Below are 72089 nucleotides of genomic sequence, written 5' to 3'. Positions count from 1 at the left end.
CAGACTGCAAGACTTGTGCTCGCAGCGTGGGACAGCTCTCGTAAAGGTGATTCAGGGCAGTTTCTGGAAAACAAGACATCAGATCTCCCAAACAGCTTTCTTTGTGCTAATGTAGGAAGGGTGAGTAAGTGTAAAGGTAAGAGCCCAGATACCGTAAGAAGCAGAAAGTGTGAAGGAAACTTCCTTCTGGCTGATACAGCTCCATATCTAGTTGTCAAGTATGAAGAGAGCAGTGCTAAGTTTCTTGGGGAGAGGTAAAAAAGAAGAGACTGGGAGATTGTAAAAGGAAAAAGTGGGATTCCCTATTTCAGGAAATCCTAGGAACTGGAAATAGAGATTGGAAGAGTGCTTTAAGCCAAGACAGACATGTTTTAAAACTAAAACCTAGGAGTTGAATGAACCAAGAAATGAATCCCTTTTGATTATGCAGTTGTGTCCAGTGTTATCTTGGGAAATATGGTTTCCACATAAAACGTATCTGGGGCTTGAAGTTCTCCTAAGGCCCTTCTCTGTGTATTCCCTACTGTTTGGTAAGCGCTGAGGTCACACTGCAGACAGCAGCACGTCCTCTCCCCACTACTTAGCTGTCTGTTCTCACAACACGTCTAGGAACAGAATGGCTTGGACACAACTGCACCTAGGACCGAGCTCATTCAAGCTGCTGGACGAGGTAAAAGCTCTGGACAAGCGAAGGGGAGGGAGGGATGGGTGGACATACAATATGATCACTTTAATCTCATTTCTCTAAGAATCCTGGCTGAGAAAACAAAACAAAACAGAATCAAAAAGAACAGAACAGAACAGAACAGAACAAATGAAGCAAGCAGCTAGCTTGCTGGAGACATTGTCTGGGAAGCAGTGAAAACACTTGCAAACAAAAACACGTCAAAGGACTAACTCTTTGAGCTTAATTCTAATCCAACAGCATAACCTCAAAGTCCTGTTTCTGTTCGTAACAGGCTGGTCCAGTAACATGTCCCATTGGATGACTTTGCAGCATAGATGTCAGGAATGCAGCTTGGGATCCCCTCCTTCTACTCAGAGTTCACTTTGAAGGGATGAGCAAGTAATTCTTCCTGGGTTGACGGAAATCTAAAGTCTGTTTTCTAACACTGTTGCAGACGCTTCTCTGTCCATCGGCCTGTCCTGCCAACTCTGGTGTGAGTGTGAAGTTGTGGCAAGAGGGATTTCCCATTCCTATTTGACATGATGGACACCAGCTTTCCTCGGAAATGGCTGATGTTGCTGAGGAGGCAGCAGTATCAAAGCCCTTGCTGATGAAGGTACAACCAGCTGGGGAGGCTTTGGCATTTCTGCACAACGCTGCTCCCTGACTGTCACTCCAGACTCAGATTCGGAAAGAAGCAAAGCAAGCTAGAGGAAAACTGGATGTCCTGGTAATTTTCTTTTTCTTTTATTTCTTCATTCTTCACTTGTAAGAAAATCTAAATCTTAACCCTTTGTTTGAAAACACGGCTTTATGGAAATGCTTATGGGTGTGCTCCTTCACCTTGTGTGGAACCTGCTTCACCTCGCTTCAGCTATAGGACACCTATGCTCCAATTTATGCTTCCCATGATAAAGCGGTGTTCTTTCGGTGTTCTTTTCTGTGATGCTTGCAGGCGAGGTTGAAAAGAGTTGTCAGTAGGATTCTTCGTTTCCTTTGCAGTATCCAAAGCTCCGTATTACTGTGGATCTTCTCCTCTGATCTGGAAAGCTTCACAGGCCAAAAGAGAATTGAGATGAAGAAGGAAATAGAGAATGCTGACCAATAATGCCAAGTACCACCCGTAAGTTTTGTGAAAGAATCCGGTGCATTTCTGTAGTGGTAGAAAGTTCATAAAATCATCGTCGTGCACTTGAAGGCAAGCAATGCTGTAAAAATGAAGAATGCAAGGCCTTGCTTAAGGACAATCTTCAGGCTGCTTCTAGATCAACAGCTTATTTGCTTCTTCCACAACCTCATCTCCGCTTGCTTAGAAGTTGTGAAGGTCGGAAGCACACTCCGTCTTTTTCATCCCCTCTGTGTATCTTTTCCCTGACAGCAACTTCTGTCTTGGCTCTTCACATCCAGCCAGAGCAGTTGCTTTGCCTCCGCAACCTGCAGGCTGACCTCTCGTGTGTACCTGTGCTGGACTGAGGGTAATGCTTGTAACGCACACAGATGCTGCATTCACTGTGACTTTTAGAAAAGAGAGCAAGAAGCTAACCTGCACAGCAGACTCTTAGGTTTCTGTATCTCTCTCTCTCTCTCTCTCTCTCTCTCTATCTGCATATATATTTCAGTACTTATTTACTTCTTTAAAGATACCTTAAATAGAATAGATACTTTAAGAAAGATTACTTGTTCTTCCCCTTTCCTTGTTTTTAACGTTTGCTTTTCTAACCAATCCTTAATGTTACAACATTGGATTGATGCAGTACTCAGTCCTTAGAAGTTCTCAAAGCACATCAGTGATTTCTCTATTTCTCAACCTTTCCATCTTCATTGAGATCTCTCATCTGAATTTAGGTATGAGGTGAAGAAGAACACTGCAAGCAGCTGAAGCCGTATCAGACACATGCTTCTGCTAGGAAGTCATTCCGAGTGATTCCACGGTGTACTTTAGACAGGTTTGCTCTGGTCCTCTGGACTCAGCATCCCCAAGGGATATTTCAAAGCTCTCGGAAGGACCCGTCATTATCTCTGACACTGCAGCCTCCAGTAGGAAGGGGTAGATATTCCTTGCCCTTGTGCAAAGGAACTACTCAGTTAGCTGTTTCTAACCCAAATCTCGTTGTTGTCTTCTATTGACAGACACCACCCGGCTAGCCAAGCTAAACCACTGAAAATGGAAGGAGTGGGACATCTTGCAAAGCCTGCTGCTGCTTCTAAGCAGAAGTGCGCTGTAGGTGGGGACACAGCAAGAGGAAACGTCCAGGCCACGGTGGAACTGCAAGGCACCTGTCTGAGCCACACAACGAAGTCAGCGATTCCCACTTGGAGACTGTTGCTCGACCAGTGACACAGCAGCTGGAGCGCTTCTGGTTGCTGCTGATGGGTTCCCGTGAATCAGCCAGGGATAGGAGCTATGAGAACGACTGAAGCGATTTGAAGTTACCCGAAAGAAAGAAGAGAGGAGAGAAGAAGACAAGAGGGGAGGGAAGGGGAGGGAATAAAAGGAAGGGAGGGGAGGGGAGGGGAGGGCAGGGGGAGGTTAGGATAGGATAGGATAGGATAGGATAGGGTGGGGTAGGGTAGGGTAGGATAGGATAGGATAGGATAGGATAGGGTAGGGTAGGGTAGGGTAGGGTAGGGTAGGGTAGGGTAGGGTAGGGTAGGGTAGGGTAGGGTAGGGAAGGGTAGGGTAGGGTAGGGTAGCATAGCGTAGTGTAGCGTGTTAGAGGGGAGGGGAGCATAGGAGAGTATAGGGTAGTGTAGGGGATCGGAGTTTAGGGGAGTGTAGGGTAGGATACGGGAGGGGAGTGTAGGAGAGTGTAGGGGAGGGGGGCATAGGGTAATGTAGGGTAGTGTAGCCAACGGGAGTTTAGGGTAGGATAGGGGAGGGGAGTGTAGGAGTGTGTAGGGTAGTATAGGGGAGGGGAGTGTAGAAGAGTATAGGGACAGGGAGCATAGGGGAGGGGGTGTAGGGGAGGGGAGGAGACGGGAGGGGAGGGGAGAGGATGGGGGGGAGGGGAGGGGAGGCAAAAGTGGGGAGAGGAGGCAAAAGAGGGTAGGAGAGGGGAGGGGAGGGGAGGGTAGGGGAGGGGAGGAGAGGAGAGGGGAGGGGAGGGGAGGGGAGGGGAGGGGAGGGGAGGGGAGGGGAGGGGAGGGGAGGGGAGGGGAGGGGAGGGGAGTGCTACCATAAATAAAATTGCCAAATACATGACACCTCCGAGTTGACAAGGGCTGAACTACTGAAAAAGAAAAGAAAATCTATATTGTGTGCTTTACAACACAATTGTGTGCTTTACAACACAATATGTGTTATATATATATATTATATATGTTTTATATATGTTTTAATAAAATAAGGAAATGATATTTTTTTTCTACGTTTGTGGTTTCCAAACTGTAGTTAATAAACATTAAACAAGATGCAATAGGATCTCGTTAACTCTTTTGTTTGAAAAAACAGTGGCCCTGATCGAGAGGTGCAAGTGAGAGGAGACAATATTCAGTATTTCTCTATGTTGTCATTTATTGGTGAAGATGAAAGTCTGCAGTTCATGTTCATTACACTAGCATGACAACATGACCACAAGGGGGACTGTCTGGTAGTGAAAAGGAACTTCAGCATGGATTAAAAATCTTTGCCTTTCTTTATTCTGAACTGTTTTTCTTATGGCTGCTAGAGAGAGATTCTCTGCCTTAGAAATAAAACTGCCCAGGCTGTTCTGATAAACCTGTAGGGTTAAGGCACTTCTACCAAAACAGATTTCAAAAGGCAAGAAGTCAAAAAGCAACAATTCAGTAATCTGTGTACGCTTCTATATTAAGTTTTAAGATCACCTGGTTTATATTTAGTTCACACAAATTAACCAAACATAGCAGCATACAACCTAAGAAAAGCTTAAGAAATTTATTAGATGCACAGATAAAGTGCTGTAACAGAGAAACTTGTGTAAATCTATTCTAAAATAAATAAGGTACAGTTAAACCACCTTTGACTCGTTTTAACTCGGAAAGAAATAACCTAAGTTTTAATCATTTGAATTTTAAGGTCAAGGCGAAATATACCATAACTATAACAGTGGTTGTGATCTGTATCAACTATTTGAGGCTCCTGTTCCTCTTGAGGTCTCCCAGAAACAGGAAGGCTATTGCAAAATGTGTCCATTAGACATAGTTCCTTTTACAGAAACATTTTTGTAATAAAGTCTGGTTGCTCAAATACATGTTAAAATATTTAACAAGGAAACAATTTTCTCCTGATCCAGTCAATCTTTTAAACAAGACAATGTATTTTTCCTATGACGCAGCCCACAGGAGGGAACAGAAGTAAACATCCTCCTGAACTGAAGACTGTTTTGCTTGAAGAACTAAACTATTGCATTATTATATGAGAGCAAGAAATATCCATTTGGGTTATCCCTTTCTCCAAACATGGTGCCCAGTGATACATGTATTTTTGCCTTAATCTCAAAGGCCCGTTTGTCTCCAGGTAAGGTACGTTAAAAAGAGATTCCCTTTAAGCATCTTATCACAAGATCTCTTACTGCCTTTCCACCCGGGGAAGCTTGTGTGTTAGACTGCCCTTGGAGTTTTGGATGCTACTAGATTTCTGTGCTCTGTTATCCATAATTTCAGGCACTTCGGGGCTAACATGGCTGTTTAAGTCAATGCAATAATATTACCAATATATTCAACACTCAGAAGAGTCACCACAGTTTCCTTCACACACTCAGGATTTCAAATTCTTCTTCCAATTCAAATAGCTTGTCAGTAGATTCAATGAGTTCTGTAAAAAAAGATAAAGAAAAAAATGCTTCTAAAGACATGCCTGATTTTGTTCACTTAAAAAAAAACTTTGAAAGACGCATTCCAGAAAAGTACTTTGTAAGAGTGAAAAAAAAAATCTGTGCTAGCAATTGTATGGCTTGTTTGGATACATGCCTGCTATATATTGCTTGACACTCACAAAGGATAGTTATTCTACCTGTGATTATTCTTTTATTTGCTAACGAGGAACATAACATTGCACAATTAGGCTTTTAATCGGTGCCTTACCTGCTCCTGTGGTTGTCACTTCTGGTTTTGTTGGAGGTATGAAAGGAGGCCAGTGTGGCGGGTGCTTCTGGACCAGCTCAAACATCCGTAGACTCTGCTGCTTTAGAATCTCCTGAGGACAGAATGCTTTCATTTTAAAAGCTGGCTCGGGGGACGCTTCAAACACAAAATGTGTCTGCTTAATTGAAAGTGTTTTTTAATTACGCATGTCCATCAGGAAAAAAAAGTCTTTATACAGACATACTGTGAAATCCAAGCACCATGGTCTCTGTAATACATCCCTAGTTAAAACACATCTGGAAGACAGATCTCTTGAACTGTACTACAAATTATCAGTCTTATCATCTTTTGATATCAGCTTTGATATCTGCAAACCTGTAATTTTGTTTACATGTAGCAAGCACACTAGGAATGTACAATATTTTCTGCTTTTTAAAAGGAAGTTGCTTGCATAGAACTCTCCTCAAGTTTTCTGTTGATCAATAGCACAAAAGACAGATCCATCAGCTCCTCCAAAGGGGAAAAAAAAAAAAAAAAAACGCATCAGATTTTGAAGGACAGGTTTTGGTCAGGAAAAAAGGTGTTCCTGAAGCCAAACGCTATTCCTCTTCAAAGAGAAGTTACCTTCTGTCCTGTATTTCAGTTATTTACAAACTGTTTTCCTTAGATGATTTTTTTTTTTTTAAATAAATGCCCTTAGAGGTTGATGGTACTTTACATTCAGACGTCTGGTGCTTAGCTTAACAGCTGCATGCAGAAACATCCTCAAGTCTGTTTCCTGTGGCAGCCAGCACCTTCTGTTCTCCCTAGATCAGCAGGAGCTAGAGGCCTGCAGCACTTACAGAATCAGATCTTTAAGATAGCAGGGACTAACAGTCATAATTAGAACACGCAATCTATTATGTCAAACAATAAAAAAGGATCAGGAAGCAAATCATTGATACATCACTACAATATGGCAGTTAAACCTTAGTCATTTAGTGAGAATTAGAAGTTAAAAGCAAGTGTCACCCAGTAACACCTTCAAGTGTGGATGTTTACACCCATTTTCCAACTGGCAGGGTTTGTGGCTGGTAAAGTGCTGAACAATTTCCAATTAGCAATTCAGTAGTATTGCCTTACCCTGATGCTTTAATGCATTCTTCTCCATGGCTCATACAATTTGTATACAAAGGAAAATGCAAAGGAAAATTTTACAAAAAACAGACAATAAAAACCAGACTTTATAAAGAACAAATCGAGATGCTAAGTTCCCACTCTTACCTTTTGTACAAGACTACACCGGTTATCAAAATCACATTCTTCTTTGCAAAAGAAGCCCTTAGGGGAAAAAACAAACACACAGAGTTTTACCTTTGCAGATGGTAGGTATGTGGTACCAGCAGGTAAGGCGGTTTGACCTCTGATACAGTAATGCCCTGTACGATCAGTAGATATAAGACTCCAAATATGTGGCAGCTCTAGGGAGAGAACCCAAGGGGAGAACAAGGCCCTGCAAACCCCTAACGAAATAGTCAAGCAAAAAATAGCAGCAGCTCCTGTGTGCTCCTCCATGGAGCGCCACCCTGGTCCTACAGTCCAGGTATCAGCAGAAGCTGAAAACTTGTAGATGATGGACCACCTAAGGAACATTTCCATTCTGGTATCTATACTGAAAATATTTGCTCTTCATTATGATTTTGTCTGTCTCGTTGCATCATGCCACATTTTGCACAGTTACGTAGTTAAGTATTAAAACAAAACAAAACAAAACAAAACAAAAAAAACTTTCTAAAAAGCAGCAGTATTAAAAAACAGGTATGTGAATGAATGACAGATACCGGTATCTTTACAGATTGTTTAAAGCTTTAGAAACACATCCCACTGGTGACAACTGCCAATCACCCAATCACAGGATACTGGCATGGGATCAGATCCAATTTTTTCAAATACCACAGTACCCCCATGACATTTTGGGTGAATTACAAATAATACATTTGTATTTGTAATTTGGGGTGAAATACAATAATTCCACTTAAACATTTTCAACTTATGATATAAAGTAAGTTTAAGTAACTTGTCTAGAGGTGACCAAACATAAAGTAGTGATAGAATAAAACACGTAAACCTGTTTCAGTTCCTTGCTCTGACCATTATAATGCCTCTTGAAAGAAGTAAAAGCTGCTCAGTAAAGAAAACAAAACGAGCTCCTACAGTACAGACAGCTCCCCACTTGCCCTAAGATTCTTGATGTAGTTATGTACAAACTACTATGTGTTGATCACAGAAGACAGCTTTGTGATCTTGGTTCTGTTCAAGGAGATGCATTGCTGCCCTTACCAATGTAGAGAGACATTACTTTGAGATAAAGTACATGCATTCAAGATTTCCTGACACTTACTAAAGCTACTGAAGGGTCCAAATTCATGATCTTCATTCTATGTGGGGCTTCCTGGCAGTGGAAACTCTCATCGTCAACCGTGCCATTTTCTTCTGAATCTACAAAGCTTTTTGTGGTGTGAGGGTCCAGATAGATCAGCTCATTGCCTGGATGGGTAAAAGCCGTATGTTAAAAATAAGCAAGTGACATTAATAAGCACTTGGTCCAGAACTGTAAAATAGAAATTAGATTGCCATTGCAGTCAGTATAATCTAGACTTTCCAGCTAGGGATTCTTTAAGAGAATCGGAAGGTTTAGACACAGCGTTTCCCACAGGGTATTTAGTATAACTTCCTATTGTCACCTATTACTGTAATTTTTTGGTTGGTTATGTTCTATCTTTGTCACATAATTTTATTTTTCCATGTGAGATCCAGTACTTTTTTTTTTTTTTTTTTTAATCTCAAGTGTTGTAAACACTAACATTTGACAGATTAAAAGGTACAGGATGTTCACAGATGCAATCTGTAATCCCATTAGGCATTCATTCAGAAATTGGAACAAAAAAGCCTAACTAAAACAGGTTAGGTTTTACAAAAGGACAAAATAGGGTTGCAAAATTTTGGCCCAAAGTGGGGTGAAATCTGAAGGAATGCATTTTAAATTAATTAGAGCAATACTTAATAACAGAAGGTATGCAAAAGGTGAAAAAGATACTGCTATCAGAAACAGTTTTGAAATACAAGAAAATAAAAGTGACATTTGACCAATACACTTGTCAAATGCTATCAGCTATTCTCAGTATGTTGCTCTTGTTGATGTCATCACTTATTTTTACACCTAGCTTTGCTGTTAACTTTCTGCTCCTGTTAAGGATCATCTCATACTGTTTCTAAACTCTTTTAGATATGCTTCTTCATTTATTTTATTCTATTCTCATCTTTCTTTACTTCTAGAGGTTCACGCTTAGACCCCTTACTATTTCCCCTTCAAAAAATGTTCTCTTTTGATCATCTGCATATTTGGAATAAGTTTCTTTTTTCCTTACCTAAAAATCCTATGAAATAATAGGCATTATTTGGTTTCCATCCTAATGCTCCCAAAGACTGTGGCATCTTAAAGCATTCCTAGGAGTTCAAAAGGAATAAAGGAAATTGTAATTCATTTCTTTACTGACATCACACATACCCAAACTTATTTGACAGTAACGAGCAATGAATTGAAAGAAAACCTTACTTTAAATGCATCAATATATACGGGATTTATGTGATTTATCCCTAGTTGTAGAGGTATAATAAGCAAGAGGGCTTTCCAGCCTGTGCAGAGTCCTCCTGCCTTCTTGCTTCGGCCAAGAGCACTTCTGTGCAAATGTGCACTGCTGTGGGACGCGCTGCTGCTCTGAGGAGGGGACCAGCACATTTTTTCTGCGGGAATAAAACTAGAAATCAGTCAACGCACAGAGGAACACAAAGCAGATCTTCCTCTCAGTAGTGAATTAAGCTAGTTTGCCAGGGATCTTTATAGGGCACCCAAGACAAAACGAGCCGGGCATGGCAATTACAGCTATTTAGTAGAAGTAATTCTAGCAGACAGTATGTGCTGGCACGTCCAAGTGAGACGTTAGATCAATGATTGGGGGATGACAATTTAAGACTGCAGTGACATGTCCTATTAATGTTATTAATAGTGTCAAGCTTTGCCTATAAAACGCCAGAGAAATGAAATGGCAGCAATGATGACAGTAGAAATTCTTCAAGGAGCTCTTCACATCCAGTGATGTGAGCACGAAGTTGGCATCAGGGATCAAAAAACCACAACTGAGTTTGTATGTCCTTCTTCCCTCTTCTTACCCTTGCAAGACAAACCCATGGCCCCCCAAGTATTTGTTCATGTTTAGATACATGCTGGCAAATGGAGTCAAATCAGAAACTGTTACCAGAAAACTGATGAGGTGTCACTTACTGATGTCTTCAATGACCACCGTATTGTCCATAGATACATAAACTGCTAATGAATTCCATTCATCAAATAAAGCAAGCTTCCTAGAAAACATTAAGGTACTAATTAATATAAACTAGTTGGATCAAAAGGGTAGCTTTACACTCAGAACCATTTATTTATTTTTTTTTTCTTAAGAAAAAACATCCTTTCTGCATTTCTTAAAAAAAATGCAACACCCACCTGTGCTGTTTTCACAGTGAAAAAAAGACACACGTACACAAAATCAAAGAAAAATGAGACCATAAAGAATGTCGGAACAATATACAGTAAATACTGTCACTGTCAAACATTCTAGAGTAACTGCAATCTGTATTTAGCAATAACAATTATTTTCTCAATCTATGCTCTTTTCAAAACTTAGGGAGTGCCAATTTCTTTAATAAACAAAAGGCTTCTAAACTACAATGAGAATTACAAGTTAACAAATGTTAGTGCCCTTTATTACAAATTACAGCAATAAGCTACAAGACTGTCTATTCTAACATTACTGACTCTGGTACCCAAGGCTTACAGAGTTTATCAAGAGCTACATTCTAGTACATGGCTTTATTTAGGTCTCAGGGAATGTTTCTGTACTACTAGTCTTTGCGCCCATCTGCATACCTTTTTATTTTTATATAAGCATACACCTTGTCTTCACATCCACTTTTTAAAATTATGAATTAACATACTGCAAATTAGTGATTCAACACAGTAGAAATTTCAGTGGAAAAAACCTGAAAGTTTATGTTTGTTCTTACCCATCTGGTGGATTGAATAACAGCAAGCCTTCCTGTCGAGAAAGCATCGTAGGATTCTGTGATATTCTTCTGGTTGTTTTTTGTGTTTTTCCCATTGCCAATCTGAAAGGAAAAATTGATATAGAATAAAAAATGGTGACGTTTTCATTACACTGATCAAATGTCTAGACAGCAGAAAGCTTTATAATGAGATGTTAAAAGACATTTCAATTCATCTCGAATATTTACATTTTGTGTAGAGCTCCTAGAATTCCAAGCTTGTTATTTATCATCAAGCTGCCCTTTATCATCATAGGCTAGATTGTAAAAACAGGGAAAATAAAACAAAAACATCAACTGCAAACATATTCTGACGGATCATGCTGCGTGTTGATAGCCATTCCAGTATCTCTGAGCTTCCAAGATTATTTAAAAGTACAGGCTGTGTTTAGACCTTGTTGGATTTCTAAGCACCCATTAAATAACAACATAAGATCCATACAGAAAGTCCAAACACTCCACTGGCAGCATCCTGGGATGTGACATGCATGCTTAAGAGCTTGCACCAGGGGGGTTTGGACCTCGTGCTGCTGACAAGTGAGTAGTGAAGAGAAGGGTAAGAGCACTGTCCCACGGTGGCAGGTTTTCCCTTGGCCTCAACTTGGGTGTTACACTAAAAGGTTTATAAAATAATGGCGACAGGATTCCCCATTTGTTCTCCTTCTATGCCTATTTCTCTGCTTCAGGCTGGGATGATTTCACCCAGCTGAATATGAATTGATTCATTAGGAACTGTTACCAGGGCATCAAAGAAAGTCTCACTAATAAATTCAGGGTTTGTGCTTTTAATGGAGTACTTACGAAGAAGCGTCTACAGACAATACCGAAGTTCCCTCAGGACCAGCACTCACCTCTCCCTAAGTGTCTGCAGATCAGTGCTTGGGCCAGCATCATCTGCCCGCATCGCAGCATACATCCCCAGCCAGCGTCCGACGAAGGACCCGTGCCTCCTGTTAGGAAAGTTCAGCACAATCAGTGCAGGCTTTCAACTGGGTGCAGCACCACAGAGGACATTTCAGACTGCTAGAAAACAGATAGGGCTGCTGAAGCCTCCATGAACTGTCCTACAGATAAAAGGCACACAGCAAGACTTTGGTTCCATGCTGTTGGTCTAATTCTAATCTCTGCATTGCACAAATAAACAAAATTCATTTATTCCTTGTGGAGCTGACTTACTCTTTTCATTCTTCAAGCAGCATTCACAAACCATTTACTGCATGCTATACAACATGATCACCTGTTTACATACAGACATAAATAAACACTGATTTTAATAATCTTCATGTTTGCATAAACAGTTAAAATGATGCTCAAAATGCGCTGATACTCTAGAAATATTTTCCCAGCCTACGATGCCATCACTTATCTTGCTATTTAATTTAGAACAATGCAGCAAATCTGCAGTATACTCACCACTAGGCAAAAACTTTCTTCTATACGCAAACCACGTTAAACCACAGCAAACCACACGTGAACACACCTTGGCTTATTGTCTGACTTTGGCTTATGGTGCGTCTGTTGCTGTGTCCAGCACAGTGCAGCCCCTAAATTGCTACCAAAACTTTGCCACAAACCTCAATCCCCCTGTTAAAAGAGACCCTCTTGTTTGTTGCCCTTCTTTCGACACTCTCTAACAGGTTTATGTCTTTTTCTTATACTGTGGAGCCCAAAACTGCACTCAGTACTCAGTACATGGAATACCAACAGAGACTGCCTGGCATTTTCTCTTCTCTGCAGAAGCTCTGTTGCTAACACTGTCCAGAAATCACCACTGTCACAGACAGTAGTAGCATTCCCTCCTCCCACAGTTTGTTCTTCCCCCCAAGACTCAGACACCACCCAGAAAAAGAAGAATAATAATACTAATAAAATAATAAAATAAAATAAAATAAAATAAAATAAAATAAAATAAAATAAAATAAAATAAAATAAAATAAAATAAAATAAAATAAAATAAAATAAAATAAAATACAATAAAATAGTCAAAAGCCATCAGGAAGGCAGTGGTGCAGACTGTGGAGAGCCTGGGTTCAAATCCTTCTTCTGTGAGGCTCTGAACCTATATCCCACCACAATCTCTCTGCTAATGTATGGCAGGGAAAGGAGGAAGAAAGAACATACCTCCTGCACTTTCCATTTATTGTTGACTGACAATTCTGTAGAGTTATAAAGCCTCAATCAGTGAGATACAGGGTTCTTCTCACATTGTCTCACTGTGCCCTAAGCGGAACAGCTCTAATCTAATAGATGCTTCACCACAAAATCATGAGTCATCTGCAGTTTTGAACTTTTCTGGGATCAAGTCCCTTCAGATGGTTGAGGAATCTGCTCCAGCACCTATGTAAACTGGTGCTCTACTAAGCTAGTGAGTGAACAAGAGAGAAATCCTCTGCTAGATGACTTGACAAATTGGGTCTGAAAATAGTGTTGAGGCAGAATAGTCCACGATTTTTGCCTTGGGTGCACAGAGGGATTGGGTGTTGTAGACTTCTTTTATTCTTCATTAAGATAAACATTTTCAAAAATGTGCTTGTTCAACCTTGCTCCCACTGTGTGCATGGGAGGGAGATAACTGAAAGTGGGGAGCGTTGCTTGGATCCTGCAAGTGGCTGAGGTCCAGTGGGGTTGGAGGCTTTCTTCCTCCTTTTGGAAATGCAAAGCAACCCTGCACCTCCCCTGCACTTGCAGAAGGATCGTGACAGCCCAAAGCACAGCGGCTTTGTAATTGCTGCATACACTTCGATCGGATTTACGTGGCAAGGGTTTGATATCAGGGGCCTGCAGGGATGGCATCTGTGAGAACAATCCAGACAACAGCCAGCTCCAGATAGCTCCAAAAGGGCCCCGGCGCTTGCCAGAGCTGAGCCAATAAGCGATGTTGTTTGCACCTCTGGGAGAGCAGATGTAAGCAGGGGGAAATACTGCTGCACAACAGAAGCTGGAAGAGCAAGGAGTGAGAAGCAGCCCTGCAGCCCCCAAGGTGAGTGCAGCAGGAGGCAGGAGGTGCTCCAGGCTCACAGCAGCAGTTCCCCTGCGGGCTGTGCAGGGAGAGGCCCCTGGTGGAGCAGGCTGTCCCCCTGCACCCATGGGTCCCCCATGGAGCAGATCTCCACGCTGCTGCCCCCCTGTGGGTGGAGGAGCCCCCGGTGGAGCAGGTGGCTGTGGCCTGGAGGAGGCTGCGGCCTGTGGAGAGCCCCCGCAGGAGCAGGCCCCGGGCCGCAGCTGCAGCCATGGAGAGGAGCCCCCGCAGGAGCAGGGGGGCTGGGGGGAGCTGCCGCCCAGCCGTGGGGGAGCCGTGCTGGAGCAGTTTGCTCCTGGGGGATGGATGGATGGATGGAGCCCGTGGGACGGAGCCGTGTGGGAGCAGTGCTTGAGGAGCTGCTGCCTGTGGGCAGCCCGTGTGGGATCAGCTGGGGAAGGACGGCATCCCATGGGAGGGACCCCACGGGGAGCAGGGGCAGGGAGGGACCCTGAGGGTCACTCTGCTGAGTCTGCTTTGCCCGTCACGATACTTGTTGAGCCATCGCCCTGTCCTTATCTCAGCCCTGGAGCCCTTTGCATCGTATTTTCTCCCCCTTTCCCTTTGAGGAGGGGGAGTGAGAGAGCGGCCGTGGTGGAACTCGGCTGCCCACCCGCTTTGAACCACCGCAGTTGCAAAGTCCTGGGAAAGATTTCTTTCAAGAAATTAAACAAGGTGTTTAACAAAGAAATGCAGAGTTTCCTTTTGAAGGCTTCCTGGAGAATTGGGCTTCTTTCCTATTCCCAGCTCAGAGGAAGGGAATTGTTGATTTCACCTTCTTTTTTCTGACATGGAAATCAAAGGTGAACTGCTCTACAAGGACGGGCAACGTCTCAGAATCAAGCTCTTTTGCTCTGTAGTCCTTTCTCAAGGAAAAGATTGATCACCCACCTTCCACAGATGTAGGGGAGCAGGGAATAATGTTTGAACTACTCTAATTCAAGTCAGTTTGGGCATAGTGGTACTTCCCTAGCTGTTTCTGAGACGGACGCATTAGCAACAGAGAGTGTTGTGCCGTCACTGGGAGGCGCCTGCGGTGATGACTTCAGAAACAGAACTGAATTGTGTCACCACAGCACTTTGGCAACAGCTGCCTCTGTGCACGTTTAGCTGGGAGGCACAGAGACGGGTGCTGGATGCGATGAAACCACGTGAGGATTTGTGGATCTCCCCTTGAGGTGCACAGAGAGGGACCATGCCCTTCTGTAAGTGTTTTGATGCTTGGCTGAGGAAAAAAATGTGGTTTTGTTGTGAATGCTTCATTGTAGTATTCTGTAGTTTGTGTCAAGTCCTTACAGAAGCCTCAAGGTTGGTACTTTGCTCAATGATGGAGCTGCACAGAGTGAGAACAGACCCAATGTACGGGTGAGGGCCTCTGCACGTTCTCTTCTTCCTACAGACGATCAACAAATAAGGGGAGACAGAGAAGAGTGTGCTGTGGTCCTCCCATAGACCGCAAGTACTAAAGCATAAACAAGAGGCTTAAGAGTCCCCCTGTCACGTTAAAATTCAGGACAGCAATGGACTTCCTCACACGGGCTGGCCTGTCGACTAGTGTCTCAGGCTGTGGCGTATGAAGATGCACTCCATCTGTTTTCAGGGTAGCAACGGCAGTGGGCAAGCTGCCTGACCTTAACATTTGTCATTTCATTTCTCACCTGAGTTTTGGTGGTTCTCCACGATTCATTCTTGGTCTAGAAAAAAAAAAAAAAGTGAATTTGGATCAAAATAAAAGGATAAAAGGATTTCCTTTCCATTAATTACATGTTCTTACCTTTGTAACAGATTTGGTTATTGACTTAGAAGGCAAATATCTGGCCAGACTGCAAGACTTGTGCTCGCAGCGTGGGACAGCTCTCGTAAAGGTGATTCAGGGCAGTTTCTGGAAAACAAGACATCAGATCTCCAAAACACTTTCTTTGTGCTAATGTAGGAAGGGTGAGTAAGTGTAAAGGTAAGAGCCCAGATACCGTAAGAAGCAGAAAGTGTGAAGGAAACTTCCTTCTGGCTGATACAGCTCCATATCTAGTTGTCAAGTATGAAGAGAGCAGTGCTAAGTTTCTTGGGGAGAGGTAAAAAAGAAGAGACTGGGAGATTGTAAAAGGAAAAAGTGGGATTCCCTATTTCAGGAAATCCTAGGAACTGGAAATAGAGATTGGAAGAGTGCTTTAAGCCAAGACAGACATGTTTTAAAACTAAAACCTAGGAGTTGAATGAACCAAGAAATGAATCCCTTTTGATTATGCAGTTGTGTCCAGTGTTATCTTGGGAAATATGGTTTCCACATAAAAAGTATCTGGGGCTTGAAGTTCTCCTAAGGCCCTTCTCTGTGTATTCCCTACTATTTGGTAAGCGCTGAGGTCACACTGCAGACAGCAGCACGTCCTCTCCCCACTACTTAGCTGTCTGTTCTCACAACACGTCTAGGAACAGAATGGCTTGGACACAACTGCACCTAGGACCGAGCTCATTCAAGCTGCTGGACGAGGTAAAAGCTCTGGACAAGCGAAGGGGAGGGAGGGATGGGTGGACATACAATATGATCACTTTAATCTCATTTCTCTAAGAATCCTGGCTGAGAAAACAAAACAAAACAGAATCAAAAAGAACAGAACAGAACAGAACAGAACAAATGAAGCAAGCAGCTAGCTTGCTGGAGACATTGTCTGGGAAGCAGTGAAAACACTTGCAAACAAAAACACGTCAAAGGACTAACTCTTTGAGCTTAATTCTAATCCAACAGCATAACCTCAAAGTCCTGTTTCTGTTCGTAACAGGCTGGTCCAGTAACATGTCCCATTGGATGACTTTGCAGCATAGATGTCAGGAATGCAGCTTGGGATCCCCTCCTTCTACTCAGAGTTCACTTTGAAGGGATGAGCAAGTAATTCTTCCTGGGTTGACGGAAATCTAAAGTCTGTTTTCTAACACTGTTGCAGACGCTTCTCTGTCCATCGGCCTGTCCTGCCAACTCTGGTGTGAGTGTGAAGTTGTGGCAAGAGGGATTTCCCATTCCTATTTGACATGATGGACACCAGCTTTCCTCGGAAATGGCTGATGTTGCTGAGGAGGCAGCAGTATCAAAGCCCTTGCTGATGAAGGTACAACCAGCTGGGGAGGCTTTGGCATTTCTGCACAACGCTGCTCCCTGACTGTCACTCCAGACTCAGATTCGGAAAGAAGCAAAGCAAGCTAGAGGAAAACTGGATGTCCTGGTAATTTTCTTTTTCTTTTATTTCTTCATTCTTCACTTGTAAGAAAATCTAAATCTTAACCCTTTGTTTGAAAACACGGCTTTACGGAAATGCTTATGGATGTGCTCCTTCACCTTGTGTGGAACCTGCTTCACCTCGCTTCAGCTATAGGACACCTATGCTCCAATTTATGCTTCCCATGATAAAGCGGTGTTCTTTCGGTGTTCTTTTCTGTGATGCTTGCAGGCGAGGTTGAAAAGAGTTGTCAGTAGGATTCTTCGTTTCCTTTGCAGTATCCAAAGCTCCGTATTACCGTGGATCTTCTCCTCTGATCTGGAAAGCTTCACAGGCCAAAAGAGAATTGAGATGATGAAGGAAATAGAGAATGCTAACCAATATTGCCAAGTACCACCCGTAAGTTTTGTGAAAGAATCCGGTGCATTTCTGTAGTGGTAGAAAGTTCATAAAATCATCGTCGTGCACTTGAAGGCAAGCAATGCTGTAAAAATGAAGAATGCAAGGCCCTGCTTAAGGACAATCTTCAGGCTGCTTCTAGATCAACAGCTTATTTGCTTCTTCCACAACCTCATCTCCGCTTGCTTAGAAGTTGTGAAGGTCGGAAGCACACTCCGTCTTTTTCATCCCCTCTGTGTATCTTTTCCCTGACAGCAACTTCTGTCTTGGCTCTTCACATCCAGCCAGAGCAGTTGCTTTGCCTCCGCAACCTGCAGGCTGACCTCTCGTGTGTACCTGTGCTGGACTGAGGGTAATGCTTGTAACGCACACAGATGCTGCATTCACTGTGACTTTTAGAAAAGAGAGCAAGAAGCTAACCTGCACAGCAGACTCTTAGGTTTCTGTATCTCTCTCTCTCTCTCTCTCTCTCTCTCTATCTGCATATATATTTCAGTACTTATTTACTTCTTTAAAGATACCTTAAATAGAATAGATACTTTAAGAAAGATTACTTGTTCTTCCCCTTTCCTTGTTTTTAACGTTTGCTTTTCTAACCAATCCTTAATGTCACAACATGGGATTGATGCAGTACTCAGTCCTTAGAAGTTCTCAAAGCACATCAGTGATTTCTCTATTTCTCAACCTTTCCATCTTCATTGAGATCTCTCATCTGAATTTCGGTATGAGGTGAAGAAGAACACTGCAAGCAGCTGAAGCCGTATCAGACACATGCTTCTGCTAGGAAGTCATTCCGAGTGATTCCACGGTGTACTTTAGACAGGTTTGCTCTGGTCCTCTGGACTCAGCATCCCCAAGGGATATTTCAAAGCTCTCGGAAGGACCCGTCATTATCTCTGACACTGCAGCCTCCAGTAGGAAGGGGTAGATATTCCTTGCCCTTGTGCAAAGGAACTACTCAGTTAGCTGTTTCTAACCCAAATCTCGTTGTTGTCTTCTATTGACAGACACCACCCGGCTAGCCAAGCTAAACCACTGAAAATGGAAGGAGTGGGACATCTTGCAAAGCCTGCTGCTGCTTCTAAGTAGAAGTGCGCTGTAGGTGGGGACACAGCAAGAGGAAACGTCCAGGCCACGGTGGAACTGCAAGGCACCTGTCTGAGCCACACAACGAAGTCAGCGATTCCCAGTTGGAGACTGTTGCTCGACCAGTGACACAGCAGCTGGAGCGCTTCTGGTTGCTGCTGATGGGTTCCCGTGAATCAGCCAGGGATAGGAGCTATGAGAACGACTGAAGCGATTTGAAGTTACCCGAAAGAAAGAAGAGAGGAGAGAAGAAGACAAGAGGGGAGGGAAGGGGAGGGAATAAAAGGAAGGGAGGGGAGGGGAGGGGAGGGCAGGGGGAGGGTAGGATAGGATAGGATAGGATAGGATAGGATAGGATAGGATAGGATAGGATAGGATAGGATAGGATAGGATAGGATAGGATAGGATAGGATAGGATAGGATAGGGTAGGGTAGGGTAGGGTAGGGTAGTGTAGCATAGCGTAGTGTAGCGTGTTAGAGGGGAGGGGAGCATAGGAGAGTATAGGGTAGTGTAGGGGATCGGAGTTTAGGGGAGTGTAGGGTAGGATACGGGAGGGGAGTGTAGGAGAGTGTAGGGGAGGGGGGCATAGGGTAATGTAGGGTAGTGTAGCGAACGGGAGTTTAGGGTAGGATAGGGGAGGGAAGTGTAGGAGTGTGTAGGGTAGTATAGGGGAGGGGAGTGTACAGAGTGTAGGGACAGGGAGCATAGGGGAGGGGGTGTAGGGGAGGGGAGGAGACGGGAGGGGAGGGGAGAGGATGGGGGGGAGGGGAGGGGAGGCAAAAGTGGGGAGAGGAGGCAAAAGAGGGGAGGGGAGGGAAGGGGAGGGGAGGGGAGGGGAGGGGAGGGGAGGGGAGGGGAGGGGAGGGGAGGGGAGGGGAGGGGAGGGGAGGGGAGTGCTACCATAAATAAAATTGCCAAATACATGACATTTTGGATCTGGAGCCAAATCTTTGTGTACATGTCCTCTCCGTAGCCCCACGTGCTGACCACCCACCCGAATCTATCATACTGTTGGTCAGAAAGAACAGGGAGCATAGGGGAGGGCAGGGGAGTGGAGGGAAGGGAAAAGAGGGGATGGGAGGGGTGGGGAGCGCTCCCATCAATAAAATTGCCAAATACGATGAAGGAGCAGCAGAGCCTGCAACCTCCAGTCCCCAACATCCTCCAACCACCCCCCACTGCTCCGTGGGAAATAGATAGAAGAATCAAGACTGAGGTTTAGCCTGGGATGGAGGTAGTGTGGCGAGGTGGTTTTCTGGTTGGTTGGTTGGTTGGTTGGTTGGTTGGTTGGTTGGTTGGTTTTAAAGTTTTTAAATTCTCACTGTCCTACTTTGTGATCAGTTGGCAATAAATTCAATTACTCTTCCCCAAGCCAAGTCTGTTTTGTCCATGAAGCCATCTTCCAGTCCTGAAATAAGAAAGGAAACAGACCTGCAAGCAACTGTTACACAAGTGCAGGAAGAGTGACAAAGGAGGGTTTTGAGGCATGAAGTTCCTGCAAGGATGCTCTGCTCTTTCCTCACTTCAGTATGAAAAGCACGGCACTAGTGGGTGGTCTGTGGTGGTAGTTGTTTTTTTGTTGTTTGTTTGTTGTTTTGTCAGCTCCACCCCACAGTATTTTGCTTGTTCTACTTGTTTTGGTGTGCCCCCATTCCCTCCCTCAAGGTAAAACATCCCTAGGGGCCATAACTTGCTGTTAGCAAACAAGATCTTGCAAAAGAGTGAAGTTAACATGGCACCACCTGCACTGGTGTATAAATAGTTCAAATATTTTCCCTCACTTTCCTGTAACTTTCCTGTAAATTGCTGGTCAGGAGATAACAAGTGGAGAAATTTAGGATAAGAGAGAGAAAGTTGTGTTTCCTATTGCCCTGGAGTTTCTGTTGGTCTGGCCACGGAAATGGATTACTCAAAATCCTCAGGACACTCAGTTTATACCAGATTTATCCTAAAACTGCAGTATTTCTAGGCCCTTGGGATTCTTATCAATTAAAACATACTTTTTCACGCACAGAAGATGCAAAAAAGTGCGTCTACTGCAGTATGCAGACAGAGCCAGTCCTGTCTCTTGATTCCTTCTGCCTTCTGCCTGAAGAGCAGCAGACAATCGAGTTCTTGTCTTCAGTAGCTATGGCCTTAACCAACTGTGCAGTCTGTCCATTCATACACAGAGGAGGAAAAATAGCGTGGAATAACTCCTCTCCTTTGTGCTAACAGAGGAGGGTACAGCTTCCTCACTCCAACCCCACCGAGGCAAACCAGTCAGCAGTGCACGCCAGAGCCTCTGTCTCTTCCCCGTCTCATGATGTGCAGCTGGATCACTCTCCCTTCTATCCCCAGGATCGCTTTCAGCACAGTCACAGAAGGGTCAGACTCACAGCTTTAGGAGCCATCAGAAGAGGCTTTCACTCTTCTGCCACCACACCCCCTATACACATGCAATTTCACACATGCAAAGAGACACCATGGATTGGGGAGTTGCACAGAGAGGAGACCACACCCGTTTGCCTGCCTGCAGTTTGACACCAGTAGGGAGGTAATTCCCGTCAGGAGTTTCCATAGAGATGACAGAATATGGCCCTAGGGTCCTGCTGCTTCTTTCAGCCCTAATTCTTCAAATCCATAGGAACGGAAGAAACCTTCCCAGCCAAGTGCTGCATATCTTGAAGGTTGGAGAACCCACAGCCTTCTGCTTCATTTCATTTTAAAGATCAATCCCAATGTCACTCCCATAGAAGTAGTGGAAGCCATCTGGCTGGCTTGGCTTTCTCTCCAAAGAAGACCAAATGAGAGTTGGTCACGGGTGAGGATGAGCCCTGACAGTTCCTGCATTTTGGTTCTCCTGCAGCCCACAAAGCTCTCACTGCCTTGCCTGAATTTGAACCCCTTTGGAACCAAATCTACAGATTATCTCTGTAAATCCAAAACAGCACTTATTCACCATGTGAACAACAAATGCCTGGGATGGTTAACAGCACTTAGGTGCAAAAAAGAGCCCCCGCAGGAGCAGGCCCCGGGCCGCAGCTGCAGCCATGGAGAGGAGCCCACGGGGAGCAGGGGCAGAGAGGGACCTTGGAGGAGGGAACTGTATCCTCTTTTTTCATCGGTGCTGAGATTGACGATCAGGATTTCGTGGTAGGAATTTGTTTAGATGAACCAATTTACCTCCATATGGGTTTTGTATGTTTCTTTCACCTTGTCTTGCAGGACCATCTTGGCTGGGTCTGCAGTGTTGTGCAAAAGTGAAGTTTTTCACAATAAAGAGCAGCTTTTTTTTCGGGGAAAAGGCTGAGGTGGCCTTCATCAGAGTCTTGTGACCTGAAAATGCAGAAAATGGGTGCATGGCTGGCTGGATGGGTGGGTGGGAGTTGGGAATTCAGCCTTGGGATCAGAACTGGGACGTTGTTGGGATAGGAAATGATCAGTGGGATGGGAAGTGATGATGGGGATAGGAACTCATTGGGATGGGAAAAATGGGTTTTATTTTTATTGCATTCAATCCACTTTCTTGACTGTGTTGTACAGTATGGCGTTGTTTTATTACTATAAAATTATGATGATTATTATTTAATCTTATTAATTAAACAATTTTTATACGTTATTATATTATAAATTATAAATATTAATATTTATTATATTGTTTTTATTCCTTTTCTACCCTATTAAACTCTCTTTATCCCAGTGCACTGCTTTGGACTTTAGTTTTCCTTCCGAGTCGTTGTGGATTCACTCTGGATGGGGGGACATTAGTGAACGCCTGTGTGCTTCAGATCCAAGGTCACCTTTGCCCTCAACTCAAGATACATGTTTGCATCTATTGTCGTGAAACAATGTTAACAACATCAACAAAAAAGTTCCCTACTTGCTAGCAGCATCCCTACGTTTGCTGGGGTCTGCTCTGTGCATTTTGAAGACCGTTCCATGCTATTCAGCCCCTTCAGGAGGAAATGGATGGTTCTAGGAAAATGCGTCTTGACCTGATGCAAAGCTGTGACTCAGCACCCTGCAGCCCCCGCAACCCCTGGCATTTTACCTGCAGCCCCTCCAACAACTCTGATGTTCCCTGCATCGACTTCAACCACTGCGCTGGGACCTGAGGCCCCTCAAACCCGTGTCACTCGCCCTGCAGCCCCTCCAGCCCCTGGCATGTTCCCTGCAGCACCTCGAGCCCCTGGCATGTTCCCTGCAGCCACTCCAAGCCTGGCACAGGCCCTACAGCTGGCTGCGGGGACTATCCAGAAATCTGCTCCAGAAATACAGTGATGGCAAGGAGCCCTCCACTTCATTCTTCCTTTTTTTTCTAGCTGGAAGCATTCAGAGTTGTCAACGGAATTGGTTTGGAGGAGTAGGAAAGACAGAATTGCCGGGTTTCTGCTTTCTCCCAGAAACTATCAGACCACAACATGACAGTTGTCTTTCTTTTACGTAATTTTACACCGCCAGGGTCCCTTTTTATATCTTGGTAATTCCGGGATTACGCAGCACATCCTGGTATATTCTGCGACTGCGCGCACTGTTGCTAGGGGGTCGTCTCTGTCCCTCTGGTGGTCATGAAGATGAAGGCCGTAGTCTTCCTCAGCATTGTGGTTCAACTTCTTTCTTTATTTGGTCATGTTGGCCCAGCGTGAGACAGGAAGGCAAGATGTTGATACACTAGTTTAACAACTTATCAGGAGATGGTTACATGAACTTTGCAGCTGTGTTTTCTGAACAGAAGAGGCTACTGAGATGCAGAAGGAGGGAAGGGGAGAGGATTCTCTTTTTTGTTACATTAAGCAATGGAATTTTCATAGTGTCTAGCCAAGCATTATACAGCTCCTTACTTCAGCAGGGAGTTTTCACAACTCCCGTTCCTCAAACAGAACTCCTTGTTTTTACAAAAGACAATGAACAAACATTTATTGTGTATTACACACACTCCACTCTCTGCTTCCTCAAAATGGATGTTTGGACCCTAAAATTCAGGCCTCGGCTCCTAGAATGAGGATTTGGGGATTTGAAAGCAGGGCTTTCTCACTTACGACTTTGCCATCTAAGAAGGACGCATTGCATCTTATAATAAAATTGTGGACCCTAAAAATAGGGAATTGCCCCTTGGAAATGGCAACCTACTCTGTAGGATTGACGTGTAAGCAAAGGCGGCTTTGGATCCCAACTATAGGCTCTCTTGTCCTGAAAACGTCCTGAAAGCTGGGTGCTTAAGAACAAGGCTGTGGTCTATACAGAGGAGCCTTGGTGCCATGCCTGTATGCTTCTCAGCTGCAAAGGAAGGGTGAGAAAAAGGGTTTGGATCCGCAAAAGATGCTCTTAGCCCTGAAGAGAAGGGGTTATAGGGTGAAAATGAGGCATTTGGCCCTAATGAGGAAGGCCCCAAGAAGGCGGCTCTGAATTCAAGAGGTGGGTCTCTGGGCCCTAATATTAAGGCTTTGGTCACCAAAAAGTAGACTCTTGGCCCTACAAAGGAGTAGGTAGGCAATCAGGAGGGGGCTTAGGATCCCAAAGCAGCGTCTGGGCCCTGAAAATCAGGGTTTGGAGCCTGAGCATGAGACGTCAGCCATGAAGAATGAAGTTTTAGAGCCTAGCATGGGGGTCTCTGGACACTAAAATGGGGCTTTGAACCCAGAAAATGAGCCTTTGTACCCCAACCTGAGGCTTTGAGTCCCAAGGAGAAGGCTCCGGGTGCTAAAAAAGAGGCTTTGGGCTCTCAGGTTGACCCTTTGGGATGTGACTGTCAGGCCTTGACTCAGCAAATGATGATCCTGGCACGGAAAAGGAGGGTTCGTTCTCTAAAAAGGGCTTTTGAGCCCAAGGAGGATGCTTTTTGCCCTAATATGTGATGCTGGGGCCTAAAAATCATGGACAGCGCAGCCCGCTTCCTCTGTCTGGATCCTGAAGTGATGCTTTGATCCCTCCAGATGGGTGTTTGGACCCAAAGAGGAGGCTTTGGACTCTAACATTCAGGCCTCATCTCCTAGCATGAGGATTTGGGAATTTGAAAGGAGGGCTGTTCCTCTCCAATAAGGCCTCGCCATCTAAGAAGTCCGCATTGCAGGGAACCAGGTCCGTTGTGTCCGTTGGGACAGGACCTGCCACAGAGGCCCTGCTCCCGGTTCCAGAGATGGTCCCTGGGCCCTGATGTGGCAATAATAAGGTTATAATAAAATTGTGACCCTAAAAATAGGGGTTTGTTCCTTGTAAGTGGCAGCCTGGTCTGTAAGATTAATGTGTAAGCAAGAAAAAGCCACTAAAAAGGAGGGGTTACCCTTTCAGACAAGGCTTTCAAGCCCAAGGAAGAGGCTTTCTGCCCTAATATGTGATGCTGTGGCCTAAAAATGGTGGACAGTGCGGCCCGCCCTCCACTCTCTGCTTCCTCGAAATGGATGTTTGGACCCCAAAATTCAGGCCTCGGCTCCTAGCATGAGGATTTGCGAATTTAAAAGGAGGGGTGCCCTTCTGATTGCCTTGGATAAGGCAATCAGAAGAAGAGTTCAGATACCAAGTGGAGGTTGTGGACCCTGAACATAGGGATTTGGGGTGAAATAAGGAAGCATGGGGCCCTAATAATGAGGTTTGAGATGGTTAAAATATCAGGAGGGGAGGAGGCAAGAGGCAGTGAGGAGGAGGAGAGGGCGTGTCTTGTATCTCCAAGTCAGGCTTTGGAGCTGAAAGCTGGGCCTTTGGACTCTGCAGCTCAGGGTCTGGGTTCAAAAGTGTTGTTTTGCACCCTCCATCTAGGTGTTTGGACCCAAAGAGGAGGGTAAAAAACAAGGGGTAAGCATCTTAATATCTTTATTATCTTTTTTATAATATCTTTTTTATAATATCTTTATTATAAATGGAAGGCACAAAGCAAGCCAGCAACAGTCTCTGTCCAAGAGAAATACTTGGTGCTTTATAAACAAACAAGGAAGTACCCTTAGGTGGGTGTGATAATCCTCCTCTAATGCGTTTTTGGAGTGCAAAAATAGATCTGTTCTTTTCTTGCTCTTCTCTCCAGGACAAAGGCAGAATAGGCAACTGCAAAGTTAGACCAGGGAGGTCAGTTTGTTCCATACTGAGAAAGACAAGCCTGTAAAACAAACTAGACAGATTTTCTTGGTACTATTTATCTTCCTTCAGCAAAGGCAAAGCTTATGACACTTGTTGGTGTGTGTATATATATTTATCCAGTGCTCTCACAACAAAATTTTGATTTGAAGAGGACACACAGATCTGATTTTTTTTTCTTTTCCAGTAACTAGTATAATAAGCACTGGTATTTTTGTATAAAAACAGAAAAATACAAAACAAAAGACTGAATATTATGTGGTATGCATGACATTAAAAAAAAATGGTGGTTTCAAAGCAATATGTACCCTGGTGTGTTTGCCATATCCTAGAGTCCAGCTTAAAGTGCACCTGATCTGTATTGCATTTTGATATTAATCTCTATGTACAATGTTTTGCATGTAATTTATATGGTTCTTGGGAGAAAAAAAAAATGAATGAATTGTCAGTTAGCTTCTTCTGAGAAAGCAGAGATATTACTCAAATCAGAAGTGGACGAGCAGTTGAGGGGTGGGAAAAGGGATACATATACTAAATAAATAAATAAATAAATAAATAAATAAAAACATGCTGGGGGTGGGGGAGAAGGGAAATGGTTTTGAATCAATAAAGCTTTGGCTGTTGAGCAGAAACAATGCGCGAGTGCATCCAGAGAATAAAATGTGCCCACATGTAACTGTGACGTCCTCAGTGTGTCCACCAGCTTGTGAAATCAATCCCACATCTTCTCGTGGTGCTGGATGAATGGCTGAGCTTCCCATCTGAGCAAGGCAGAGCGTGCAAGTAGGGCCTGCAGGGTGGAAAGAGGGATGGGGATCAAGAAGCAAGCCCACTGCTATGACAGAGTCCCTATAGGCAGTGTGGGTTTTCTCTCTATGCAAGCCTCATTATTCAGAGGCAGAGTATGGCTTCGTCCATTCAAGGTCCAGAATCAGTTGTCAAATGCTAGCCAAAGCCAGTGGCTCCTGGGCTATGTGACAAACTAACCCTAGAGCAAAAACCCTCCTTGTCCTCTTACCTGGTGCCCTTTCTGCGATGCCTTTAGGGTGAGTCAAGGCTATGATCTCCACCTTCTGGGGCTGGTGTTTGAGCTATGTCCTACCTCAGTGCTGAGACTCTTTTGCCTCTGTAGAGGCCCTTTGCCATGACACGAGTGACGATGAGAACTAAAATCAACTAGCCTCTGAAACGTTCTTGTTCCCAAGCACAGCTTTTTCACTGGATTGCTTAAACTCCTAGTTTTTGGCCGAGAAGCTATTGTTTCTCTGTGCCTTTAATAAGAGGCTTTCTCTGGAGCCAAGTCAGGATGGCAAGATTGAGCTGGGCAAGGCTATCGAGGAGGAAATTCAATCTTCCCAGCTGGGTGTCTGACCCTTGGAGCCCAGGCCAACTGATCTGAAGCGGCTGTAAAAGCTTTATTTCGCAGCATCGCTGTCTTCCCTGCTCGCATTCTAGGCACGGTGTTTCTGCTGACAGCATCTTCCACCTCCTCAGCAGAAGCTGCTTCTTTCTTTAAACGTAGTACAGGCTGGACGCAAAGAAAGAAACTGCTAGCGGTGCTTTTAGCTATTTAAATGGGGAGAAAAACAGCCACTGTTTCTTTCTTTGTCCAGGGCAGCCACGAATGCTTGCGTGACGTGGGCTCCTCTCCCACGTCCTTAATTGCCAAGCCGATAGCGGCTCTGGTGACGTGTCCCATGGGTGTCTGTGCAGTGACGGGGCTGCCTCACCCCTGTGTACCCCAGGACAGACATTTGGGGGGCTCTTTGCTGCTACCACAGGGCGCAACCTGCGGGTCCTGGGGCAGGCAGGATGAGTGCTGCTGGGCCCGGAGGGTAGGCCTGGCCTGAGAGGAGACAGTAAAGGAGGCAGGTTTGGGGCTTAAAGCAGGCTTGTCCTGCCCCAGCCTTCTCCAGAACCTGTGTGCCTGGCTCTGGAAAGCTGTGACAAGACATAAAATGACTCGCAGCTTGCCAAGAGAGCTGCGGTGCTGGAGGAATGGCCGCCTCAAGGGGCTGAGGCCAGGCACCATCACGGGCAGGACTCGAGAGACGAGGCACGATCTTGGCACAGACAGAGAAGGGAAGGGGAAGCACTGCTCTGCTGGCCCTGAGCGGTGCAGCCCCAGGAGAAAAGAAAAATCTGTGTTTCCTTCCGCTGATCTCCACGCTGAAGGTGCAGAAGGGTTCCGTGCTGTTGCTTGGGTCAGCCTTGTTGCCAGGTTGGGAATGTTTAGCCTCCCGGTGCTTCGGTGCTGTTGGGCTGCACTCAGAGTGTGAGCTCTGGGCATTATTTCTCAACTACTGCATTATTGGAGCGTACGGAGCCGAGATATTCTGCGGATAGGTGATTTAAGCCACGTCAGAAACACCGCTGTGGCATGTGCCAGCATCGGACGCCCGTTCGACTGATCGGGCGGAGCAGGTGAATTGAATTTGGTGCTGGATGGCAAGGTGGTGTTGGGAGAAGAGCTAGGCTAAGGAGAGCTTCCTCTTGCTCTACCCCTTCCCATCTCAAATGGCCACTTCCTGGGGAGATGGGTTCGTTGGGAGGTTAACTACAATGTTACAGTGAGGATGAGGAATCCTCTTTAGTCCTGTAGGTATTTGCTGCCAGGCGGCAGCGTTGATTTCAGAAATTGTATTTCAAAAGGGAAAAAGAAAGGAAATCTGTATTCTTTGACATACTCTCTTTTCTCGGAGAGTAGATGTAGGAGCTTCAGCAGTGCCCTTCCTCCAGAAACGATTCCCAGTGTCTGCTCAGACACTGAGGAGGAAAATGGAGGAGAGCCACCCGTTATAAATAAAGGAAAGAAGGGGTCATGGATTAAGGGAGAACCACTACTTCAAAAATTGGTGCTTTCTACAAACCGGTTAAGGGTTTGGGACCTGCAGGTGCTGCCTACACCTGTGTGCGTTGCAGTCGTGCCTGTTGCCACTGAGCAAAACGGGGAGAGCTGCTTTGTCGAACGCGGCGTGTTAAAGCACGTGACACTGCCTGGAAGAAAAGCACGGACTTCTTCCCTCGTGTGGGACTTCTTCCCTAGCGATCTGTGGTTTACCTGATGGTTTCCCATAAGCTGTGAATGTTTAAAAGAAAAAAAAAAAAAAACAAAACCAAAACCCAACCCCAGCGTTGAGAGTGGTGAGGCAGATCCTCACCTGGGGACTCAGAATCAGCGGTGACATCACCATGCGAAGCATTGTGTGCGCTTCGGGTCGGGGCTGCTGCGAGCCTCGCAGCGGGGAGGGAGAGCGGATCCGGGGTGCCTCTGTGTCAGGCCTGTGCCCTGGTGGCTTTGTGAGCACTGAGAGTTTGACTCCTGTGTTCCCAGCTCTCGCTTCCGCACCTGCGGTGTGGCAGAGCCAGCGAGCTGCTTCCTCAGCTGGAGGAGGAAGAGGAGTGACCTCAACATTGCCGAGGTAAAGCACAATTATTGAAAAGATTTGGCAAAGATGTGGGTTGTAGCAGCGCGGCTGCTGCAGCTGCAGCAGATCCTGGAGTATTGGAGAAGATAGAGAGGGGTTTCTTGGTGAAAAGAATGCTGTTAAAAGTGTTTTCATGCCAGAAATTAGGATAAACGCCTCTGTTGTTTGACATCCTCTATTGACCTGGCACATTGGCATTACAGCGTACCTGGCACGCTGTTTGTATGAAAAAAAAAGGTCTTTTAGTCAGGGCAGGCCAGAAACCTGCCTTGGCACTTCCACATCGCAGCAATGCTTACAGACCCTGCATCCTGGCTGCCAGGCCACGATCTAAATCCGATGGTGCTGTTGGTAAACTGAAGCTCAGGAAGCGCTTCTGGGTTTTTCTGTACTTCCATGTGAATTTTTACCCTCTGAAGATGGTGTATTAAGCTATTTTTGTAACAACAACTAGGTTTAAAAGCAGTTTCAGTTTAACATCTACATGCTTGGGTGTTATTAACAGAGCTTTGTATACTGAGCTGGTGCTTGGTAGGAGAAAAACCATAAATCTTCCCTGGGAAAGTTGGACCCCCTCAGCTACATACTGCTATGAGGAAACTCAGATGTAAGAACACACTTAAATAACACATCAGCAGAGCTGTTGTGCTCCTGACCACCAAAGGCACCTTTTTTACAACACCGTCGTACTGGAAGTTGATGCAGCTGGTTCCATCCTTAACGTGGGACTGTACAGTGCTGTAAAAGAAATATTTTTTCACAGCTTTGGAGAAAGTGAAGCAGAGAAAACCCCACCTAACCACTGATACCTGGACCCCAAACTGCCACAGACTGACAGCGATGCCCACTGGATATCTCCTGCTGCCTTCTGACTGCTCCAGCAGAAGTCCCGTTTGAATTAGCCAGCAGGTCCCTCTGAGTGGCTTTGCTGAAACTCCTGCCGTAGGAAGTATCCTACGGGAGCCAAGTTGCTAAACTGATGTGTGGTTTTCCCTTAACCCCCACAGCCCTGACTTTGCAGCTCCTGACGACACTGCCAACGTGTGCAGTGTCACCGTGTACCAACTAGGTGCCAGCTGCCATGGTTTATAGATTGTAAAATGAGTGATTTGGGACTCGTGAGCACTGAGAACAGGTTAGCAATTGCTTAAGAGCTTTACTTGTGTCGCTCTGGGGCAGGGAGATGGGTGAAACATAGACCAAGAAGAACCAGCAAAAGTCGGGTGAAAAATGGAATGAAAAATGTTAAGGCCAGGCAGCTTGCTCACTGCAAGTGCTAATCTGAAAGCAGATGGAGTGCATCTTCATACACTCCATCCTGAGACACTCCACTCAACAGGCCAGACCAGCTGATGAAGTGCATTGCTGTCCTGAAGTTTCATGTGATGGGCTACTTTTAAGTCTCTTGTTTATGCTGTAGTACTTGAGGTCTATGGCAGGACCACAGCACACTCTTATTTGTCTACCCTTCTTTCTTGATCGTGTGTGGGAAAGAGAGAACGTGCAGAGGCCCTCAGCCACATGGTGCACCTGTCACTCTGTGCAGCTACATCCCTGAGCCAAAGTACCAAACTTCATGCTTGTGAAAGGACTTTACACAAACTACAGAAATCTAAAATGAAGCATCCAAACACTTACAGAAGGGTGGGCCCTCTCGATGCACCTCAACGTGGGATCCACAAGTCCTCACGTGGTTTCATCCAGCACACTTCTCTGTCCCTCCTCGCTAAACTTGCTCAGAGGCAGCTGTTACCAAGGTGTCACAGTGACATCATTCAATTCTGTTTCTGAAGTCATCACCGTAGGCCCCTGGCAGCGGCAACACAACACTCTCTCTTGCTAATGCTAATGTCTCTGAAACAAGTAGAGAAGTCCCACTCTCCCCAAGCTGACTTTAATTGGAGTAGTTCCAAAATTATTCTCTGCCCCCCTACATCTGGGGAAGGTGTGTGAGAAATCTTTTCCTTAAGAAAGGATTACAAGCCAAAAAAAGCTTGCTTCTGATACGTTCCCCTTCCTTTTAGAGCTGTTCACCTTTGATTTCCAAGGAAGAAAAAAGAAGGTGAAATCAACAATTCTCCTCCTCCGAGTTGGGAATATGAAATAAGCCCAATTATTTAGGAAGCGTGAAAAAGGAAACTATACATTTCCTTGTTAAACACCTTGTTGCTTCTGAAAACTTTTCCAGTACTTTGCAGCTGCAGTGCTTTTCGGTGGGTGGGCAGCCGAGCTCCATCACGGCCACTCTCTCCCTCCCCCTCCTCAAAGAGAAAGGGAGAGAAAATACGATGCAAAGGGCTCAAGGGTTGAGACAAGGACAGGGAGATCGCTCAACAAGGATCGTGATGGGCAAAGCAGATGCAGCATAGGGAGACAGTAAGATTTCCTGCCTAACTACTACTACTACCAGGCTAGACAAGTGAGAACCAAAGGAAAGAAACCAAAAACACCTTCCTTCCCCCCATCTGAGCTCTTCCAGCTCCTCCCCCCGTGCAGCGCAGGGGAACAGGGGGACTGGACTGGGGGTTGTGGTCAGTCTGTAGCACTTCATCTCCACCACTCCTTCTCGGTCCCTCTCTGCCCCTGCTCCACGTGGGCTCCTCTCCACGGGCTGCAGCTCCGGCCCGGGGCCTGCTCCTGCGGGGGCTCTCCACAGGCCGCAGCCTCCTCCAGGCCACAGCCACCTGCTCCACCGGGGGCTCCTCCACCCATGGGGGGGCTGCAGCGTGGAGATCTGCTCCATGTGGGACCCATGGGTGCAGGGGGACAGCCTGCTCCACCAGGGGCCTCTCCCTGCACAGCCCGCAGGGGAACTGCTGCTGCCTGCCTGCAGCACCTCCTGCCCTCCTGCGGCGCTCACCTGGGGGGCTGCAGGGCTGCTTCTCTCACGCTTTCACAATCCTCTCTCCCAGCTGCTGTTGCACAGCAGTATTTTCCCCCCTTCCTTAAATCTGCTCCCCTGAAGCCCACCCAGCAGCACTCCCTACCTTGGCTCTGGCCAGCAGCAGGTCCTTTTTGGAGCCATCTTCAGCTGGCTCTGCTGTGACATGGGCCAGCTGCTGGCCTCTGGTCACAGAAACCACCCCTGCAGCCTCTCCATTATCAAATCTTTTTCATGTGAACCCAATTAACCGACTTTCCACAGAACACTGAGAAGAGCTTAATATCAAAAAGTCCTTTACAGCCAAACGTTTACCACAAGCAGTTCAACCATGATCAAATATCTTTCAAGGATATTTCATTGCATGTTAGTTTCCAAGTCTCAAAAGAGTTTCAGAAACTGACAAATCAGTTTGCTATGGATAACAGGGGCAAAGAGAAGTAATGTGTCTTTATTGAACACTGAAAAAATATATATATGTTGGTACCTTTTTATAAGCAGCAGTGCACTTTTCTATTCCGTTACCTAGCATACAAAATGGATGTAGAAAATGAATGCCAGGACACAAATGAGGGTTGCCATGATGAGACTCACGCTAAGTCAGTTTCTCTCCACCTTTAAAGACACATCACAAAGCATTGCATTGCATTATCTCACTCTCTTTCTTTAAAGTGCATAATAACTATCCCTCCTACTAGATTCAGAATATTCCATGCCATATTTTTTTCTGAATCTTTTTCTCTGAGCTGAGAGAATGACAACTTCAGCCAGTACTGCAGAGTTATAGAGATAGTCATTTACCTCTGCTGGAAATCTTCTACAAGACTTTTTATTGATGACTTTGGGCTCTTGCTACAGTTGGAGCAAGTTTGATCTGGGATTTCTGGACATTTTGTCTGAGCAGCATGGTCCATTACTTACTTACATGGTCTGTTACTTTCTTATGGGTACCAGAGAAGGAATGTTTTGATTTTGTTTTCCTTATATCTAGACTTTTGTTGCCCTCCACTGGACTCTTTCCAGGAGATCCCTGTCTTTTCTGTAGTGGGGAACCCAGACCTGGAGACTACTCCAGGTGAGGCCTGACCAGGGAAGAGTAGAGGGGGAGGATCACCTCCTTTGACCTGATGGCCACAGTCCTTGTAATGCAGACATTAAAAACTTCCTATAGTCAGCAGGTTAAAGATATTCAGAGAGTAAACACAGATCACATTGACGCATGGAAAGATCAATATCATCCAATTTTTGTAGTGGTGAAGAGTCTTAGAAAGATACTGATATTATGCAAAATGCTACCAAAGTGAGAGAAATACATGAGACATGGTTTTGAAAGCTCTAATAAAAAAGTGAAATATTGTTTATTTGTAAATGGCACACTGGCCTAGTTATCAGTGAAGCATCTCAGGCCTAGTTATCAGTGAAGCATCTCAGATCCATGCTTTAAAATGAGATTCTGCATGCTGAGTCATTAATATTTTTATTCTTCATACCTTTAATTTTTCTCATGAAGTACACATTGCATTTTGACTGTACTTTCTTCTGGATCACTAACATCAGAAATGCAGTGTACCGATAACAAAACTAAAGGGAATTTTGGGTAACACTGACAAATTCAAATTAAAAGTAGAAAGAGGAAAAAATAACAGCTTTTTATATACTAATCACCTACATATAATAGTTAAAAATATTGCAAAATCTCACAAACATTTCCCTCTGTTACTCCTTTCAGTGCAATATCAGAGAAACGGGACACTAATAATGAAGTTGACAGAGCATCATAAATTAAACTCTAATATGTTTTTTTTTGTTGTTTTTGTTTTTGTGGTGTAGTAAATTTTCATAATGAAATGGGACACCCATTCATAAGTTGTATTTCCTTCTCAAAAAGTACTTAAAGCAGCTTTTAAATATATGGTTAAAATAACTCAAATTCATAAACAAAGATCAGAAAATGAGTTTTAAAAATGAGGTATTCATACTATAAAAGCCTGGCAGCTTTCTAAGACAAAGAATGTCACCTCCCTGAATGTGGATAATGGCTGAAAGAAAATAATTTTACCTCTAATGGCTTTGATTTTGTTAGCAATATCTCATAACAGGGTGCCTGAAAAACAGCTTCCAGACACAGCCTCCATAGTAAAACGGGAATGAATGTGATAAAGGGAGCACTCTGTCAATACCACTTTACAATAAAAGGCCAAAGCAAATTACTCTCAACAATGAATGCAGACAAAATGAAGATTCAAACAGGATTTTTTTTAAGTAGGGGACATGGAGTGAATTTCTATATAAGCAACCCATAAATTTTGCACCCTCATTTTAAATTCCAAGAGATGGGGAGAAAAAGAACATGATAGGCCTTCAATCCACAGGACAGAAAAATGCAGGGATTTCTTGTTTTCTTTCTCTTCTTTATATCCCATGTAGACAATCTAAAAGAAGCTTGGTGTTTAAACTCTAAAATAATTTTTGGCTGATTGTTTTGCCATGGCGTATATTGCTTTGTGCTTTCTCTGGGTCATTTTTTCCTTCCTGAATGTTGTGCAAATCTAATTTGCCATTCTGCTCTATTATCACTAAATGAGCTTGATCTAACAGTGTAGACGTACAGAGTTGCAAATCTAACTATAATGTAAATCTAACGAGAAAGGAAAGGAAACAAGAATACAGAATTAAATACAACCTTCACCATGTTACTTTCATGAAATAGAGTGAGATACCAGATGTGTAAGTACCTTTTGCTATGCTTGCTATACTGAGAGCTGCAGTGAGTGCAATTGGTCCTCTCTGGACTTTTTCACATATTGGTCCTCTTACCTTTTGTATGCCTTATGTAGAATAAACTACAGAAGAAGTTATAGAGAATTTCAGAATTTTCAGCCAGGGTACAGAGTAATGTAAACACTAACAACCCCTCTCTCTCTTCCCTTCATGATCCAAATAATTCCCTACATTTGTAAATTTAATTGGAATCAAAGCTGGCTATAAAATTTGAAGAGTGGTAAGGGAGTATGAATGGAAGGAAAGCAAGAGAAAAGATATAAAAAACTGCATGCAGAAAAGCATGATAAAAAGTGAACTTTGTGTCACATGAGTTCTGTGTATCAATTCTCCTCTTGTTTGTAAAAATGTTCACAAAGATCAAGGGATAGTTACACAGAAATGTTTGTGTTATTCAGAGTCCTGTCTTTGCAGATGACATGAGAAAAAAATCTTAATTACTTACTTAATTAAAAGCTGTTAAGAAGAAGCTACTTAGATTTCTATGCCAAGCACAAAAAGTAGGAATAGTTAAACATATGTTTCAGTGAAGCTAATCATACCTTGTTGGTGCATACACATCATAGTACAGATTTTATGAATTAAACAGCTTGCAAGATCATTTAGTTATTTTTGCGAAGGTCTGCTGGGCAGTTTTATAGAGATACGCTCAGCCCATCTGCTGATCTTTGTAAAGTAATTTGTGGGTCTGTGTGGTGATTTATTACTGAAACATTGTGAAGACGTACGAGGAACAGCTGAGGGTGCTGGGCCTGTTCAGCTGGAGAAGAGGAGGCTGAGGGGAGACCTCATCACAGTCTACAACTTCCTCGTAAGGGGGTGTCGAGAGGCAGGAGACCTTTTCTCCATTAACACCAGTGACAGGACCCGCGGGAACGGGGTTAAGCTGAGGCAGGGGAAGTTTAGGCTTGACATTAGGAGGGGGTTCTTCACAGAGAGGGTGGTTGCACACTGGAACAGGCTCCCCAGGGAAGTGGTCACTGCACCGAGCCTGTCTGAATTTAAGAAGAGACTGGACTGTGCACTTAGTCACATGGTCTGAACTTTTGGGTAGACCTATGCGGTGTCAAGAGTTGGACTTGATGATCCTTAAGGGTCCCTTCCAACTCAGGATATTCTATGATTCTATGATTCTAAATACAAGACAGCATGTAAGACATAGGGGATCTCTTAAAGAAATGTCCTAAACCCTGTTGGATACCAAGAAAAAATTCCTCATGATCCAGAGTCACTAGAATTAGGTATATGAACTAAGACTTCCTAACACAACAGAAAAAATACATAAGATACAGTCACACAAATTTCTTCTCAGATCTCTACAAGTTTCATTGCCTAGACATTATCAGATTAAATAAAAAATTATCAACAAAAAACCATTAAAAAAAAACAAACAACACATTAAAAATAAAATATTAAATAACGTGTAGGTACTAATACAGCAAGAATAATTCAAATACTTTAAAATCAACAATTAAATTGTGCAAAACTTCCACCATGTGCATATAAACACATACAAACTACCAGGAATAAGCAGACTGATAGCCTGTTAATTAAGCAATTATTGCAAGCATTATAAAATGCAAAGAAGTACCTAATGTGTCTCAGCAAATGTATTAGATTTCAAATAGATTCAATCTTTTAGCTCAGCAAGTTCTCTTGGAGTTTGCATCTCTTCTATTCTTGATTATAGCCCTCCTGTAGGTAATTTTTTTTTTGTTATCTTGGGTAAAAAATGGTCTTGCATATGAAAACTCACAGGTGTCAGGCTGTATTTATAGCTTACGTACTAGCCCTTACAAAGGCAATGCATATATTTAATGTGACAAATAAATTTTCCAGTTCCTTTCTCAATTTGCTTCTTTTTAATTGAGTAAGCAATCATTTTGTCTGTGTCCTGATTACATTTGGGATAATTTTCTTTCTAGTAGCTCATATGGTAGCTGTGCTTTGGATTTAGGTTGAAAATACTGGTCATAACATACCAATGATTTAGTTACTGCAGAGCAGTGCTTACACAGAGCCAAGGACTTTTCAGCTTCTGGTGCTGCCCTGCCAGTGAGGAGTGCACCAGGAGCTGAGAGGGAACAGAACCAGGACAGCCGGACAAGACTGGCGAAAGGGATGTTCCATACCCTGTGGTGTCATGTTGAACAATAAAAATAGGGGAGTTGTCTCAAGTGCAGTGGAGGGCTGTTGTTTGGGGTCTGGCTGAGCATGACCAGCAAGTAGTGAGCACTTGCATTGTGCATCACTTGCTTTTCTTATATTCTGTTGTTGTTGTTATTGTTTCCCTTCCTTTTCTGTCTTATTAAACTGACTTTATCTCAACCCACAAGTTTTTTTACTTTTTTTTTTTTTTTTTTTTTTTCATTTATTTATTCCTTCTCCCATCCCAATGGGGTCAGAGGCAAGAGGGTAGTGAACAAGCAGCTGTGTGGTGCACTCAGCTGCTTGCCAGGTTAAACCGCAGCAATCTCAAATACAGTTAAGTGAAGTTAAGACAACCAATGAAGTTATACTGGTAGAACAAGTGGAAATTCCTTGAAGTTATGCTATACATTGGACACAAGCAACTATACAAAGTCACAAGAAGTTTCAGGCATTTGGGCAAACTAACTTTTTCAACACAAGGTCCCTAACACCATATTCAGAACCTGGGAATTTCACATGTATGAATAAGAAGTTCATAGTGCTAACTACTCTGAAAATCATACCCCTTTTAACATGGATAAGTTTGGCTGTCAAGATTTAACTTGAGGGAAAGACATAGTGATATGTGAATGTCCTGTTGTGTACTATTCAACTACACAGTCCTGATATCTATAATGTATTTAACTACCAAAAGTATCAGGTGAACACTAAAAATTCATGGTACTTCTCTAAGCTAAACCTGGAAATTTATTAAGAATTGCTTTTCACTGGTAGAAAAGTCAAAATGTTAACTGTATTAAATTTAACAGTTAAATTTCAAAGCTTTTGCCATTAAAAAAGACACCAAATGCTACTCTACAATTTCTGTGAATAACAAGGTATATTTTTTCACCAATTGTCCATTTGCAATTATTTTAAGGAAAATGGCAAAAGTTGCGAAGAGAGTTTAAGGCATCACATAGCTCTGATAGAAGATTTAGTACAAGATATTAATTGGATAGTAAGCAAAATAATGAGAATATTGAAAGACAAAATAATGAGAATACTGAGAGACAAAAAAAAAAATAAAACAGCCCCAACCCCCCCCCCCCCCAAAAAAAAAAAAAAAAATCTAAGCATTTAGAGCTCTCAGAGAAAAATGGGATGAAAAACAGCACTAACATTGCAAATCTATGCTATCTGGGAGGCATGATTTTTCGTCGGGAGCTAGGACTAATAGAAATGCTCTAAGGTATGAAATGAAATCATTAAATATTTAGACACAATATAAAGACTTTAAGTTCAGATTAATTAGCACTTATGTTATTTATTAGTTGGATTTGTTTTTACAACAGGAAGGATCTGTCAGGGCTTTGAGGGCACCAAAAGGTTTTTATGTCCCTGACCAGCCTCTCCTCAGGACCATACCCACACTTCCATAGACTTAAGTTCAGGCCTGGGCTTTCTGTCCTTGTCTGAATTATATTGTAGGTGTGCCTGTCTACAGTTCTGTCTCAACCTGGACAGTCTTTGGACCCATGCTTCAGGCAGCTTTTCTTCTTGGATGGTACACTTTGATGTATTCTATAGATTGCCTGTAGTCTCACCTTTGGCTCTGTCTCCTTTCACTCTTGACTGGATTCCTTGTGTACCACTGGATCTGGCTTATTGCTTGCTGTGTCTGAGGGTATTGATGTTACTGACGCAGTTACCAGCACCTATCTCCTGACTTACCTGGCTTTAGGGAGCAGCTAGCTTTCACTGCTTTCTGACAGGATTCTTTCTTTTATGAGATGAGCTCACTCAAAATAGAGACAGATAAGGCCTAAGAAGGAGTCCTTGCTTGGCTGCAACACTTAACAACACAAGAATGCAGATGTTATACATCTACATGTAGATAACTGATATATGAAGGCATTCAGAGGGACATTTGTTGTTGTTGTTCCCTGGCCCTAGTCTTTTAATGTTGATTTGGGGAGAAGTTTTCAATATCTTTCAGAATTTTTGTTGTTGTGGTAGTCATTATAATTTTTTTTATTATTTTTTTTTTTAATGATGAACTTTATCTTTCACCTCCCTTGCCAGGTAATTCCTTACTTGAGGTACCACTGAAGTAGGGTTGGTATATGTTCAGATAGCTAGACAGTTCAGCAATGTCAGTGTGTGGATGCCACACAGGTGTATATGGAGGCCACACACAGTTTTCAGCTAGTAGCCGTATTAGTCAATAGCCAACAGCTTCCTAAATTTACTCATTGTTAACTGTTTATAGTTTAAATGAAAATTGAAACCATGAGTTGAAGCCCCACAACAAGACACCCTGTGGGGCTTAAACAAGTAGACCTCAGGTATCTACTCACAATTCTGTCCAGTGCCTTACATACATGCTGCCAAAGTGGTGAAACATGAGATCACTGGTGAGCTTCAAATATTTGGCACTCATAGGATGTTAAGGTAGAAACTAAGGTAGAAACTCTGGAAAGTGTGAAGATTCTAACAAGCTTCCTTTTTTTTTTCTATGTGAACTCTAAAGATGTTACATATAGGGACCATAAATTTATTTCATTTTATATCTGCTGAGACAAGACATTTTATATCTGCAAGACAGCTTGTATTAATCTCATAGTCTATTATTATTATTATTATTTGTGTGTGACTATAAACTGGTGTTGATTTGCTCTCCTCACCTCCCTCATATATTTAAGAGAAAGCTTTGCAAAACAAGGGTTATTTGTGTTAATGTGTCAAGCTCATAAACACTTACCAGCTTATGAGTTCAGCCTAAATAAGAGTATTTATGTGTGGGGGGTGAACCATGAACCTAAGGCTTATTTCCTAAGAAAGAAAAATAAAAAATGTGCTAATTCATTACATCACATAACCTCCTCTAATTCTGAGCTCTTAAAAAAAAAAAAAAAAAAAAAAAAAAAAAAAAAAAAGTGAACTTACTCAATACAAAATTTCCCAGAGTTTACTGTTGGATTCACACTTGCAAACTTTATGAAGCAGGCATTATTCATAGAAGCAGTAGACAATATTAAAAGTAAATGCTAATTTTGAAAAATAATTATCCCATTTGGTATCTACTAATGCAAGAACTCTTTTCAGATGATACAGTCTTTATGCTTTTCCATACAGACAACCTTCTTCTTCAGAACAAAGTCACACGGCTACCACAGCACAGATGTGAGAGGGTAGAAAAACTAGCCACCTGTGTAGATTAGAAAACATTTTGCTTTACACTTTAGATCACATGGTGTTTGAACAGTCTTTGTTGAGCTTATTAGCAGGCCATAAAATAACAAAGACTGAAAATTAAATTGATTGTACAGAAACAATCATTGCAGAGCCAGCAGTGTGCTCAGGTGGCCAAGAAGGCCAACGGCATCCTGGCTTGTATCAAAAACACTGTGACCAGCAGGGCTAGGGAGGTGATCGTCCCCCTGTACTCGGCTCTGGTGAGGCCGCACCTCGAGTACTGTGTTCAGTTCTGGGCCCCTCGCTACAAGAAGGACATCGAGGTGCTTGAGCGGGTCCAGAGAAGGGCGACGAAGCTGGTGAGGGGCCTGGAGAGCAAGTCCTATGAGGAGCGGCTGAAGGAGCTGGGCTTGTTCAGCCTAGAGAAAAGGAGGCTCAGGGGTGACCTTATCACTCTGTATAAGTATATTAAAGGAGGCTCTAGCGAGATGGGGGTTGGCCTGTTCTCCCATGTGCCTGGTGACAGGACGAGGGGGAATGGGCTAAAGTTGCGCCAGGGGAGTTTTAGGTTAGATGTTAGGAAGAATTTCTTTACTGAAAGGGTTGTTAGACATTGGAACAGGCTGCCCAGGGAGGTGGTTGAGTCACCATCCCTGGAAGTCTTCAAAAGACGTTTAGATGTAGAACTTAGGGATATGGTTTAGTGGGGACTGTTAGTGTTAGGTCAGAGGTTGGACTCGATGATCTTGAGGTCTCTTCCAACCTAGAGATTCTGTGAAACAAATTGCAGTTGCATTGTGATACAAGCACCATCTTGTGATACAAGTTCACCATCTAGATGCCCTCCAGCAGAAGCAATATGGAGCACTACAACATACATATTTCTAGATATCAAAGAATCACAGAATTGAAGGAGTTGGAAGGGACCTCTAAAGATCATTGAGTCCAACCCCCCTGCCAAAGCAGGTTCCTCAGAGCAGGCTGCCCAGGTAGGCGTCCAGATGGGCCTTGAATATCTCCAGAGAAGGAGACTCCACAATCTCCCTGGGCAGCCTGTTCCAGTGCTCTGTCACCCTCACCGTGAAGAAGTTCTTTTGCGTGTTGGTGCAGAACTTCCTGCGCTTCATCTTGTGGCCATTACCCCTTGTCCCGTCCCCACAAACCACTGAAAAGAGGTTGGCCAAATCCCTCTGTCTCCCACACGTCAGGTATTTATTTACGTTGATGAGATCCCCTCTCGGCCATCTTTTCTCCAGGCCAAGCAAACCCAGGTCTGTCAGCCTTTCTTCATAGGGAAGATGCTCCAGGCCCCGTACTATCTTTGTGGCCCTCCACTGGACTCTTTCCAGGAGATCCCCGTCTTTTTTGTACCGGGGAACCCAGAACTGGACACAGTACTCCAGGTGAGGTCTGACCAGGGCAGAGAAGAGGGGGAGGATCACCTCCCTTGACCTGCTGGCCACGCTCCTTTTAATGCACGCCAGGATCCTACTGGCCCTCTTGGCCACAAGGGCACGCTGCTGGCTCATGGTCAACCTGTCATCCACCAGGACCCCCAGGTCCTTCTCCTCAGAGCTCCTCTCCAGCAGGTCATCCCCCAGCCTGTACCGATATATGCAGTTGTTCCTTCTCAGGTGCAGGACTCTACACTTGTTCTTATTAAACCTCATTTGGTTTCTTTCTGCCCATCTCTCCAGCTGGTCCAGGTCTCACTGAATGGCAGCACAGCCTTCTGGCATGTCAGCCATTCCTCCCAGCTTTGTGTCAGCAGCATACTTTCTGAGGGCAGACACTATTCCCTCATCAAGGTCATCGATAAAGATGTTGAACAAGACCGGACCCAGCACTGACCCCTGGGGAACACTGCTAGTCACAGGTCTCCAGCCAGACTCTGTGCCACTGATCACCACCCTCTGAGCTCGGCCAGTCAGCCAGTTCTCAGCCCACCTTACTGTCCACTCATCTATCCCACACTTTCTCAGCTTTGCTATCAGGATGTCATGGGAGACAGTATCAAAAGCCTTGCTAAAGTCAATGTAGATGACATCCACTGCTCTCCCCCCATCTACCCAGCTGGTGATGCCATCATAGAAGGCAATGAGGTTGGTCGAGCACAAATTCCCTGTGGTCTTCAAAGGAAGAGCCTTCTGCCTTTAAATATTTCCCCTTTGTTGATGGTACTTCCTCTGAACAGTTTTCTGATAGTTTAAGGCCACTCCGCAGACCAGAAAACCCAGTCAATAATTTTCTTGCATAACCTACTTACTGACTATTCATGATTATAAATTAATATGGTAGGATATGGAATGTTTCAGGTGAGTAAACACTGTATAAAATAAAATGAATTTGAAGAAATCCAGGACTTGTAAGCAGATGAGTCAGATTCATTCCATCATGAAACAAATGTGTCTTATTGGCGGAATCACTAAGAAGACCTGCGGAGCTAAATATTGCCTTATAATGTTCTATCGGTCCTGACCTGTTGAGTTTGAAGGTAGAGAATATGGCACAGATAACCACCACTTGCGGTATTTGCCATAGTTGATTCCTTTGATAGGAAACTACTAGTCAAGTAAGATCAGAGAGAGCTTTCCTGGACATCCTGAATTTGGAACAGGCCATTGTCACCTGGAACAGTGATAGTAAGCTACTGTGCCCTCCATTTTGTAGACTAAGGATTTTAATGTTAGTGAGGGTGCCATAGCTGGCCCCTCTCTCGCATGAACATCTTTGTGGACTAGTAGGTGTACTGTAGTTTCTTTGATTTGGAAATTCTTCAGACACAAAGCAATCCTTTGTGTGTGAAAAAGATAGTAAAAGTCTGATAAATTTTTATTTATATTGCCCCTTTCTTCTTGCTAAGATCTACCTTAAATTATTGATTCTTGCTGTTCTTAATCAAACTTACACCAAGAGTCTAGATCTCCTCCTGTAAGGGAAGAATATTGATCTCTTCAGTTTCTGTGTTGACCGTGTAATCTTGACCTTCTTCCCCACCCTCTTTCCATTCTCGTGAGAACAACACTAATGTTCACTTTGATTGCAGTTGCTTTAAACTGTACATCTGGAATATAATCTTGAGTTACCATAGTCCCAACCCTTCTTAATACCAGATGTTGCTCGTCTGCCAAATGCTCAAGCAGCAATTGTTCAGACCATTTGCAGTTCTGTGCTTCAGCCCACATCTGAAGTCAGTCTATGCACTGCAGAAAATCAATATTTCAGGAAGGTTTGCCTGTATTAAAGTCCTCAGACCTTCTCTGTTAGCAGCTCCATGAAGCTTCTGGCCTTTCTCTGAGATGTCATTAACAGCTGTCCCGTGCCTTATGCACACATCCAGAATAAGATCAATTCCATAAAGAGATTTTAATAAGGCTACTAGAAAGCAACCAATACTTAGCCCCTTAGCTATACCGTAAAACTGCCTGCCCTGCCTTTGCTCAGACCCCCCATAGGCAGTTGCAGCTAACAGTATGGTTCACCCTGCTCTCATCTTACAGGAGAGATATGTGGCACAGATGCACCTGCCTCTGGCCTCTAGCATGGAACTTGTTTAGGGGTCTTTCTGCTCTTTTTGAACGCCATCACTATTCATGGTATCTAAGTTGGAGATAAGTTATTCCATTCTTGATTAAAAAGAATACTGACTTGCACATTAGAGCATCTTTCTTCACAATTTATTGTCTTCCACTGAATCCTCTACTTAGTCAAAATTGTACAATATGGATCAATTCAGATGGCATCAGTTCTGTATCTTAAAACTGAGGCTTACAAAGATTTTTCTCTCTCTTTGAATGTCCCATGACCTTGTCTGCCATTTTTAATGCAGCTAAACATTGTCCAGATGGTTTTAGTGCTAATGATCTTCCCAATGATACCACATAATGACCTGCTCTTTGCAATATGTGAGAAACATGCTGGCTATCTCATCTGATCAAATTACTAATTTGCTAAATTATTAGCTTCCTAAGCATCACATTTTCCTATACCTAAATAACCTTCATAAGTGTAGTCATGAAATAAATTAACTTTGAGGCCAAAATTATACAATAAATTCAGAGAAAGGGGAATAAAAAATCATTTTCTTGGCAAATTTCAAATTTCAAAATATGTACATGCAAAAAATGCCAAAAAAAAAAAAAAAAAAAAGGAGTCAATGAATAATTTCAAAAATATTTAACATTTAACATTATACACATTTTTTACATGACTGCATTCTTTTCTTCTGAACATGAACATGCAAATAAAACTAACTCTTTACCCCCAGAGAAGTTTTGCAGAACCATAGTTACAGTTCAGACTGAATTATAACAACTAAATGGTTTTAAATGATACCCCATGTTCCAAACTAACAATAATCTCGGTGATGGCAAATTAGAGTTTCTATTGCTCAAAGCACTATTTAATTAAAGTAACTGCTCAAACTAAATCACCATAATTCAAATAGATAAATAAATAGATAAATTGGTTAGACTTTCTGGTGATTAAAAATTGGAACCACAAGTTGGAATTTTATTTTTTGCCTAAAATAATTCTATTTATCTTTTTCCAAAGCACAGGAAATTAGGAATTGGTTTAAAGCTTTACTGCTAAAATAGGACATGGTTGTGGACATTAGGAAAAAATAATAGAAAAAAAAAAAAAGAAAAGAAAAAAAGAAAAATCTAGAGAAAGTATCTTGGAAAGCAAGGAACAAACACCTTATTAAATCTCTCTCTCTATATATACATATAAACTGTTTGCACTTTCTCTCTTTCTCCCACCCCCACCTCCCAATATATTTTCTTAGAAATACCAGCATCGATTAATTTTTTGCTGTTATTGCATACTAGCATTATATTCAATCTTCTTATTCACATTAAGTTCTTCTCTACTTATGGGCATCTGCTTAATTCTATTATGGGGCGATTGCCTATGGCTAAGGCATCTGGATGCTGATGAGCATTTATTTCACAAGAAAGCATCAAGCAGCCCTTGCCACTCAAGATAACACTCAAAAACATATTTTCAGGATTATTAGGGTGAAATAATAAGGTGGAGCTATCAGAGGACATGTGAGGAAAAAAAAAAGTCAGCAGAAGTAGCAGGTAAAACAGCAACAACAGCAAACAACAATAACAACAACAACAAAACACATTCTTTCTGTTTTGGTATATCCAAGTATAATAAAATCTAAAGTTTAAGATAAACAAACTTGCTGCAGAGAGGCGGTTCTACTTTCAAAGTTTAAGTAAGGGACCTTTAGCAAACAAAACATGATTTGAAGGTTTTCCTTTTATATATCTCCCATGTAGTTATAAGATGCTTCTTTAAGTATGCTTGTCTGTGCTCTTGAATAACCATGGAGATACTGAACCACCACTGTTGCATCTGTTATCAACATAAGCATATGAAAATTAAGTCTGTTTAAGTTAACACTTCCCACCTCCCCCCCAAATCATGTTGGGTTTTAAAGAAAATACTTTTAATATTCAACAAGTACACGATAAAGTCCTAGTTCAAGGATAGACTTACAGCATAGGGAATTTCCTTTTTTTAAAAAACAAACAAACAAACAAACAAACTATTGTGTTGTCAGCTATGAGTTGAATACACATACACACAAAAGCTACAGTTTGTTGGGTGTTTCTAAAGCAAGTAAAAATGTTAAAAAGCTCAGTTTTTGTGGAACTAGAATGACTTTCTATCTGGGAAATTTCTGAAGTCATTTATATATATATGGTATTGATGCAGAGGTACTGCTCATCTGGTATTCTGTTCTTCTACCTTGGCAGTTACAAATTGGCACCTTTTCCCCAAGTCACCCCAAGCTCTCCAAATATAATAGTGAATAAATAAAAAGTGAATAAATGTACAATGTTCTTTATTTGCAGACAAAAGGTCTCGCACATGTTACATGTATATCTATCAGATCACCTATCACATGAGAAAACATGCTTCCCTTCTGAAAACACATGTGTGGGAAAAGACTGGCTTCTGTTCCTACACAATCTTCTATGAACACCAGAGGAGCACTTCTGGACTAAGAATAAAATCCGCTCTCCCATATGGTCTTGCAAAGTAGGTGGCAGATGAGGAAGAGACAGAAAGAGCCATGTTCTCTCATGTTTAATTACCACCAAAAAGCTGGTGCCCAAATGCCCTCAGCTTCAATTCAAATGTTTTCTTTACTTCTTTTTATTGGAACAGTGACCCAGAAGCTGGGATTTGACTAAGACAAAGGGTAGAAAGCCAGAGAATGAAGAAGGTTATAGAAAAACCCTTGTTTTCTATAACCCTGTTATAGAAAAAAACTTTTACCAATCGTAGACTCTGCCAAATGTAAAATCAATAAAATTATTCTATCTGCATTCCTACAGAACTTTATTCCTAATCAAAGGTCACCACTGTGAGAGTGGTGAACAGACAATAAACTATTATAAACTAAATAAGTTTCAGGGGAACCAAAATAATGACATGTCAAAAGGGTATTGACTACACTACCCTTCTGCTGATTCTGTCTTTAATGATAGGAAGCAACAGCTAATTATGCTTTTAGCATATTGCTTTTTACTATGTAAGGTTTTCAAGGAATTTATGCATAGAAAAGGTCAAAGCATTTTCTCTAAAGACAGGACTGAAGAAGGTCACAGTCCAGTAAAGAAATCTTGCTGCAGTGAATGATGCTTCCAGGATGAAAGCAAAGCCAAGTTTTCTTTCCAATATATTAAAAACACACTTCCAAAGGAAACATCTTCCTTTTTGTCTACGTATGGGTGAATTCCTACTAATAGTGTTGTAGTGTGTTCATTCTGCAAACTGTATTAAGAGCTAGAGACAATGACAAGTGTTCATAAACACGGGAACGCGATTTAACAATCCATGCTTTTGTATTATGCTTTTGTGCATGGAAAGGTAAATGGATTTGTAGGCTCCTATTGAATCTGACCCCCTCCTCCCCCCCCCCCCCTTTTTTTTGTACCTGCAAAAAACAATGATTATGCAATAAAGGCAGTAGAAAGGCATTCTGTAAACTGAGTCACGCTCTCGCAAAAGGTCATCTTAGAAATTCCCACACTTACCAGGAACCTTCTACAAAAACAAATGTACTTGCCTAACAGCCACTGAATCCCCAAAACATCACATTATTTCTCATATCCATATTTTCCAGTGTTATGAATGCACATTCAATGAGCTTTGTTTGGGTTTTAAAACAGCCTACTGCAAATATCCCAGGGTTTCTGAGCAGTTGAATTCACTTGAAAGCGAATTCACAGATGCTTATATTCTTATTCAAAACTAAGTACATACTGATGATGCAGTATGGCCAGACAGCCACGCAGAGGTACAGAATCTTCTGGTCTGATAGAGATTTTCATATGTAATTTGTTCATGCTGGGTTTCAACATTGAAGGGCCGTGTAAAGTTGTGATGCCTTACCCCTCCTTTCCATCTCTCCCTCTTTCCCCCAGCCTCCCCTCCACTAGTACCAGGAACAGAAAGCCAGGCATTAACAAAAGTCTTTGAAAATGAAGTAGAAGATCCGGGATCGATAAGCAATTAATTGAAGGTGTAAACGGAAAGTGTTAGCTACAGGTTTAACACAAAGAACTGATGGGAGAGTTGTGATACTGTAGGATATTGGACAGTAATTGGAGAATATAAGAAAGCATGCTGGGGAGCTGAAATATTATAACAGGTTTTAAGTAGAAAATGGATAGGGCCTAATTTGTATACCATTGTTAGAAAGGCCTAAAAGTAAACCTCAGACAGGAATCAAACCCCAAACAGGAACAATAGGGAAGGGAAATGTTCCTGGGAAACAGGGGCAAATTGATTTTTTCAAACTCTCAAGAAAAGGAGGCTTTAGATGCCTATTGGTGCTAACAGACACCTTTTCCAGATGGCCAGGAGCATTCCCACATAGAACTAACAAAGCCAGAGAAGTGTCCAAAGTATTGTTGAATGAAATTATACTGAGATTTGGTGTACCCTCAGTAAGGTCTACTGACAGGGGACCACATTTCACTGTAGAACTGACCCAACAAGTCAGCAAAGTGCTGGGGATTGACTGGCAACAACACACTCCATATAGGCCGCAGGCAAGTGGCCACGGGAAAAAACATGAACCTTTTGATAAAACAACAGATTGGTAAAATCTGTCAAGAGACCAATATGTATTGGTAAAGATAAGTCTCTGTTGAGATATTGTATGGAAGGCCTTACCAAATGCCATACGAAGGAGAAGATCTAATGCAAGGAGGAAACCAATCTTTGCAACAACATCTTATAGTTTGGGGCAAGCAACTAGAACAAATCAAAAAGAATGTTTAAGCACTAGACCTTTTAGTTGCCTTCCAAGGGGAAGTATGCACTTTAATAAAGCTGAGTTGCTGTATGTATGCAAATGAGACAGGACGAATTGAGACTGATCTCTCTCTATATATATGTATTTGGAAAAGACCAAGATCCTACATAAGGTAGCTCAAGATGACACCTCATAGGGTTTTGGAGAATAAATTTACCTGCTTTATAACCATCCCAAGGTTGTAGACAGAGTCTGATTTCCGCAAGTCATTTGCTGAACAACACAGTAGAGCTCAGAACAGGTGTCGTCAACAGACTTCAAGTGACTGATCGGCTAATTTGATGAGCTAATATGACTAATTATCTATAGCTACCAGGACTAACAGTTGGGTCCTTGTGGAGAAATGAAGGAGTGTTCAAATGATGATGTACTAGTTTTGAAGTCTACGAGGATATTCCACCAAACTTTTGAAGGATAAATTCCATGCTAGGCCAATTGTAATGAAATTTTTCTATTATTTCTACAAAGCTGTCTCAGTTTGAAAACGTGAGACAGTTCAGTGTTGGGTAGTCATCTGTCTTAAAATGCTGAGAAGATGGGGCTGCATTCATTTCCAAACTGGCTGTGATAAAGGCCTTAAACTTTGCATTACGTTGAGGCAGTGGTGATCTCAGCCTTATTATATTTCCCTGCGTAATGTAGCTCCCAAAAGAGATCCCAAGGTCCAGAAAAGACATGGAAATAACTGGTGGGTTGTAAGGAAAAATCATATTCCATTCTACAGCAACACCAGAGCTGTCTGGAGAGTTTAGGAGTCATCTGAAGTTATTTATGTTTGATTTGAACTGAGTAAGATCTTACTGAGTAAGTATTTATTAATAATTAATTATTTAATATTGCAGAACTTACTAGCACAGGTATTATGGTTGAGTTTGGGCCAGTGATCTTAATGTTGCCATGAAGATTTAAAAGGCAGTCCAGGGAAATGTCTTCCAAATATAGAATCATTAAGGTTGGGCCTTCAGAATCATCTGGTCCAACCATCTACCAACGTCACCCACTAAACCATGTCCATAAGCAACACATCCAACCTTTCCTTAAACACCCCCAGGGACGGTGACTCCACCACTTCCCTGGGCAAACTGTTCCAAAGCCTGACTACTCTTTCTGAGGAGAAATGTCTCCTAATTTTCAATTTAAACCTCCCCTGGCAAAACTTGAGGTCATTCTCTCTAGTCCTATCACCTGTGAGAAAAGGCCGACCCCCTAGATCCCCATAGATTCCTTTCAGGTAGTTGTATATGCATTACTACTATCTGTTTAAAACATCTGTTACTTTCACTCCTTATCAAGATGCAAGAGAGATTTCAGACAATGCAACTCTTCCACATCTGATTTTCTCCATAATTTTCATTTTTCATCTGAGACATCTCCAAAGAGGGCACAAGTTCATAAGAACTTCCTTCATTCTGCTATAGATAGAGTCTACTTACTGGAGATGATTATGCTATTAACATAGCAGCAATTTAAATTACCAGAAATATGTGCACCAACACTGGGGAAAAAGGCCACAGTATTAATGTAATTAATAATAATAATCATCATCATCATCATCTAGGTAGGAAATTAGTATTTGCCTAAACTGTCTGAGAGTTGTATGAGTCAGCTGAATTTCTGCTGATATTCAACTTACTGTTACACCAGCCAGGATGGACTATTTTATAAACAGACTTAAATAAACTCCATAGTGCAGTGATTACAAAAGTATAAAAGACTTATTAAAAACACAGATTAAATATATTGTTATTTAAATCTATTTCTGGAAGATGATGTTAATGTTCCCTTTTTAAGTACCAAACATAGCATTCACATTATTACAGAGCAGTCTTGGTCAGCCTTTGTAATTTTAATGAATCAACAACTGCAATAGTCTGAGTGCATGTGTATAAAAGGGGTTTGTAAGTATAAGTAAGCTCATGTTTCTTTTTCAGACTATGTTTTGCATGATTTCACACAAAACTGTGCTGCCATTGCCCATCAGACAGAATCCTGCCACAGAAAACAAAACAGGATTTAACTCTGCAAGGTATTGGATGACCAAGAAAATTATGTTTGAAATCATAAATGATTAAATTTTACTCAAAACATATTTTTTACTGATTCCACTACTAACACAGGAAGTCTCTGGAGCCAAAATGAAGAACGTGAAACACATGGATTTCACAATGGAGGAAATAATGTGGTGCCATGTTTGTATTTGGCTATCTTATTGCACTAAGGCACATATTTTCCTGACGGTGCAATGGAACGATTACAATGCAGTTATATACACTCCCAAAGTAATTACACAGCCCAGCATGACTGCATCTGTTCCCTCAAGAGACCTTTCTTGTTTTACTATGATGTTATCCTCTATAAACAGTTTGGGGTGAGACATTGAGCTAAATGAGGCTCATGAAATTGAAAAAACTTTGTACATAAGGAGAGGCTGGCCTTGTAGAAAAAAAATCTGCTTAAAATAAATAAATAAATAAATAAATAAATAAATAAATAAATAAATAAATAAATAAATAAATAAATTATATCACTGTGATTTCCTCATCTGGATGGGAGAATGGAAGCCAGACTTTGTTGTAGACACAATGGCTCCCACTGGGATAGATATAAAGTCATCCAGCCACAAATGTGTCTCCAAAAGAGATGAAGTGATTGCTTCTCCAAAGAAGAATCCTTCCTATTTGCCTGCAAGTAAGAAATATGTGTGTTTTGTGCCATCCCTTTGGATATCTGCAGCCTTCTGTCCAAGATGAATCCTGAGGCCCTTAGAAGAGAGAACAGAACAACATTTTGCATCCTTAGTTTTCTATAAGCCCTTAAATTATTCACATTCCCTACTAGCATTAGGAAGAACCCATTTCTGTTCCATAATTTCAGGGCTTTCCTCTACAGTTGTAGTAAGTCTTCAAAGGGCTAATTTCTTTCACTTCCTCTAACCCATTGTTTCTCAATGGACAAGACCAAACAAAGGGCAGGTAAAATAACTGGTGTGATGCTGCTCGTGTGCTGTCTATGGTAATTCCATAATAAAAGTACAAGAAGAAAAGAAAGTTCAGGTCAGTTTCCAGAGCATAAATATTTGGTGTTAACATCCCTCCTTTCACTTTTATTCTTAAACTCCTACTTTAGCCCCTACTTAAAATGGCTTTCACTTGCTTGACAAAAGTCCTGTGAATTCTCCAGTGAAATTAGTTTATTCTTTCTTCAAACTGAACTGAAGTTTCTGGAAAACCTGAAGTGATACTAAAGCCAAGAACTCCCTACAAAATGCCTTTGCATTTAGATGGAATCAGTGATTCTCTAGCATAAAGTGACACCTTCTTCTAAGAGTTAAATATTCAAAACTGAGATGTTTTGCATTTTTAACTTCCTTCCATAATAAGTATTACCATATTGATATTTATATTCATGTATTTTTTCACTCTATTTGTTCCATGTCTGATGAGTTGAAGCAAACATCAGTCTCCATTCCATACTTGCCTACACTAGCTGTTAATGTAGAAATATTCACTTGCTCCACACTTTGAAAAATCTTGAGAATGTAAGTCAGTTAATCCTCTTGATCAATTTGGTGTTTAAAATCTGTTCAAAGTCATATCTGCAAAAGCTAGCACTTGAGATCACAGAGCCACATTAATGGTTAGTGAATCTACCAGGGGAGGTGCCCCGCTGGACATGCTGTTCACAAATAGAGAAGGACTGGTGGGAGATGTGGTGGTCGGGAGCTATCCTGGGCAGAGTGACCATGAAATGGTGGAGTTTTCTGTTCTTGGCGAAGTAAGGTGGGGGACCAGTAAAACCACTGTCTTGGACTTCCAGAGGGCTGACTTTGAGCTGTTTGGGACACTGGTTGGTAGAGTCCCTTGCAAGGCAGTTCTGAGGGGCAGAGGAGTCCAGGAAGTCTGGGCACTCCTCAAGAAGGAAATCTTAATGGCTCAGGAGCGGTCTGTCCCCATGTGCCCAAAGATGAGCCAGTGTGGAAGAAGACTGGCCTGGCTGAACAGAGTTGTGGCTAGAGCTTAGGAAAAAAAAAAGAGTTTTTGAGCTTTGGAAAAGAGGGCAGGCCACTCAGAAGTATTATAAGGATGTTGTAAGGATGTGTAGGGACTGTGTAAGGATGTGTAAGGAGGACTAAGGAGAATCTTCATCCTTTACTGGATGCGGGGGGAAACTTAGTGAGGAGAGATGAGGAAAAGGCTAAGATGCTTAATGCCTTCTTCGCCTCAGTCTTCAGCGGCAAGAACAGTTGTTCTCTGGATACCCGGTACCTTGAGCTGGTGGAAAGGCATGGGGAACAGAATGTGGCCCTCATAATCCAGCAGGAAATGGTTGGCGACCTGCTACAGCACTTAGATGTACGCAAGTTGATGGGGCCAGATGGGATCCATCCGAAGGTACTGAGAGAAGTGGCAGAGGAGCTGGCCAAGCCACCTTCCATCATTTATCGGCAGTCCTGGCTATCAGGGGAGGTCCCAGTTGACTGGCAGCTAGCAAACATGACGCCCATCTACAAGAAAGGCAGGAGGGCAGACCTGGGGAACTATAGGCCTGTCAGTTTGACCTCAGTGCCAGGGAAGCTCATGGAGCAGATTATCAGAGTGTCATCACGCAGCGCTTGTAGGGCAACCAGGTGATCTGGCCCAGTCATCATGGGTTTATGGAAGGCAGGTCCTGCTTGATGAACCTGATCAAGTGACATGCTGGGTGGATGAAGGAAAGGCTGTGGATGTGGTCTACCTTGACTTCAGCAAGGCTTTTGACACAGTTCCCCACAGCATTCTCCTCAAGAAACTGGCTGCTCATAGCTTGGACTGGTGTATGCTTCGTAGCATATTCGTTTATTATAAGACATTGCACCTTTGAAACTGATGGCTTTAGTATTGTATTGCTACAAGGTGTTTCTCTGCCAACATTGGCCAGTAATATCATATAAGCTTGATAGTTCAGATTTTATAAGGCCACTTACGAGTTTCTGTAGCATGAAGTTCTAGTCCCAGAAGTGGAACAGCTCTTACTCATATGGCAAATTCAGAGGACCACCAAGCAAGCCAGACTGCTAATGTGGATGTGCTTAGGCAATAATGAGTATCTTGTTTTATATCTTTATATCTTGTTTAATATTGATGTATCAGGCATCATAATTTTGCAGACCCCTATTATTTGACACTCTTATAGAAAGTCTCTATTTTAGTTTTGCATACTGCTAGTAACACTTATGTGACACTAACCAAGAGCATGGAAGTGCATTTTGATGTTTGCCATTGAGCAGTATACAAAACAACACTTATGTAGTAGTAATACCTTATATCACTGTATTGCAGGACAGATCACAAACAGAATCAGCTTATCTAATAGAGAGGCACAACAAATATAAATTCTTTTAGATTTAAAGATTCAGTGGCTCAGTGCCTGGATGACAAGAAGGATAAAGATCTCTTGATGTGACATGTGTGTGACATGTGACAGGCAACTTTTTACATTTTTTATGGAAAAAAAAAAAAAGCTAATCAACCAAAGATGGAAAATTTGAAAAATTACTATACCTTTATGGAAAACAATTAGCTGCCATTAATACAAATAGCAGATGTATTGTGTGTACTTGGTGCTCAATTCAAAGACACTCTGCGATGTCACTGGGCTTTAAAAGGAAAATCAAGACCAGTTACTGTTTGCATATTTCGTATGTAATCAAAGGTTGAATACAATCCAGAGATTCACATTCGCTGATATCTCTACTCAGACGAATGCTACTTGGTGATTGGCTGCAGTTGGCCTTCAAAAATTTAGTAAAATGATGTGTTTTTGAATGTACCAAACACAAAGCAGTATAGTCAGTGATGACTATACACTAAACAATTTTGCAACTATAAGCCTGCAGTTATAAGTGTGTTATTCATTTCTTGCTTTCAATAGGCTGTTTCACAGTATGTACCTATCTGTCTCAAATATTTGTCATGTATGTTTAAGAACCTGGGTTAAATAATGCTAGTTTTCAAAACACTGAATGCACACAAAGTTATCCCGAGAAAGAGGTATGAAGAGGTAACGAGGAGTGAAGACTCCAAGCAGGGATTTTGGACTGGGCAAGGAATAGATGAAACAGAAGAAATTTATGACTGAAACAGGGCAAAAACTGTTCCTTTTAGGAGTGGCGTTATTACAGAGCAGTTTGTGTCATGTATAAGTAGTTTATATTTTTAAAACATAGTACCCTTGCACTTCTGAAACAGGCCCCAAGCCAATCTTATCTGGTTTCAGATAACCATTATTAATTATCTCCTCTACTTCCAATGCTTCAGGAAAGAATAGGGGTCCATTATAATAGGTTTTATACAAATGGCTATTACAAAAATTCTCCAACTGTAAATAGCTCACACACGGAAATGGTGGGGAAAGAAAAATAATATTCTTTGTTTACTCATAACCATCCTCAACATAATTAGTTTAGTAATTTAAAGAAAACCTTGAGCTGGAGGAATTAATAACTTCATGGTTATTCAAGTCATATGGCATGTGATATATTTCTTGATTACAGCAGGACTTGCTCCTAATATCTAAAACTTATTATGCCTCTGTGGCAATTAGGTATAAAACAGCTTCTGAGAAGTCTTTCATAAGCTACTCTACTTGTCATTAGTTCTTTAATTTTATGGTCTACACTACTCAAATACGTGCATCATGATCATTGGCAAGAAAAATTCATAGACAGCACAAAGTCAAAGAACTGCATGTGAACAGTAGAGAATGAGCAACTGTCACACTGTCTCGGAAAAGATAAAAGTTATTGGGATCCTTAAACTCAGCTTTTATGTTTTTTTTGTTTGTTTGTTTTTTCTGTTATTTATTATTATTATTATTATTATTACTATTATAAAGATAGCTTGAGGCATTACTATAATTATATGAACAGCAAATGAAAATCTTTATAATCTCTTAGGACAACTACAAATACAATTTTATAAAGAGATGAATAGAACTTGCCAAATTCAATTTGTATAGACAACAAACAAGCAGCTGCTGCAAACAGCTTGCTGTCTGTTCATTTTCCATTTGCCATTTTCATTTAAAATGTTGTATGTCAGCTACTTTCTAGACAAATAACAGGTGCTTCTACAAAACAAATGGATGGAGCACCTGAGTAATTGCATACACTATGGAATTACACACAGCACAATAAATAAATAAATAAATAAATAAATAAATAAATAAATAAACAAAGGCCCCCCAGTGTGATCATTTTAAATTCTACCTGAGTAAGTAGGTCCTTTTGTTTATATTTATTTACAGGAATTTGTATTTATTAAATTTGAGAAGTTACCTTATTATCCTAGATCACATTTAAAAAGACACTCTCTGTCTGTCTCTACATTACTGACTGTGACAATAAATCAAATAACAAAAGAATTAAAAATACATCTTCCAATTTAAAACTGTACATATTCACTCTCAAAGCCTAAATTTACCAGCCCAGTTTTATTGATAGCTTTACTGTAAAAAAAAAAAAAAAAAAGAAGTAGGGAGAGGAGAGAGCGAAGCAGTACTAAAATGGTCTAAAACAAATCTCTCTAAACTTCTCACATTACTGAAGAGAAACAATAAAACACTACCTATTTTCTGTTCACAGAAATTCACAACAAAACCCTGAACAGATACCTGAGGATCAGGGAATTGGCCCACAAGGCAGACATCCTGGTGGGCGTCTGTTGTAGACAGCCAAACCAGGATGAAGAGGTGGATGTGGTCTTCTATAAGCAGCTGGCAGAAGTCACTCAATCAACAGCACTTGTTCATAGAGGACTTTAAATTCCTGGAAAAATGCTAGCAATACTATACAGCTCAAAGGAAGCAGGCTAGGGGATTTCTAAAGTGCATGAAGACAGCTTCCCAACTCAGCTGGTTAGTCAGCCGGCCAGAGGGGGTGCCCTGCTAGACCTGCTGTTCACAAACAGAGAAGGACTCATAAGGTGGACTGGCAGGGAAGAAGAACAGCATGACTGAACAGGGAACTTTTGCTGAGTGTCGGTGAGAAAAAGAGAGTTTATGTCCAGTGGAAGAAGGGGCAGGCAACATGGGGAGAGTACAGGGAAGTTGCCAACATATACAGAGAAAAAAACAGGAAGGTCAAAGCCCAGCACGAGCTCAACCTGGCCACTATGGTTAAGGATAACAAAAAATGTTTTTACAAATACAATTATAGCAAGAGGAGGAACAAGGAGAATCTTCATTATTTACTGGATGCAGGGGGGAACTGAAGATAAGGAAAAGGCTGAGGTTCTTAATGCCTTCTTTGCATCTGTCTTTACAGACAGATGTCTTTACTAGCCAGACCACTTATCCTTGGCATACTCAGCCTCCCAACCTGGAAGTCTGGGATGAGGAATAGAAGAAACCCCCCACAGTTCAGGTGGGAACAGAGACCTGCTGCTCCACCTGGACCGTCACAAGTCCATGGGACCAGAAGGGATCCACCCGAGCTTGCTGAGGGATTTAGTGGGTGTGATTGTTGGGCCACTTTCCATCATCTATCAGCAGTCAAGGTCAACCTGAGAGGTGGACCATGATGACTGAGATGACTGGAGACTTGCTAATGTGATGCCCATACATAAGAAAGGTCGTAAGGAACACCCAGGGAACCACAGACCTGTCAGTCGGACCTTGGTGCCAGGAAAGGTGATGAAACCAGTGATCTTGAATGTAATCACACAGTATATGCTAGACAACCAGGGGATCAGGCCCAGTCAACGTGGGTTCATGAAAGGTAAGTCCTGCCTGACCAACCTTGTCTTCTTCTACGACCAGGTGACCCATGTGGTGGATGAGGTGTTGATGTAGTTTGCCTAGACTTCAGCAAGGCCTTTGACATGGTCTCCCATAGTATTTTCCTGGAGAAGCTGGCAGCCCATCGGTTGGACAGATACACTCTTTGCTGGGTTAAACACTGGCTGGATGGCCAAGCCCAGTGAGTGGTGGTGAATGGAGTGACACCCAGTTGACTACTGGTCACCAGTGGTGTTTTTCCACTGGGGGCTGGGGCCCATCTTCTTTAATATCTTTATTAAAGATATTAAAATAAAGATATTAAAGATATTAAAGATTATTAAAAGATTATTAAAATTAAATTAAATTAATTAAAATTAAATTAAATTAAAGATTATTAAAATTAAAGATATTAAAGTGCACAGCTACATGGCTAGTGTAGCTGTGCACTGCATCAACAAGGTTCAAGTAATTCAGGTCAGTCCCTTTCTGCTTTTACTCCCCAGGTTTGGCTTGCAGGATCTTTTATCTGTCTTACAACATGCACTAACTTGCATAAAAGAAACTTGATCTTTCTCTGAACTGTATTTTTGGAATCTTTTTATATTAAAGACTTTAAAAATGAAAATATAAATATTTTTTCATTTTTTCTGCTTCTTCCTCTTCCATACTCTATTAGTATCCATTTTATAAGAGAATAATCTCAAGAAGTCAGTCTCTGAAAACACAAAAAGCTGCAAGTTTCAGATCTATGTTTGATCTGTGAGAGTGTGTGGGTAAGTTAGTTACACTTCTCACTTGTCAAAAGGAGAAAAATTTTAACCTCTCCCTATTTTTCCTAGTACTTGAACCTATTAGAATGATTATCACAACTAGAATGATTATCACAACTTTAACCCAGATTCATGAAGCTTTGTACTCCCTTACACTTTTCAGTGGAAAAACTTTGCTGATTTAAATGAGCCTTCAGTGAGCTGAAGTCTCACTCTTTCAAACTTCAAAACTTCAAAAGCAAAGAACAATCAAGGAAAGAAGTTGGCACTCCTCTGCAATTGTGCATCTGTTGTATTGAATAGTCTTCACATTAATCTGAATAATAATCCTTTCCAATTTGCTGATAAAGTGACATTAAAGGCAGTGACACATTCAGCTTGGCCCCACAATTAATTTTTTGGCACTTTAGAGTTAATGCATCATCTCTGCAGAGCCTCTTCCAATAAAGTTTTTGCTGGCAGCAGTGTCTGTCCTTGTGAGGCATTAAGATGGTGAGAGGAGTCTCATGATGTAAAGGACAGCAGTGAAATTGCTAGACTGTCAGCCTGATGAGATCTTTCTGAAAAGAGCAAACAGTTCTGATTTAAATCCAGCTGGAATGTCATAGAGTTTAACTCACAACACATTGTTTATCTCACTCACAACACATAATGTTAATTAGATGGTGACAGCATCAGAAAAAAAATCAAAACAAACAAACAAAATCTTTTCTACAGGGGATGGTTTAGGATAGGATAAGACAGTGACACATGAAAACCTCTGAACAAAAGTACATCTGTTATTTGGCAGATTAAAATATTAAGGATTTGCCCATATATTTGTTGTTGTTGTTGCTTGTTTGTTTAGTTTGTTTTTATCTCATATACATACTGTCTGCATAACCATTTATTGCTGACAAGTTTTCACAAAACAAAAGCCAGCATAGACAGTACCGGGCAAGGAAGAGCAGAACTTTCCTGTCTCCTTCTGTGCCTAATGGCAAACAAAGAACTGTCTCACTGAGTCAACAGAGTCACACTGGTGTAAAATTAGGGAAAGCAAGGGGAAATATAGGCTTTGTGAACTATAAAATCTGGAGTCTAAAAGCTGTCCATTTGGCTCAGTGAACTAATACTGTAATCTCTCTGACTGCTAGTGAATACTCACCAAGTCAATGAAGAGCTCACATTGTCACCTGTGGATCAGCTAACAGCTCTTGATGTATGCTACAGAGAAATCATCAGATGTTACTGGAAAGAGTACTTGAGCACTTTACAATAATATTTAATTGTTTTTTAAATAATTTAAGATGTAAAGACAATAATTTAAGATGTAGAGACAACTACAGAATGCTGTAGAAGCCAGCAGGGGATGGGAAGGACTGAATTTGCTGGTGACCATGCAGAACATAAAACAAATGGAAATGTATCGTGTTAACAGGGAAGTAGGTGAAGTAGAGAATGCCTCTTAAGGATTACAAGCCACATGCCAGTAAGGGAACACAGTCAAAAGCAAGAAGGAAATGTACTGTTTTTTGAATCTGAAATGTCTCACTGCATGGTAGCCTGTTAGTTCAGCATCACCAACAGGCATCAGCTGCTTTGTCAGATTCTGTTTTCCATCTTCCTGAGCATGTGGTGTGCTCCCTATGAATATTTTCAACATGTTGATTCCAGACCAGCTGGCACAGTACTTGCTGCGTATTGAATGTGGCAGACATACAAAATTGTTTCCAACATAGTGAAAGGGCCCTCAGTAAAAAAAGTGGATGCTTTAAAAGAGGATTGTTTTGTCCTTCAATCCTTTTTGATAGTCAAGCAAGCTGTAAGTAGGAGCTCTATGGTTACCAATGGTTACTCAATGAATAGTGCACTGGCTCTAGAAAGTTTGCTGAGATTCTCCAAATGCTCTACCAGAGCATGTGCACCAATTTATTTATCACCCAGTTTCAATAAATAACTTATCTCATGAAGCAGAAAGAATAAAGTAGACTTAGGAAAATCTTATATATATATATACATGTATATATGGAATAAATAGAAAATTTTAAAAACACATACAAGCTCATTGTAATTTGTGCCATATACACATTAAGCACAGACTCTCTCAAGAGAGGTTTGCTGCCTGCCTGTGGCCCGTATTCTTGACATCACAAGGAGGCTACCGAGACTGGTCAAGCCAGGTGGTTACAGCTGAGGCCATGACAAAGAGACTCGGAAACATCAAAAGGGACTTTATGTCCTTTGGAATGATGCTGAAGAGATCAGGAACACAAGCAGTGTTCTCATCAATCCTTCCAGCTGGAGACTGGGATCAGAGGAGGAGGCAGTGTACGGATCAGGTGAATGATTGGCTGCATAGCTCATGCCACAATCAAGGTTTCAGGTTCTATGATCTTGGCATGCTTTTGAGAGACGGAGCATTCTGACACAGGAGGGGCACACCTGACCACATGAGGCAAGAGCAGTTCAGGTAGCATGCTGGCTGGATTCACTAGCAGGGCTTTAAACTAGATTCGGAGGGGAGCAAGTAATATTGGGGGAATTCACATCAAATTGTAATTATGAATACTGTAATTCTGGTTATGGCCATACTACTTGTTTGCAGAAGACAGGAAAGAGTCATGACAGTTTTATAGAAACATGTTCTGTTGTATTTAGGAAATTTACTGATTTTGTAAACACAAACCACTAAAAAATCTTAGTTAAATGGCTTATAAATGTGAAAGTAACTGTCAAAATTAATTGATTTTGTGTCTAAGGATAAACCATATGCCCTCCTGCACAGCAATGAAATTAGATTAGTTTCTGCAGAAGTACAGGAGTAAAATTCTCTGAAAAAAAACTGTCCTCTATGCAGAGTTGATTTAGTGGGACAGTTTCTACCTTTTCTGACTACTTTATTGTCTATTCTTCTGTACAGTAAGACAGAAACCAAATATCAGGGTGCAAAGACGATCCATACTCTAATGAACAAAAATTCCTTTCCATTTCCTCATATAGTCAAAATTTCAGTGACAGAACTGTAGAGCTGCAGAGAACATTAACCTTCCAGGAATGACCCTGTCAGACATACAACCACTAGGTCAGGTAGGACCTGATTCCCAGCACCTTTATGTGGCAGCATTAGACTGCAGTCATGAGGTCTTCATGCAGAACCAAATTCTCCATTATTTGTCTTTTCCTACACTCTAAATCCTGTCTTTCCTCATGTTTTTCCTTATAATGAATAAAGACAACAGGAATAGACAGAGAATTTGGAAATTTTCTCTTGCTCAGCCAAGACTTCAGCACTTATGTGAGAAAGAAGAGGAAATGAGAGGCAGATAGTAAACAGGCTGGGGAAGCTGCAGTGGAACACATTCAGAAGAAAGAATGATGGATTAAGTCTTAGCATGGTACTCTACAAGTCATTCTTATAGTGTCACAAGTCTATCCGTTGATAGTTACATAGCAGATCCTAACAGGATTTATAATACGTGGAAATTCCAAATTCAAATACATCATTTGTCCAATAAATTGAATTATAGTCTATTGGTGCTGCAGAATGATAGCTAGCAGAACAACTCATATTTTTTTAAGCTTCTTAATGCAAGGGCAGAATGTTTGCCTACCCAGATTTTTAATATTTTCTGTATATGTTAAAAAAATGGAAAAAAAAAAAAGACAAATTTATGTGTACCTTGGTTCCTTTTATTTACTGCTTCAATTTTCAGCTCCTTAACTGGGCTTTTGCTGTCACTGTCGCTCTACAGGTTTAAATCAACTGTCCCAGGTATGTGTAGTGGCAAGGCTTTTGTAGTGGGGGGCATAGGGGTGGCTTCTGTGAGAAGAATCCTGAAGCTGCCCCATGTTAGATAAGGGGCCGACCGCTGGCCAGAGCCAAGACAATAAGCGATGTCATTTGCATTTCTGTGAGAACAGATTTAAGAAATCAAAAAGAAGAAGTGATGAAAAACAAAAAGAGGTGATGGGCACATCACCAGAAAAAGAGGTAATGGGCACAAACGGGAACACAGGAACACAGGGGCTTCTCTCTGAGCATCAGGAAGCACTTCTCTACTGTGAGGGTGATAAAGCACTGGCATAGGTTCTCCACAGAGGTTGGGGGGTCTCTTTCCTTCGAGACCTTCAAAAGCCTTCTGGATGTGGTCCTAAGCAACCATCTTGAGCAGGGGTTTGGACCAGATCACCTCTAGAGGTCCCTTCCAACCTCAACCATTCAGTGATTTTGTGAGATAAAAATGAGACACTTTGCCCAGTGATTTTGTGCCTTCATTGGTGAAAACATGTAATTTTGAGAGAAATATAAGTTCTGTTCCAGGCTCTGGGAATAATACAATTAGAATCTAATTAGAGACAAGAATCTAATTAGAAAAATAAAATGGAAATAAATGGAAATTTAAAATATTATTCTATATTGTTTTTCAACATTAATCTCTTTCTTGAGACGAGCCACACATGACAAAGAACTTGTCACAATTAGTGGCTTAAAACTCATCTGATTTGACTTAAGTTGTTCTGCATCACTCACACTAGCTCAGAACCTAAGAAGAAGAAATTTATGAATCTGAAGCTTTCCTGTTGTAAGACACTTTCTTACAGTTGAGATGCAACAACTAACAGTATGATGCTCTTGCCTCCTTTTTATCAGACCACAGCCCCAGTTCACACCCAGCACAGTTGGGTAATCAGTTAAAGAAGTGATTTCTGGTTCTTTATTGGACTACATTACTGTGTTACCTGATATACAGATGAATTTGAATTAACCATGTGCTATATTGTATAGGACAGTTTAAAATCTTTAGTGTCTCTAGGCAATGGAGTAAGACAAAAATGAGAAAACCCCTCACAGTTCTGATTCAGGTTTCCAGTAAAAGTTCCAGTCCCCTTTTCCGAAACTCCTCTTTGAATGTCATCACATTTCAATTCAATTCTTAATATTATCCCAGTGTCATGGGTGCACTTGGTTTCCTGCTGACCTTGTATCTGACTCCTAGTCTTACTGTAAGTTTATATTGCAGGAGTACATTTTTTTTTCTTTAGAACTTTTTTTAAATCCTTTACTATTTTCGCTGCAATACTTCAGATCTCCAAGTCAGATCTACAGCATGAAAAACTTTAGTCTAAAAAAGATAAAAGCTCCTAACTGTCACAAATAGGATTTTATTGCAGAAACTCTTGGGCAACTTAAATAGACAATACGACGAGACCAGGATGAAATACTGTAAAGTATTTATTGTAAAGTATTGTAGATGCACTTAGAAAGAGTAATCTTTTATTTTTTTAAGGTGACAGCAGTTTCTCTTCTGAGGGCTAAATGTTTCTTTGACATCTTAAAGCATTATACTTTCTAAAAATATTTTTTAATTAGTCCTCTTGCCTACTGTCTGTAGGATCTCAGAGAATAGAATGTATATATATTAGAAGGAGGAAAATAAATCATTGTCTCCTGTGATTTTGATATCACTTTTATTAACGTGTAGTCTTAATCTCTCTCTCACGAAAGCCTTTGAATCACAGTTTGTAATGATGGCCTGATGACTCTTGTGATGAATGATTCTCACTGAGTTCCTCTATTCTAACAATCATGTAGTGTGCTTCAAGACATGTTCTTTGTTTTAATATACTTCCTAAATGTACTTGATTTCATAGAGCTATCTAGAATGAGTGCTTGGTTTAAAACAAACCACCCAGTACATCATGAAGTACAGACAAAAATCAGAACAGTCGCACACATGATAGAGACCTTCAGTCATCATGAGGTTTTGGTCTGCAGTGTGTTCCATGAGTGGTAGCACATTTTCAACGAAGCATTGTGGCTTTTCTCCAGTTCCCTAAAATGTGAATATACTGACTAGTAGAGAACTTCCATGTGGAACTAAAAAATCTGGATGATATCACCAGCAGTAAAAGGTAAGGAGTTATGAGAAGATTAAAATATCTTTATGAGTTTATGGTATTTAACCTCAGTCAGTGTTTTATGGGTATCCAACCTTTTTGGTTTTTGCTTTTATCTAAGGTAGTTGGCTCAGAAATTGCAGAGTCCAAGAAATAGTTTAGCAATAAATAAATCCTGTTAAAATTCTTAGACCTCATTTACTTCATTAACTGACAACCATTCTTTATTTCCTCTTCATCCAAAGCAGCCTGAATGCAATAAAATTCCATGCATTCTACAACTAAAAACAAATTTAAAGATAACAAAAATAAAAACAAACAAACAAAAAATGAAACCAAACCAACAACAACAACAAAAAATACAAACAAAAGGCAATGAAAAAACAACCCCCATTTTTTCCATTTTTCAGAGATTTTTGAAGAGGATAAGGAACTTTCATGAAAGGACAGAAAACCCTGAAAAGACTCTCTGGGAGTCCTTTCAATTATTATCTTTTTTTCATTGATGATTTCATTAATGGAAGAATTAGCTGTGTTTGAAGGTATGCAACATTTGTTCTTTTTTTTTCCTTTTTTTTCCAGATCTGTAGAGAATGGTTTACCAAGCTCTGCTGCAAGTGACAAGTTGATCGAGCTAGGAAAAAGAACATTTCATCAAGTCTTGGCAAAATAATTTTACAGTCATTTCTACAGTACTAAATTTCTTCCAGTACGAGAGAACAACAGTTTTCCCTGCACTGAGGTAACTTATGTTTGTGTATGAGTTTCAGCACTGGTTCATTTTGATTTATACAATAATTTAATTTCCCTGTTATGAGAATAAACAAGGAGAAATATTAGATCATGGCAATGGACCTTTTGGTAGGAATGAATATAATACTTATATAGAACAAAATCACTTTTTACAAGTTCTCAAAAGAGAACTGTTTTTGTGGTTGGTTTTCTGCTTGGGTCTTTTTCCTTAGGCAAGTATCAAAAAATCAGTTAGTCTGATTATATAGAAGTCAGAATGTGTGCTTCTGAGGAATGGAAGGAATACTTATAACTACAGCACCCCTACCATCATGGTAGAAAAATCTGCTTACTTAATCAGTGTGCAAATTCTGCTGACAACTATGCTGACAGCTTTTTAAGTTGTTAACATACTTCCCAGAAGCGCATCCTGTGGTCCCAAACTGAAAGGAACTGGTCTTGAAAAAGAACATAATGAAACTGCATTATTGTTTCAAATATTACACTTAAAGTCATTTTTCCTTCTTTCCTTCATCTTTTTTCTTTCTTCTCAGATTCAACCTGTTGACCTCAGAGTCCCTCCAATCACATCTATTCTAGTCACACTGACATGGAAGAATTTGAAGAAACAGAAAGGTAAGAAAAACAGTCACTTGGGCATGTCTTTTTGCTGAAATCCTGGGGATATACCAAACTAAGTGACATCATGCACCAACATTTCTGAGAGGTGAAACTAAAGGTGAATGACCTGTTGATAAACTCAATCACAAGCAGTTGACAGATTTAATTATCTTGTCACAAGTTCAAGTGCTGCCTTATTGTACGTTTCACTGAAGCACAGGCTGACAGTAGCCAGAGGAACTGTGTCCCCACTTCTCCCATTCATCCATCATTAGTATTCATTCTGAGTTAAAAAAAAAATAAAAAAATGCTTCTGGCACATTTATCCAAGTTGTCAGCAGAATTCCTAACATCTCTGTTACCTTCCAGGTGTCATGACTGCTCATTTCAAGTCAAGAAGCACTCATCTCCCTTAGTCATTTTTAAAAGCTGAGCAGATTACATGCCCTGACTTTAATTTTTTCCCTCATGGCACACAAAGTAATTTCTCTTAGGCTCACAGTAGTTCTTCTTGTCTTCAATACTTATTACTAAGAGATCAGACTAAGAAGAGGAGAATATCAGAATATCCTGAGCTTCATCCTTTTGAACTAGTTTTCAGAGCCAAATGAACAGGTCTTGGAAAACACTATAGAAGCTGATTGTGCCCATTAAGTTTTTCATGGACAATGCTGCATATTCCTGAGCACAATGAACTGTTACTTTATCTATGGAGATGTTCCTCCAGAAGAGTATTCCTGTATTCTCATGTCTGAATAGAAACATGAGGACAGCATTGTGGTGCTTTCAGGGGCTGTATGACAGAAGGATAGCTGTTCTTCAGCTGTACATGCTGTACCTCTGGAGCTGCAAAATCCATTCTGAATACTTTTTTTTTTTTTTAATAGAGTTTGTCCCATTCGAAATACATTTTTTAAAATAGTGTTTGCTTAGTCTTCATTCTTAAAATCTTGTGTTACCATTTTGCATATGTATACTAGCTATATCCAGTAACCTCATGAAACCCGTATGTATGTCATAGAAATTAAATTAAATCAAACAGAATACCTGGGCTTAAATTTCATTATTACCACAATGAAATAGAACATTGCCAGAGTTAACCCTCTGCTTAGAATACTTAGAGACATGACACAGCTCTAAAGAAAGGGAGACAGTGGTTAGGATACTTTGGAAGCCAGTCAGAGACAGTTGATGATAATCCAACCACAAAGCAATCTGTTGGGTCCGACATTAACTACCCCAACATCTAATAAATCCCAGTACCATTAAAGCACCCAACAGAAATCATGCAATAAGACTACATTTATGCTACATCTCCAGGGAGTGAACCAATGTCTGAGTGGTAGGGTGATATATAGGCCCAATTTCATTTCTCTGTATGGAGACTTGGCATTTTTTCTAGAGTTATTTGCTTGTGGTTTGGGTTTGATACCTACTCTGTAGTCTCTATGTGGACATTCCCATGTAGTTCTTAGTTTCACAATCTCTAAGTCCACACTGGCCTGTTCACAAGTTTATCTGATACCCAAAGTAAGCTGCAATGATCTGCTTCAGTAACTTGCCCAGTATGTTTTCTATGTAGATATCTCATCGCTCTTCTTCCATAAATACAACAACAGTAATATGTGACCATAGAGTCTTGATACAGCAAAGAAGGAAGCAAATATTTAATCATTACTGTTGCCAAAGTCTTTGGTAATGGTGGTTTTTTGTTTGTTTGTTTTAATAATAAAAAGAAAAAATTCAAGTGTTGAGGCACTTTCGAATGTAATCTCTCTCTTTTTATTAGAGACCACAGTGTTAACTAGCTCTAATGATTGAGATCACATGACAAAAAATTTTGCCATTTGACCCATTTTAGAAAAACTTTCTATTGAGATCCATTACATCATTTTATGCAAGAGTAGCATTTAATAAACAAATAAAATTACTAGAATGGTCTTTTTTTTTTCTTCTTCTAAAACAACAGTATTTAAGCTAATTCAGTATTGATAAGCTTACATCATGCCATATCACAAGTGAAAGCAGATACACACGTGTAGATTCCCTTCTCTGACACCCAATATAAAGTGGCATTACATTGAGAAAAGCAAATGCAACATTAAAACTGTAGAATCTTTTCTTTGTCAAGGATTCTGGAGAATTTCAGGGAAAGTAATATGATTTTCTTGATTCTCAGCTGACAACTGGGGTTACGAAAGAAGACAGACCTTAGTCATGCAGTAAAGATGAACAGAATTACACTAACAAAGGTGAGTTCTAATGCTGCCCACTAGTAGAAATGAATGGATTTCTATTTCACTTGACTATATTTTTATACTTCCTTGGACTGTGAAGTAGCTTATTGTCAAGAAGCATGTTCACTGAAAACTATCCAGGGAAAGCACAAATAATACTAAAAGCAAACAACAAAGCAAAAACAACCCTAACAATAAAAAGGAGCTCTGTCCTGTTACATCTCCAGCTTAGTTCTCTTGAAAAGCAAAATTCTCATTCTTTTAGTGAAAACCACACCCTGGTTTCTGAAAGGTTGATTGCAGTCTAACTGCTTTCTGGTATATATGGTCAGCATCTGCCTTAGTAAACAATGACTAAAGAACTTTTTTTCTGTTAATCTTTAAATAAGTCTGTCCTCTTAATCTCAGTTAGCCAAATGGAGAATAACCTTACCTAACCTTATGGATATGAGAACAGTTGTAGTGCCAGGTGTTACTCTGTAAACTTCAAATGTAATCACTCTTTGAACAAAACTACAAAAATTTCAACTATGGTCTTAAAAAAAAAAAAAAAAAGATGTTATACGTGCCCTAGCATACCAAAAAGGTGGTCAGTTCTATTGAAATTAATAAAATATTGATTCCTCAATAAATTGCAGAGTTACACTGTAGGAAGCTTTTAAATAAATATATAAATAGTTTTCAATATGCCAACTCATTAAGCTTAATTTGAACAAATCTCTTTGTGTCATAGCAGTGCATCAGTGATACAGCAGCACTTATCAATTAAATTACTTCTCATTAAATTTTTAAAAAGAAATGAAAACACAAGAGTTAAAAACTTCAGTACACCTAAATAACTAAACTTAATAGATACAACTTTAAGACAGTGCATAATTTATATATATAGGGAGAAAAACAACAGGAGAATACTTCCCATTTTTAATCAAATGGTATTGAAAGAGGAGGTGAGGCTGAGTACATCCATGACAGATGAGAGGAGAGGGGGCAGATCCTCCTTTGGCATTGTATCTGAAAACAGTTTCTGCTCTAGTTTAGTTTCTAGACAGCCCTCTGTCTCCACTGACCACACAAGGATCCTGGGGAGAATTGAAGTGCTGTATAACCTTTATGGCGTTGTCCCATTATCAGACCATGGGCAATCATAGGTGAATTTCTGATTAAAGGAAAGGGAAATTCTATGTTCCCCTAAGTGGTATCAAGTGCTCAGTACTGAAGTCCAAACCCATAAAGTCCATTCTTCCTCCAGATGATAACAACATCATTTGTTTTTTATAAGCAGGTTCTTGCTGATATTTGATTTAAACAAAGAATAGAAAAGCACAGGATAAAAGTGTGTCACTTCCTTGCAAACCTAATTCTATTACTCTGCTTTGTCACTGTTGTTTTGACCAACATGTTTATTATTTCATAGAAGAGGAGTACTCATAGTAAAAATCTGAAGGAAAATGACATTTTTTCATTGTTTTTGTAATTGAAGTTATTGTTTTGCTACAAACTTGCAGTCTTCCTTATTCTTATTTTTTGTCCTTGTGTGTTTACATCCCTCAGGTTTGGGGTGGAATAAATCATCAGGTGGAATAGCAGGTGAGGAGGAGAATATTGGCAGACAGATGATAATGCTGCTTAGCTTTCTGCACAGGAGATGCTTTTCTGGGCAGCACATTGCCACCTACCAGCAGCTTGGCTGAGCAGCACATTCCCCTTTATGGCTGAAGCATTTCCAACTGCACTGAAATGCAACATGAACGGTGGAAATAACATGCAACACTGCAAGCTGCACTTAGCAAGTGCAGATGGAGATCTCCCTGGGCTCATGCAAAATAAGAAACTAAGGGCATGAGACTACCACATGAACTAGAGAAAGCCCAAATTTCAGCATCAACACTAAAAGGAAATTCAGTCTACCTTCATGGTGCTTTTGTAGCTTTACTTTTAACACCTTTCCATGCACAATCACTGAGTCCATTTGAGAGACCAGTAGCATTAGGGTTTTTAAGTAGTTGACCATGTTGCAAGGAGTAGTCTGATGCTTAGCAATTGTTTAGAAATTCAGACATAATTAGGCAGTTCCTCCAAATATACTGTTGTGCAGCAAATTGTTTAGGAGAATGCAGCTACAACAAAGAAGCTTCCAGAAAAATCTGAAAAATCTACCTGGCCATGTGATGAGAAATTCTAAACTGCGTGAGTCTTTAAAACGTGATCAACTTTTATTCCTTTCTTGCAGGGAAATAAGAAACTTTTTCAGTGTGCTCAGTGACCAAGGTGTATCTAGTTAAGCACATGGTTTCATAAATCCAAGCTCTTGAGGTGCTAGCTATTCTGAGAAAATAAGTCTTCGGAAATTTCTTTATGAAGTCTTCAATCTGAAAATATTTTATCTAAAAAATGCTACTTTTTAAAGTCTTCTGTGCATGAGCAGATTGACTATGAATCTCTTTTGTCACACCTGTAGAACTCTATTTACCATATATAAGCTAACAGTGACAAGCACTCCTTTGCTCTGCTCTGGGCTAAGAGCCAGCTGAAGTCAGCTGCAAGCAGCTGGCTTGGCTCCAGTGCACCTTACACTCTTTCCCACCATTGAATTATTACCAAATTCATCTTCTTAACAAGTCATCAATCCTTTATTCTGCTGCCCTGTGCTGCCCTGAGAAGCTGTCATCAGCCCAAGCTTTTCCTGTTGGTCTCTGCACATTCCCTAGTCTTTCCATTTTTTTTCCCAGCTGTGGATAACATATTGAAGAAGGATCCTGTAAACATCTGTGTCAGGTTTATCATTCATTTTAAATGAAGATACTGTTTTAGTATAATATCCAAGCTGGTAAACTCCTGACAGACTCTCTGAGATGCAGTTTCAGCACTAAAGCAAATAGGGAAACCAGAAGCTTCCTTATCAGTTGCATTCTATAACAAAGAGAAAGACGGGAAAAAAAAATATGTTTTAACAGAGGGGAGCTTGCAGAATGACAGGCAAGTGGAAGAGAATCTACTAGGAAATGCTACTACGGGAGTGTCTAAAAATAAGTATTTCTATTTTAAGATTGAAAGAAAGCACAAAGTACTGCACGACTACGTCCTTTTGTGCAACAAACGTGCCAAAGGTCTATTTTTTGATGTGTTTGTTTTTTAAAGCAATTATTTATACAAATAAGAAAAATTGAAATATTGAAGTGAAATCTGCAGCTTAGGGGTTGAACAAGAGCAATTCAGTCCCTTATCCATAAGGACTGATTCACTGTCCTGGAACCGCCTCAAAATCCCAGTACATCCTACGCCTTCTTCCTCTTAATCGAGTAGCAGCAATAGTTCAGACCCATGGGCCATCTAGGTCGCAGCCAGAGAAAGGGATATCCAGTGCTATCCAACAGTCATTTGCAATATTCCACAAAGGAAAGGGCAGCCAGCCAACAGACAGTAGCCTGGATTTGGTCTGTAATTCACACTGATTAAGGGTACAACAATGATGACCTCTGTCTGATATCAACTACAGAACACTGACATCACTGTTCTATGCCTTAGCTTTCAGTTTGAGATGGCTAGACAATAGCTGTTGAGAAATACTATCAGCTAAGATAGTATATCTTAACATACAAAATAACTTTAACTAAGAAGCAGAAAGATTTCTTGGATTTTGGCAGTCCTGGCTACCAACTTGAAAGGAAATTGTAAATATAACAAACACTCAGGATAAGACCTGAGTTTCGTAAGAGGACTGTAGATTCCAGCCAGATAATTTGATTGAAACAAGGAGCATCCTTCTATCACTAAGTTTCGTTAGCTAATAAATTTTCAAACTCCTATCGAGCTGATGAAAGTCACAAACAAAACACTGTTTTTGGTGGCCTTCCTTAAGCACAACGGCGGTTTCCCAGATAATATTCCTCACAGCCTCCTCATCGTCTAGCACTTATCTTCTGTTTGACTTTGACTATGCTATTATTATAAAATGCATTGCAGAGCACTTTACCATTAAGCTTTAAGTCTGTGAAGCATATTGCAATGATCTTTTTTGCTTCTGTTAAAGGACCATGCCAGATTTAAGAACATGACATCTCATGGCATACAACTTGTCATTTGGAACACAAATGCATGTTGCAGTATGTCTGGTCCAGAAGACAGAAGTTTCACATGGTGAAACTAGTAAATTAACCAATATTGCAAGATGACCTCAGATAGCTTCACTGCAAAACACTCCCTTTCAGTAGACTGATTTAAGTAGTCAGAAACAACTTTCGGAGAATGAACCACCAAAATAAATAAAAGCCTTTTGTGTCCCATATAACTTTAAAGAACCAAGAGCCATATCAAACAGGTTGCACATTTTTTATCTCAGGTGTTCCTTGGTAAAGAAAATATACCAAGTTTATATTATTTCCATAAAAGGTCAGCTTCAGTGAAATTTCATTTCTCCAAGGCTAAAGAAAAGAAAAAAAAAAAAAAAAAAAGAAAAAGAAAAATTAATCCAGGCAAAGTTTAGCTACAGTTGCATATTGTACACAAAAACTACTCTCCGCCTCCCACCCCTACATCCACCTTTTAAAAATCAGCTTGCCAGTTGCTATCTCCAACACATTCCTTGAGAGTTGAGGCATATCTTCTAATTTTTGCTATTTTCTGAAGCACCGGACATGTGCCATTTGCAAGCACCTTTTAAAATAGAGTTCTCCAAGGACAGCTTATACAGCATGCATCCAAAGTTTTAATAGAAGTA

At 41.3% G+C, this 72089-nt stretch overlaps 3 long non-coding RNA genes across 3 annotated transcripts; 2 read left to right on the top strand and 1 right to left on the bottom strand.

Moving 5' to 3' along the window:
* Positions 1-1223: 1223 nt before the first annotated feature.
* LOC140002548 (uncharacterized) lies at positions 1224-3119 on the top strand. Its single transcript, XR_011809360.1, has 3 exons — positions 1224-1397; positions 1670-1790; positions 2798-3119. It is a non-coding gene; the product is annotated as an uncharacterized lncRNA (long non-coding RNA).
* A 22216-nt stretch (positions 3120-25335) lies between these two features.
* On the bottom strand, positions 25336-30808 carry LOC140002705 (uncharacterized). Its single transcript, XR_011809963.1, has 4 exons — positions 30677-30808; positions 29707-29776; positions 26281-26400; positions 25336-25580 (listed from the first exon to the last, which is right to left on the bottom strand). It is a non-coding gene; the product is annotated as an uncharacterized lncRNA (long non-coding RNA).
* On the top strand, positions 27988-71407 carry LOC140002704 (uncharacterized). Its single transcript, XR_011809962.1, has 5 exons — positions 27988-29032; positions 64365-64524; positions 65069-65150; positions 67315-67387; positions 68924-71407. It is a non-coding gene; the product is annotated as an uncharacterized lncRNA (long non-coding RNA).
* Positions 71408-72089: the final 682 nt, after the last annotated feature.

The sequence above is a fragment of the Anas platyrhynchos genome, chromosome 5, assembly GCF_047663525.1.
Source record: "Anas platyrhynchos isolate ZD024472 breed Pekin duck chromosome 5, IASCAAS_PekinDuck_T2T, whole genome shotgun sequence".
Classification (NCBI taxonomy): Eukaryota; Metazoa; Chordata; class Aves; order Anseriformes; family Anatidae; genus Anas; species Anas platyrhynchos.
Note: the sequence above shows the minus strand (reverse complement) of the source record. Positions and strands in the feature narration are given on the sequence as shown.